General features: G+C 47.9%; 2 protein-coding genes and 1 long non-coding RNA gene across 4 annotated transcripts; 1 reads left to right on the forward strand and 2 right to left on the reverse strand.

The window, feature by feature from the left end:
• Positions 1-3,413: 3,413 nt before the first annotated feature.
• Positions 3,414-6,805, reverse strand: LOC142560388 (uncharacterized). The gene is made up of 2 exons (XR_012823359.1): positions 6,631-6,805; positions 3,414-3,583 (listed from the first exon to the last, which is right to left on the reverse strand). It is a non-coding gene; the product is annotated as an uncharacterized LOC142560388 (long non-coding RNA).
• Positions 6,806-7,077: 272 nt separating this feature from the next.
• Positions 7,078-40,496, forward strand: LOC142560391 (uncharacterized). 2 transcript variants are annotated; one of them, XM_075672461.1, is made up of 4 exons: positions 7,078-7,518; positions 8,253-8,550; positions 10,524-11,461; positions 35,912-40,496. In XM_075672461.1, exons 1-4 carry the CDS (start codon positions 7,436-7,438, stop codon positions 36,144-36,146), a joined length of 1,554 nt encoding a protein of 517 aa, XP_075528576.1. In that variant the 5' UTR covers positions 7,078-7,435; the 3' UTR covers positions 36,147-40,496. The 2 variants fall into 2 exon arrangements, with proteins under 2 accessions (XP_075528576.1, XP_075528585.1); XM_075672470.1 differs by having other exon boundaries at positions 7,079-7,620.
• A 14,572-nt stretch (positions 40,497-55,068) lies between these two features.
• Positions 55,069-60,872, reverse strand: LOC142563458 (neprilysin-1-like). The gene is made up of 3 exons (XM_075674027.1): positions 58,628-60,872; positions 55,611-55,853; positions 55,069-55,259 (listed from the first exon to the last, which is right to left on the reverse strand). Exons 1-3 carry the CDS (start codon positions 60,870-60,872, stop codon positions 55,069-55,071), a joined length of 2,679 nt encoding a protein of 892 aa, XP_075530142.1.
• Positions 60,873-71,463: the final 10,591 nt, after the last annotated feature.

Consider the following 71,463-nt stretch of genomic DNA (forward strand, 5'->3'; position numbering starts at 1 on the left):
TAAGTGCTGCCACACTTACTACTAGAAGTTTGAGAACTTATATTTCTTATTCACTTGGTTCATTCATACCTACAAGCAGCAGTCTTTTCACTTTACATCAGCTATTGAATGTAATGCCCAAATATGTTCTCAGTCTACTTCAGTGGGAGTCACTAACACAGTGAATGATCATGAAGCATGTGTGTTCTTAGAAAGTGCCTTCATGTGATGCAGCTGTAAGTTAAGGTAGGGGATGCTTTGGAAAGCATGTTATGTGGCTTACATGAGAATTATTTTATGCCAGAAAGCACACAAATATTTGTGTTTAATTCTGGTGTTCTTCTTCCTTAATTACTTTCTTGATTCAGCGCATATATATGAAGCAAGAGATCTTGGCTTGTTCTTTCTTTACATTAGCAAATTACATTAATCATATAATAGCACACTTTACATAATTGAGCACATTAAAAGTCACTTGGCGAGCAAAGCATGTACTTGTCTTTTTGAATATCCCAGCTTAATGTTTTAGTGTGTGCAGTTTGGACGTGATTCTTGAGAAGCACTACATCTGCTTCAAGTATATGAGGTATAATTGCTTTTGCTTAAAAATAATCCTAATCTTCCTTGATAGCTGTCCTTTTTTTACTAGACAATATAAACATGGTGCTTAATTCCAAGATAAATATGCCTGCTGTAACTGTATGCATCAGTGTTTGACTATTCGTTACCTACTATTCCTATTAGAAAAATGTATTTGCTAACCTCCAATTATTTGCATTGAAGTAGTGAAGAGTTTGACGGCAGCCTGTCTGGTTTGGTCAAAAGAGGCACGGTAAGTAGTTTAAAATTAGATGCTAACCATAAAAATGAAAAATAAGAACTGGTTCAACTGGAGCTTTGTTCACAATCTTTGCGAACAAGGCTTTCAAGTGGGAGCCGAAGCATCTATCTTGTATGCCCGATCTTCATTTGCTTATTATTATTATTATTTGAATTCATCTAGCCCTAAAGGGGTGGCAATTTATTTCGAATACTACTCTTTGCATTTTGTTTCCATTGCTGAGTTTTTTTAAAAGTAACTTCATGCACCACAGAAGTACAACTCAAACATTTTCATTCTTTCAAGGACGTCACAACTAGTGGAAGGTATTCTGCACTAACATAATTATTTTGAGATTTCCAGTAAATACGTAGTCCTCATAAAAAGTATCTAAATAATTTTTGCCTAAGCGGTTATACATTAACCATGTAGGCTTCATCAACTTCTGACATCACTTGGTCTTGGCAAACTTGTGAGCTGACAAGTTTGAGCCTGCAGTCACTTCCCTCCATATTTGTTTCGATGAAGGCTTGCCCTTTGGTGCTACTCTGGATCCACCCCCGTTTCCTGTGATTACCACTAGGGGCTTCAAGGCCCACACCCTCAGGAAGACTTTTCATGCACAAACCTGGTTCTTTCACACTTTTACTAAGACAGACATTGAAAGCAAGGATGACATAGCAGGCATGTTGGTTACAGAAGTACTTTATTAAATAGCTTTGTAAGTATTCATCTTGTGGACATTTCCTTATCCTCTTCTTCTGAATTAGCTGGGGGAGCATGTCTCCTTCTCATGCATACCCCAGCCCAGCCAATCAGAACTTCAGCAGCGGATGAAATGGATATTTCCACTAGGTGGACACAGAATACATCCCCTGTGCTCTGTCCTATCTTATCTGTCCTATCTCCATGTATCTTACTCAGTAAACTACTGGTTCAGCATGTTGGTCACCTTAATCAATCTTCCAATAGCTCAGCACTTAAAAGGTATACAATACAAATAAGGCACTGTAAACCCAAGCAGTTAGGCTGGCGATTGCTGCTGTTATGCACCATACAGGCTGAAGCAATGGCTTCACCGTAGCTTTTTAAGTTAACTTTACTGAACTTTGAATTTAGAGAAGGCAGAATATAAAAACAGACTAGCATCTTTCTTATGTGCTTCACGCCTCTGCTTTTTTGTGTTACTAAAATAAGTATGTTGAACCTAAATGAAATAAAAGGAAAAGAATATTGTCACACTAATTTCATTTCACTGTCTTTTGAAAGTTATAGCAAGATTTTTTAATTGCATTACGAGTTGTTACTTGTTTCAATCTTAATGTTCATTTCTCATACTCCAATTGGACTACAACTGTTCCCTCATCCACAGCTATCAAGGCCTTATGGCAACTTTGGAAGCTCTCTGAACTGAGTAAATGCTATGCATTGCATCATTTATTAATACATTTTCATGGCTGCCTTTAACCTCTATAGTTCCTTATTAAAGCCAGCCTCTCTCTTGTGACCACATTTAAAGAGCTTGTGGTAATGTATGCCTAACAAGAAAGATGGGCACTTTGTAATGCTAGTATGCTCTAAGTAAATTGTTTTATGCAAGAATTGCTGACATAATTGTCTGACAAATACTGCATCATGTTTGCTATTTTGCTTTCTGTTTCAATTTCACTGCATCTATACATTTTACCAGTGCATGAGTAGGGTTCAAGGCTGTTCTCTAAAATGCTCATGAGCACTTATCATGATCAGTTCCCCATATAAGTGGTTTTGCTGATGAGAATACAGGAATACAAGCAAAATTGACATGGAACCAACATATATATAACGTCTGCATGACTGCCTATCAAAAGTTATATTTTCTGAGAAAATAAACTGGAACATGCATCGCGTAATGTAAAACTTATTGCATGCACCGCCTTCATTAAGATGATACTAGAATATTCAACCGTTGTTTGGAGTCCTCATCAAGTGACGCTCAAGAGGAAGTTAGAAAGGATACAGAGTCTGGCGGCACGTTTTATTTGTTCGAAATACCAAAGGAAGGAATCGGTCACGCTTATGTTACAGCGCTGCAACTTCTATCTTCTTGAGTTACGTAGGAAAAAATATAGGCTGAAGGTGCTTTATCAAATAATGCAGGATCAACTTTAGATTGATAAGCTCAAATATCTACATGCTCCAGGCAAAAGATACCCGCAAACTAACCACGACTACGTCATAAAGCCGGACTGTACCAACAGTGATACATATCGATACTCATTTTTCCTGGATGCGATAGAAATGTGGAACCAATTGCCAAACGCTATTGTTAGCCTAAAAGATGTCACCGACTTTGAAGATGCTGCTGAAGCATATTTATGGGAGTTTTCGAATTAGTTTTGAAGTGCCAAGTGATATGTGCAACTTGATATTCATTGTATGTATTTTGACAAATGTCAGAAGTGTGCTGAACAGCATTCAAGTGAACATCTTATTCAGTGTGAATTGATAAGTGTTAAGCAACTTTACGTACATTGACATTGTCCATATTTGATTTATGTAATTGTATTGTCCTCTCTGTTATTACCCTCTATGAGGGTTGACAGTATTAATAAATAAATAAATAGACAACGAGGAATGTGGGTAAGAACACTTTATTTTCAGCACACATGTTTTTTTAATGAACGGCTGTTATACTGCTAAAATATGCACATTTAATAAAAGTACACTGCTCTGCTTCATCACTCCATGCTAAGTGCAAGTATCCTGTACCAGGAAGTCAAACCAAGACGTGGGATGTTCAGTCTGTGAAAATAAAAACGAGTTTGAAACATTAACGTGCAAAAACTAAAGCACACTCAAGAAAATAAACACAGCACAGGAACATATCCAATGAATCAGAATTACCTTTGAGAGCAAACATATAGTTTCTATGCCACAGTGAAAAAACCTTATTCATCCGGCTTTTTTTGTGCGTGAGAAAATATGAAAGTGCATGCGTTCTCCCCATATTGTGTATCTGTCATCTTTTCACACACAACAAAGATGTTGTCTCAATGTGCCCAACTGTCTTTGCATATCCATTTCTCTGCTCTCATACCATGATACCTACAGTTAAAGGCTGTAGCAATGCTTAGCTTGAATGAACCAACACAAGCTACATGCACTGTGCTGTTGAACATGGCATTGTAAGTTAAGATTCATGCACAGCACATTCATGTGCTATAAACATTTGATTGTTATTGTAGGCGAGATAAATAAAAAGAAGGTATGTAAATAAGAATGTTCCCTAATAAGCTGTGCAGAAGTACTCTCCCGTTTGGACAGACGCCGAGCACAGCTGCAGTGAACAAGAAGCCAACTTATACAGCATTTAAAATCTAGGTTCTAAATGTGCTGCAGATTTTTCTGAATTCATGGTCGAAAATCTAGGTGTTAAAGGTGACAAACATTTAAACAGGTCTCTATTTGGACTGGTAATGCTATGTGTCACCTAGTTTGATAAAATATGCCATATCACTGGTCTCCCAAGCTAAGGCTGCTGTCCAGTTGAAAGTGCAAATTACTCAATTATGTCTAGGGCACGTTTGAGCAAAGGGCAGCCAAGATTACTGTGCCATTGAGGTCTATTTCCTGAAATCTGATTTCTTCTCAGAAAGCTACCTCTCTAAAAAAAAAAACCTTCCCAACAACATAAACCTTTCTTGAGAAAAGCCATCACACTGGTCCTTGAACAGTAATTACACAGTGGCTCCTTGTGATGTAATGTTATGTACGTCAGCACCTTACAAAGTACAGGAAAATTTAATAATGGCAGCGTGACAGGTATACAAAAAAGTAAAGGGATAAAACATAACACAGGCTGCCATCAGTGTTCATATCTCTACTTTAATGTGGATGTTTTTAGCAGTGAATACATGTTCTCATTAAACTGAGTCATAATATTACAAAAGCGAAGGGCAAGGGTCTTTACATTCTAAACTGACAAATGTGCTTTATTACGATCCACCGCAATACAGGAGGCGTTTTGCAGTGAACGGTCACGTAAGGTTTTGGCTAACTACGGCGGGCGTGTCCTGCAGCGAGGCCTCTTGTGTATTGCGGTAAAGCGTATTATTGTGACAAGAGCTAACCTGGCATGTATGGCTTTAGCCAACAAAAGTTCTCAAGACATCATGCATCCTGCTGCGAAAATCTGCTTTGTTGAGAGTAGAACATTAGGTTCGTCGCTGACAGAAACCATACATTCGAGATTCACGTAAATCTTTCCCAATATCGGCATGCTTCACCGCAACACACAAAGATGTTGCGGTGATAACGGTGGTCGAACAGGCTGGTGCAAATGTTTCGACAGGGGAGCGTGCCTTCATCAGGGCAACTGCTTTCCTTGGCAGTTTTCATATACGTGAGCCCCCCCCCCCCCCTCCACTTCCAACAGGGGAGATTTAGCTGGACCTTTGCCAAGAAACGTACCGGCAAGCGTTTGGTAGTGGCTGGTAGAGATGCAGGAGTCTAAAAAGCGTTGCGAAATTCGGTTCCGTAAGGTTAGCTTCACCGCAATACAAATATGTTAAGCAGTTAGACATACATGTTTTGCGGTGAATCATAGCAAGGGTACCTGGCCTTTGATGCAAAGCAGCTTCCCAAGAGGAACGCTAATCCAGTGGCTAGTTATGCAGTTCCCCGCATGCGAGTGAGTTCCCTGCGTTCGGCGGTTTCCCAGTGACATACAAAATGACATTGATTGACTGTGTTGTAAAAGGGCGACGGCACTATATGCTGATGCAAAAGCGTCGTTTCGCTTGCGAAAACTGCGCTCGGCTAAAGAGAACACCTTGACTCGCATATGACCAAAGCAGTTGAACAGGAAACTACGAAATTACGTAGCTATTATGGAAGAAATCAACAGTTAAGAAAAAAATGAGCGTGTAAACATTAACTGGCTTACGAGGTCGACAAACCAATGGTTCAAAGCATCACAGCCACGTCCGAAATAGCGCTGAAGGCCGGCCAGTACACTTAGGCGCCTCGGCGCGCGTAATGTAATAGGAGACGGCAGGTCCACAAGTACATTATTAAGGAACACATATGTCGGCAAAAGCGGTCACTCTTCAGTTCTGACATGCTACACCGCGTAACACTAGTATACTGCGGCGAAGCTGACTTCAGGACGCCGATTTCTTCAACTCATCTAGCGAGGCAGGTCCGTTTATCACGCTTGGCAACGTTTGACATTTTCTGCATTAATTTCGTTTGTTCTTTTTAATTTTATTATCACAGTGACCCTGTATCACGCAGTAGCAGAGCTAGTGCCGCGTCTTAGCTGCGTTAGGAAAGGTAAGCGTGTATGCAGCAGGCACGGCGGCATTGGCTCTTGTTTGGAAACTTCAAGAGACGCTCTTCCGCGGAGCGATGCCATTTGTATTATTAAAAGAATGCAGGTGATCATTAAATGAGCCGCAGCAAAGCTGTAAAAAAGCAGTAATAATAACGCTGTTCTAAGATCCTCTCGCTCGAGCGAGATGGTCTTAGAAAAAAAGCGCGATGTAACGCGATCTGACGGAACAGCTCGTCATGCCAGTGTTTTCTTACGTCCTCGTTCTTACGCGCACCCTCCCCTGAATCAGACTACTGAATGGTTCTGTGCACGCACTGACGATCCTGACGGAGGCAATACCACTCACGTGAGCAGTTCCATATAACATGCCACGGCCCATTCCACATGCCGGCTGCAATTTGACGCGGCCATGAGGCAAAATATGCGCACAAGGTACCTAATGGTAACGCATCAAACAGCTCACAGCCCCAATCCTTTATTACACGCATATAGCGTGGAAAGATGAATTACTCACGCTCTAAGTGGGCACGGAATACGAACCGCTTCGCAGCGCAGCCGGCTCCGTAAGACAGACGCCATGGAAATGAGCGGATGTGACATCATGGGTTATAGCGGACGTGACGTCATGGGTGAACGTAAACATTTCGGGCACCTTTCGTCTGCTGTGCCCCGGGCACAGCAGACACGGCCTTTCTTGAATGATGTGTGGTTAGGTTGCCAGCAGAGTGCACCAGTAAGTGCTATTTTGCTACAAAATTTGAGCGAGAACAAAATAGTGGTAAGCGCGAAATGTTTTTTTTAAATTTTCGATGATGTGCAGAAAAAAAAGCATTATTATTATTATTATTATTATCATCGTCATTAGACTTGCTAGATTACCACTAATGATGCTGGCGTATTCGGGAGTGCCTCTATGGGCGTTCTCTGGTTCTATTTTTCTCTACGGATAGTTGATGCGGAGGAGGGCAAGAAGGAATGGGAATGTGTGGCGGAGCGCAAGGGGCGCAAGCTACAGGGCTACAGGGGTACAGGAGGTTAGTCTAGCTGTGGTCTAGCCTCCGGAGCGGGCTGCTGCCGGCGCGTTGGCGGACAGCCTCGCATTTACCGTTGTCTAGCCTTTCCCGACTGACACGGCATGACGTTTGTAAGCATCCAGTCAAGGATACTATGGTGTCGAAATAGGTGAATAATCATAAACGTTTCGGCCGTGGCTTTGTGAAGTCCGTGAGCATCGTTGACTGGCGTGAAAGAAGTCGACGGATACAGCGTGCGTCTGCCTTCGGCAGTGAAGAGGCTGCCGTTAGCACAGTTTCGGTAAAATGATTAAAGCGAAGTGCACGTGGAAGGTTCAAGGCGACCGTCCTGTGTCTGACGCAATTGTATACTTCGAAGACAATGAAAAGTAAGTTCGACTGCTGTGCACCGTCCACTACATTCCCTCGCTTTCGGCCCTGTGTGCGTGTCATCTGCTGTGAAGCAAAGCAAGTGTTATTAAAGATCGAATGTAAGTTTACACTTTGTAGGGTGTTTTTCGGGGAGGTAGTAGGCAGAGAAAAAGTGTGCCGCCTTCATTTTGTTGCAGTTGCTTGATGTTCTTGCTCCGAATAATCCCATGGAGAATTGGCTATTTTTATCTCATCTCTGCGCGGGCGCGGTGATGCCAAGCCCTAAAGTGTGGGCTGAATGGATGAGCTATATAATTGACCTTGAGGTGTACATTTGTATAGTGGGAACTGGTCAGCTTCAGCATTCAAAAAGTACCGTGTTTATATTTGTGGGGAACGCATTCCCGCTTTAGCGCGCAAGCAAGACCGTAATTTGAAAGGTGTATGTCCGCTCCCTTATCAAGAAGTGCTTCCACGAATTTGGCAACTTTTCGTTTCTAAAGAGCACACACGCTTGTATATTGTATGTGTCGGCTTGTAGTTGGCTTATTCAACCATCTTCCTACTTATGAGTATTTGCGAGCAAAGAGGAAATGCAAACTTTTAGCGGAAGGTTTTCTCCTAGCTACTATCGTACGTGCGCGCGTAATAATAGGAACGTGTATCTGTAGTATCGTACATTATGTGTTGTGTTCCAAACCAGTGGCAGTCAGAGCTCATTTGTGTTTTCACTGTTCTGTCTACCCTTTAGCATTGACCTCGAAGATGCAATTTCTGCTGAAAATTGTGTCCAGCTGGAAGCACCAGTAGATGATGATGTCACTGGTAACTACATTGTACCAGCCTGCCAAGTATTCTTGTTCTGTGGTGAGACACATCAGATGAGCAGCGTGTCTATTCTGTCCGAGGCCAGGGTCATCGAAGTCTATGGTTACCATGGAGAATACTTAAGCACCCTGAAAAATGAACTTATGGAGGAAGTGGATGGCATGTCTGTATTTCGAGGCGACCTTAAACTTACAAGACCTTTGAAAGAATGCTGCTTGAAAGTGAGTAAAACTTTCTCGGTTGCACATTTTCAGTTGGTTGCATGTAAATTGATATCAAGGTTTTATGTAGTGCTTATTTATCATCATGCCTAAGCACAATGTCTGTAAGAGCAATTCTTTGCCATTTACAGCTGTATCATATGAAGCGATTGTTGTTTATACCTCTCTGTTTCTCATGACAGCCACTTTTTGATGGGCCAAAGTGCAAGTTAATCATTTATCATTGTTCCACTGATGCCAAAGTCTTTACTGTTGTTTATTTTTTAGTGCTTCTGCCAAGAACTTGTTACTGTAATTTGCTGTTAACCCTTGAATGTGACAATAATTCTAAGAGGAGCTTTAGGTCAAAAGATGCGAGATTCTCATTATATGTTATTTCCGACTTTGTTTCCAAAAATGATGCTCGGACCATTCATTTTTGTATAAAAATGCACAACATGAGTTGGACTGAAAAATGTACCTAATGCAGTCACAGTGGCTCTGATACTGTAGTGTCAAGTGGCTGCTGTTTTTTATCAGTTTCATGTTTGAACAGAGAAAGCAAAACAAGACTTAATTTTCAGTGTCATATGGAAACGTTGAAGGGTTTCAATATTTCATTGTCATAGACAAGCTTTTCTTTATTGCCTACAGAGGCAGTCTGAAAAACAAAAACAAGTATAGAGAATTGTGAAGTCCTTTAAAAGAAGTATGTATTTTAGAGACAAATTATAACTATTTAATTGCACTCTACAGTAGTTTAGGAACAAAGTGCTCTGCTTCATAACAGTTATTACAGATAACACCTTAAAATATGCATGCAAAATAACCAGAACTTTGTTATATAATGCATGAAATAAGAAGTATGGAAGCTATGTAAAAAATTAGTAGCTTCTCAGAGCAAAAATAATTGCTTATGATCCTGCTTTCATAGACAAAGGCTGTTACAACATAAAATTATTCCAATCCATTTTAGTCCAAATCTGCCGTTAGCCCTCTGTGATAGGTCAGAATGGTGCGGGTGCAGCCCACATGGGTGGGCACCATGCCCGTATGGGCAGAACCCGAGTCATTTTGGCCTATCATGGAGTGATAATGGCGAATTTGAATGAAAACAGATTGGGATAGTTTTACATTATACCAGCTAAGGATATCGGCTTTCTGAGCCATATTTAAATGATAATGCTGTTTTTTTTGTTATATGAAGTGTTAAGTGAGCAGTTAATTCAGGTCTTTTTGCACCTTATGTGATGCACTTTTTCGCACCTTATGTCATGCCTTCGGGCCCTTAAGGTTGAATAAATGAAATGATATGTCATGTGTTTGCATAAAAGCATGGAAAACAATTTTAGATAAACAGCAAACACTATCTCGAAACTAAAACTGGATGAAATATTCCAGAGAAAGCTGCCTTTTTGTGATAGTGGTGATGGTAGAATAAAAACAGAAGTACTAGTGGCAATATATTGAGGGCACCTGTTTAACTGCAATGAGTTCTTAATTTTATTTTGTAGCACCTCTCTTCTTGCAGAAAAAAATTAAAACAATATTGCTTTATGAAGGTTATATTGTTGCTGAAGCATTTAAGTTGGACGAAGTTTCTCATAACAGTAAGCACCACCACTGCTTCCGCCCTGCTAATCACTACTCGCAAGCTGTGGTGAAATGGGAATCATCATTTCAAGGGCACAGATAAAAAGTGCATGCACTAATCTTCAAAATTAATTTGTGGAAAGACTATACAGCTTTCAGTCATGCTACCTGGTATGACATGTCCAGCATAATCATACAATACAAAACTTGTTTAAATCTGTAGACCTAAAAAAATTTATAGAGCTACCTTTATCCTAACATTGTAGACTGGCATCATTAGTTGAGAAGTAGATAAAAATAAAGCACTTATTTTGGCATTGGTATTTCGGTGTATTGTACCAAGATCATTCAGGGCTATTTGTGTCATTTCTTTTTTGCATTTTTGCTTTGCATGCTTGCAGTTCATCCCTCTGAAGTCTAAAGATTCGATGTGGCTGTATGGAATCAAAGTGGTGGTTCAGGAAAAACCAAGGCCAGACACACTACAGTTGTTTCCAACTTCGATGCCTCTAAAAGATGTTGAAGAGAGGCTAGAAGCTTCAGGGGCACAGCTGAGTGAGAAAGCCGAGAGCCTTAAGCGAATGATGGAACTATTTCAGGGAACCACTGGTATGCTGTCTGCAGCTGCGATGTCACCTGTTTTTGCTGGCTTTTCAACATTATCACGTGGTGCCCCGCAGCAAGTTCCAGATGGCATGGCACAGTTTTACAACATGTTTCAAAATGCTGGTCTGAAATCACAAATGCAACCAACACCTACGAAGCAAGCACCCAAGCCTCCACTAGCTGCTGAGTCGGCTAGAGAGGCTGTGCTGCCAACACCAAGTGGCACAGGAGCTGTTGAGACTGGCCAGGATGGGCTTCTTGCAGGCATATTAAAGCTTCTGGAGAATCACACAGCCAAGCAACAACCTCAGTATGAACCTCTACCACAGGCTGTAGCAAAGGCTAAAGTAAATGGATCAGAGTCAGCATCCTTGGACAAGGAATTTATCCTGGAGCTTCTTGAGAAATCTGGGGTTCTGAACAAGCAAACGGCCACTGTACTTCTTGCAGAAATCATTCAGAAAACTGGAGCCACAGTACAGCTAAACCAGCCACATGGAGATGCTGAAAAAAACCCTACCAATGTTCCTGCTGAAGATATCGCAGCAGGACAGCCTGAAGTTGCCGCTGAAGAGACAGTACTCAAGGTGACATCAAGGGCAATTGGGACTGATAACGAGCCATCCAAGGAGGCTGGTTCACAGACTGATCAGCCTGAACCTGTGCCAACAGCCAGCCAAGAACCGCAGCAGGTACCAGCAGCACTTACAATGGAAACTCTTCAAATGCAAAGGTGAAGTACATTTCCTTGTCACACAATTTTTTGTGTCTGTATGAACTTTTATTTTCTGAGCAGGAGGCCGTCAGCTCAGTAGTCCTGCTGTGTAACCTCAATAATTCCAATTTTGCATTGAATATTTATTACAACCAGCTTTGGTTCAGTTGCCATCATGATGTTCTAGTTATCACAGCTTATGATCGCATGGGCTCTGAAATGAGTGACAGGGTTGATGAAGTTAGTGAAGTTAATGCCATAGAACTTTCCGTATGACAAAGTATTTCACAGCCTGTCTTATGTTACTATTTTGTATTATGTGGAACCAGGCAGTTATCTGCATAGTTCTTCCATGCCTCTAAAAGATGTTGAAGAGAAGCTAGAAGCTTCAGAAGTCAAACAGATGTTCCGAGCTATGTTCACTGTTGATACCTGTTTACAGGTACCAACTGTGAAAGTATCCCAGAACGGCAGTGAATGTAGCTCAGCTCATGTCATCCATGTGCACACACAAATTGGACACAACACTTAATCCTTGTGTCTGTAATCCTAGCAAAATATATTCTTAGAGAAAAACAGGAGGCAGATATATTTTTTTCTTTTCAAACAAATCGCCAGTAAATTCTGGCATTTAAAACTATGTAAGCAGCCAAATACATTTTGTTGAAATTCCTCAGATCTTATTGTAAACTGTGTTTACCTGTTTCGTTATTGCAGGAAAGGCACTGATTTTCGGTCAGTCTGTATTTATTATTTTATATCGAGAAATATTAAAGAACTGTAACGTATGTAATGACCAAAAAGTATCATAATTGTCTATGTGAGAACAATGCAGAAGTAATTGGTCAGAAAATTCTTGAATATGTATTTGTGGAATTAGGGGTTGGGCACTGAAAATAGCATAAATAGAAGAAATGAATAGTATTTGTCTTTTTTCACGAAATGTATAGCAAATTAAAATCTCAAATGTACAGATGTATGGGGCCTTGCTTATAGTTTCAACGCCTCTTAGGCCATGCAAATATAATAGATTATTGTGTTTTTCTGGGGGATTGAAGCTAGCTGGTTTGACGGTTCTGCTATGCATAGAAGGATTTTCTCTTTAAAAGCAGAAGCTTGTTATGTCTCGTCAATAAATAGCTCGATAACTTCCAAAACAATGTGGGATCAGGTTCGTAAGTTTAGAGGCAACTACGCTCCTTACACGATTCCCCTACTCTCACCCCCAGGCACACAAACAAATTTAGTAGAACAAGCAGACATATTAGGGCAGCATTTTCATAATATATCAAGCTGAGTAAACTATTCTGCTATATTTCTAAAATATAAGCAATCAGCAGGAAAACTAAAGATTCCGACCACAGGAAGTTCGGAGAGAGTGTATAATGCCCCCTTAACACTACCGGAAATCAATAGAGTACTCACCAATGACAAAAAAACTGCATCTGGTCTGGACAGAGTACATTACACAATGCTTGCTCATCTATCTCCTAATGCAGTTGAAACCTTCCTTCGCTTTTTTAATATAATCTGGGAAATGGGAAAAATGCCGAATGAGTGGAAGAAAGCCATCGTAATCGCTTTCTTGAAAACTGGAAAACCTCCCACAACAGCAACCAGCTACAGACCTATAGCACTTACAAGTTGTCTTGCAAAGTCTTATGAAGCCATTATAAACATAAGATTGACATACGTCCTTGAAACGGAGAACCTGCTAGATAACCATCAGTGTGGGTACAAGAAAGATTGCTCTACAACAGATCACCTAGTCCGGCTAGAACACGAGATACGTGAGACCTTTCTACACAAGCAGTATTGTTTCACTGTTTTCTTTGATCTAGAAAAGGCGCACGACACAACATGTAGGTTTGGTATTTTAAGGGACTTAGCAGATTTAGGAATCCGTGGTAGAGTGCTCAAATGTCTAGCTGATTTCATGTCGGACCGAATATTCCAAGCGTGTTTAGGAACGGTGCTGTCACGTGTATTCATTCAGGAAAATGGTGTGCCATAGGGATGCATATTAAGCACAACATTGTTTGTGGTGAAAATGAACTCGGTCAGTAATGTAATTCCATCCTCTGTAATGCATTCATTATATGTGGATGATCTACAAATTGTGTGTCGTGCATCGAACCTAGCATCCTGCAAACGGCAAATTCAAATTACATTAAACAAGCTAACACAGTGGGCATCTGAAAACGGTTTTCGCTTCTCAAGTGAAAAAACTATTAGTGTTGTTTTTACACAAAAAAGAGGCCTACAACCAGATCCCATCCTTAAGCTACAGGAAACCTCACTACAGGTAAAACAAGAACACGAAGTTTCTGGGTGTTCTGTGTGATAAAAAGTTGAACTTTGTCGCGCACATAAATAACTTTAAAATTAAAGCGAACAATGCACTTAACATCCTCAAAGTCCTGTCCCGGAAGTGCTGGCGCTCTGACCGTAAATGCCTGCTACGCATCTACCCTACTTTGGTGCGTAGCATATTAGACTATGGTAGCATCATATATGGTTCAGCCAGACAGTGTTACATCTGACGACCTAATCCAGTTCATAACCTTGGGCTACGACTGGCAAGTGGTGCTTACAGAACATCGCCTGTCCAGAGTTTATATGTTCACTATAATGAACCTCCTTTACAGCAGCGCAGAGTGCTACTAACTTTTTCTTACGTACTCAGAATTCAGTCCTCACGACAACACATAGGCTTCAACATTGTCACGCAGTGCAACTCACGCTTACACTATAGAAACCAAACTTGCTTAAGCCGCTTGTGCTGCAATATGAGGAATATATTCGGGATTATGACATTTCTCCCAAAGTCCTCCAGGTTGCCACAAAGCCACAGCGTTTGCCCTCGTGGTATGATTTCGCATCGTTATGTGACTGGACTTTGACACATTTAACGAAGACACTCCACATGAACATATTACACAAGAATTCCGCACTCTTCCGAAAAAATATCAAAATTACATGGAATTTTACAGTGATGGCTTTTAAACAAAAGAACACGTGGGTGTGGGGGCCGTAACAGAACATTGGGAAATAAGTATCCGATTACCACAACATGCCTCTGTCTATACAGTCGAAGTCTACGCAATATGGACTGTAGTTAAAAAGATCATCTCTGACAAACATGAAAACACAGTAATATACTGGTTAACAGTAATACACAGTAATACTGATTCATTAAGCACACTGAAGGCTCTACACGTGAAATCTGGATGTGAACCCCTGTTAGGGGATGTTTCAAACATGGTGACATCAAACAAATATGGCGTATGAATTAGGTTTTGCTGGGTACCAAGCCATGTTGGTATACCAGGTAATGAAGCAGCAGATGTGCATCAGTGGCAGCGCATGAATACACAACAAACACGCTTCCATATAAGGATAGTATTGCTGCGATTAGGAAGGCCTTGATGACAAAATGGCAACAAGAGTGGGACAATTGTATAAGCAACAAGCTTCATCTTACTAAACCCGTAATTGGCAAGTGGAAGTCATGCACCCACCAGCAACTGTTCTATGAGGGGATCCTGTGTCGACTTCGGATTGGATACACACATCTAACATAATTTTCTCCTCCGAAAAGAAAACCCGCTGACATGCAAAAAATCCAATGAACCTCTTACAGTAATACATATCCTTATGACATGTCCACACTTTACAACACAGACGGAAGCTTTTACGAAACCTATATAATTTACATATACCTTACAACCTGCCCTATTACTGGCAGATGGCTCGCTAGGGCCATATACTAACATTGACTTTTTAGAGACTACTGGCTATTTACATCAGCTATAATGCACGGCAGGTTTACCTGATTTAACGTTGCGTTGCAGACTTGATTGGCGCAGCATGGCCTGAGTAGCCTTTGCGCCATTAAACCCCAAATAACTAACTAATTAGAACAAGCACTCGCTACCACCACTAGCAAAAAAACAAAAAAGAAACATGAAGTTTTCAGAATTGACCACAACGCATGACACAGCTGAGGTAAAGTGAATATGCATTAGTTGCAGACATCAGGGCTTCGAAGTTCAGGCGTTTCCCATTACAGCGAACTAATATTAAGAGGCATTCAAAACGAGATTGAATGCCCTGTCAAAAGCCTTTAGTGCCCACAGACGCCAGGTTGTACAGTCGACATGCAGATAGCGGAGGCTAGCGTACACCGAATGTTATGCGCCGCAAGTGGCATTTCAGTGCCATCGATCGGTAGAGCAACAGACGATTCCGTACAACGCATAAGCGATTGCGGGACGTTTTTTTTTATTTGTTTTTTTTTTTTTGAAGGCGCAGTCACCTGCTTTTTTAACACGGAGCCCTTTGTTCAAAGCGTCTAAACACAATGAGCACTTCACAGCTTCGCTCCGCATTCTCTGGCTTAGCTTTTCGCATTATTTTTTTCTAAAGGGGGCATCGCGTTTCATCAGTAGGAGCAACCTAACGTTTATCGTTTCTGGACTGTAGACGAGACGACCAAGTTTAAACGACCCGCCGTGGTTGCTTAGTGCCTAAGATGTTGGGCTGCTAAGCACGAGGTCGCGGGATCGAATCCCGGCCCCGGCGGGCGCATTTCGATGGAGGCGAAATGCGAAAGCACCTGTGTGCTGTAAGGATTGGGAGGTCAATCCCACAGTTCGTAACCAGTTGCCAAGATTGGAGTCGGGCATGAATTAGAAGGTAGCTGGCCCATGCCGTCGTCCAACTTATCCACACTGAGGACGTTGTTGAAGGGAAGGACTGCTTATCATCGAGAACGAGGAATATGGGTTTATTTACAGTATCTACATAAGGACGTTGCAGTTCATCAGTTTAGCATGACTGCGAGAGAAAGTGCACTGAGCAGCCGCACAACAGCGGTCTATAAACACTCGGCCCTCCCTCGATTCCAAGGTGAGGGAAACGTTCTACCAGTCATCGTAAACGAGTCGCCTCTCTGCTCGAGGGATTACACACACACACACACTTCCGCGCAGGTTCACGTTCCTCAACCGACGTCAGACGGACTTCGTAGAACTAGGGGTTTACGTCAGGAAATGTGCCTTTTGTTCCCCGAGCTGACCCCCGCAATGCGGCCGCCTGTTGCCCATTGTCTTGCGTCTTGAAGGGCGCGTGTGAAGGGGCCTCGAACTACGTTCCCTCGGGCACTCCCTTGTTCACAGCAAACCAGGTCGGTGGTGGCGGGTGCAGGCACAAAGCCTGTTTCGTCGAACTCATCTTGGCTCCAGCGACGGAGAGTCGAGGGCGCGCGTATTGTTCTCCGCACACAGTCGACTTAGTGACGCCGTGGCTAAAGGTTTGCGGTGGCGTTCCAGGAAAAGCTGACGCCGCTGTCGCAACTGGCTGGCAAAACTTGCATCTCAGCGGGCCGTTCTTAACAGTACTTAAATTTAGGTGCACGTTAAAAAAACCCCAGGTGGTCCAAATTTCCAGAGTCCCCCACTTCAGGGTGCCTTATAATCATCAGATCGTGGTTTTTACACATAAAACACCATAATCTAATGATATAATTTAACTTTAAACGTGGAAGCGTTCACTAAAGGGGCAACGACATGAAGCAAAAAATAAAAACACTGATCGCTCTAAAACTGCAGTAAACAAAGCGCGATTGCTTATGTTCTAAGCCACGGCAGCCGCATTTCGATGGGGGCGAAATGCGAAAGCACCCGTGGTACTTTGCATTAGGTGCACGTTAAAGAACCCCAGGTGATCGAAATTTCTGGAGCCCTCCACTACGGCGCGCTCATAATCAGAAAGTGGTTTTGGCACGTAAAACCCGATAATTTAATTTTTTTGTGTTTATGTTCTTCGTCGAACATCCACGATCCACCGCCGCCGTCGCTCTTGCTCGCGAAGCAGCACGTGTGTGCCTGACGAGTTTTCGTACGTGTTAAAGCGCCCATCTACGCAGCAGTTGCTTCAAGACATCGCTGAACACTGACAGAAGCGTTAAATTACGATGAAGAACGCAAACATGACAGCACGCGCATAGGCGCTAACAGGGACAGTGCTCGCCCGCCTACGCTTCGCAGCCTTGGCGACAGGCAGCGTGGTCGGCGTTCTGCGCATGGCGTATATAGGCTGTCTTTTTGTTTTGTTTAGTTGGACCAAATTTTTAAAAATTGCCTGAGGCAGTTAGCACAATTCTAACCCTTGATCCAAATTACTCGATGAGACGGCCATTTCTTATATGAGAAATCTAAACCAGATGTCAAAAATATGCAGATTGGGCACTTGTATTTCTGGAAGGGTGCTCTGCTTTCGCTGCACTGTTGGCATTAAACGACGTACGAGGCTGTTTAGAGATGTAATGCCTGTTTGTAATGTTCAAGAATTAAAAATTATGCTGTAGCAGGGTTTACGTTTTCATGATAGCGTCTAGCAGCGCGATCCGCGTGAACCGACCAGCTGAAAGGTATGTACGTTCTTTTCAATGAGCTGTGCGAACCGAACGCGCAGCTTATCGGTCGCATACAAAAAGTCCAGCCACTTGGTCGCAAACAACAAGGAAACTGTGCGTAATTACTGAACATTGTGCAGTATCCCTTTGTGAGGTGCTACTTTTTCCTTGAAATTTCGTTCATAAAATCTGAAGAATAACATTCAGCAGGGCAAAAGAAAATGTTTGACACGTTTTTCAAGAAACGTGGTGGAGCAGTTCTCGAAAGAAAAGTGGTACATATATGTACCACTGGCTTTACTAGAAGAAATGAAATGTGGTACACATTTGTACCGCTGTCCGCAGGCGGTTTAAAATGAAAAGACAATGTGTCACAGGAACGATATTTACAAAGGCAATGCTGCTGTTCACTTCTGGAATGGCCAAAAACATTCGACACATAGCGGAACTTGGCATTTGCTGCACAGAAAGCTTGTTCGAACTTGCTGCTGTGTCGTGGAGCCCCACCTACACCTCTGTCGACAGGCCGACTGCTACGGGTGACGATCTCGGCTGAGAAGTCTGATGTCAGGAACTCCTACCATATGCTTGCCGTCGCCTTCTTGCTTTTACGGGCGACAATCCTTTGCTATTACCTCCGCTTTCAGAAAGAATGCAAATGCACGGCCTGTGCGATTTGACCGGTGCGATAGCCGTCCACTTAGGCCTAACAACCCCAGCCAAAAGCGAGCCCAGAACAGACAATTCAGAACGGTGAACAATTAGAGCACCCTCAATGTATGTATATGGTTGCAGATGAATCACTAGGTTCCATTTAGTAAACGGGTAAAAGGAGGCACTTAGTAGGTATGTTGAAGCAGCGTTTTGAGTGAGTTTTTCCCACGCCACAGCAGCACGTACTGAACCGCAATGAAGACATTTGCAAAAACTAAGTTACTCTTCGCGCCACATGGCGGCATAAAATAAAAACACCCATAAAGCTTTCTAAATGCCTTGGTAGATGGCAGCACTAGTAAAATTGGCTCCGATTTGAACAGTTGTTTCATTACTGGCATTTGAAACGTGCCCAAAAAGTGGTACATATTTGTACCACTGTACCACAAAGGGGTATAGTAAAACGTTGTGCAGAAATCATGAACGATAATTTCAGTGTAAGCGAATAGCCCGAACTAACGAGCTAGCAAGCGTAGCGTACGAATGAACGGGCGATGGAACGAACGAGGGACCGGTTGAGTGAAAAACGAATGAGCGAGCGGGCGCAAATACCATTTTCTCTCTCCCCCCCAACTCGGTTGTGCCACGGCCGGACTCGACTCTCTCCTCGCGGAGGAGCGAGTGAGTCGAGTCCGGCCGTGGTTGTGCTACAGTGTACTAGAAGGGGACGGTGGACTGAGCAGCCGCTCCACTGACGTTGTTAGCGTTGCATCCAAGAGGTGACGCCACAGACAACTTCAATGGAAGCTTTGCTTGCGGAGTGACCCTAGCAGAAGCTTTCATTTTCCTTGCGCTGCTGTTGATTTCAGGTCGAAGCAGTTCACACTACCTTGATTTGGGCGAGTTGGTTCATCTTCACAGTTTTCATTAAAAGAAAGCGCTAAAGACGAAGACGAAGAAACATGACTGGCGCCAGTCCAGTTGTATGTGTTTCTTCGTCTTCGTCTTTAGCGCTTTTTTATGAAAACTGTCAGCTTTAATTTCGTCACACTTGAGATTCTTTCCATATCTTTAGCAAGCACTATATATGTTTAGGCTACAAAATATTTGCCACAACAGTACCTTGTGGAAAAGAACGACGCCAATCCTTCGGCGATTTACTGCCTATCCTAACCGCTAGATTTCTTAAGCTTATAAGTCGTCGCCGACGGATTTTGCTTATCCGAAAGGGGCCCTAAAATTTTTCGAATCATCAGGCAATTTTAAAAAATTAATTCGAAAAACAATGTTGTTTAATTAGCGGTTCGGTCGACCTAACCTAAAATGATTTTGTATCAAGATTATGTCAGGTAGTCCACCAGTGAAATAATCAGAAAACAATGCGCACATGCTTCCTAGCCGAGCTTTAAAAATTCAGGTACGCTAGCCAGACGGGGGGGGGCTTAGGGCCAAACGTTCCTTTCCTTCGAGCGTTTCCTAACCTTACGTGAGGCCTCCTTACAGCGAAGGACCGATGGAGGAAGCAAGCGTACTCCTAACGCTCCCTTCACCCGTATTCACGTAAGGAGCGGTTGCTGCATGCCTGGGTTCGAGATGATCTCTTAAAAGCTTTACGCGAACACCATTATTCAATAAAAAAATCTTGTATCGTCGCACAGCTTTTAAATTGACGAGCCAATAGAGAAATGCGTGGACGCTTTCTTCTAGTTTTGTTTACTAAATGTAAAAAAAGTACCACATTACAGTGCAAAACTTTATCTTCTCCATTAACGTTGGCACGCCGGCGTCGTGGAACACCTAGTAACGCTTTCATGCCGCACGCGTGACTGAAACGAACATGCCTGGCGAGACGTACCGTGCTCGCGCTTCTCCGCGGGTGGGCGACAGCACGCATGCGCAAGCAAACGTCACGTGGCCAATCAGTAAGGTGAAGCGCTCGTTCAGGGCCAGGAGCGGCGTAAGGACGCACGAAGGTAGCTTCGGAGCTACCCTACGCTGAGGAAGCACCAAGGAAGCCTTCACCGAGGGCCCCTACGTAAGGAAGCTTTCAGAGTGACATAAGGTGGCTTCGCCGCAATGAAGGCTTCCTTACTGAGGGAATATTTCATTGTTTGGCCTTTAGTCTTCATTTTCACCACTAATGGTCAACTAATTTACACCAAATTAATGACGATAGTTTTTTGGAAGAATACCAGTGTAAAGTGATCAAGTGTTCATCGGCGTAACCAGGCTATCGGAGAAGCACATATTGTCGACGTTCGCGGAGCCAGCACACCGCATTGCCTCCGCTGGCGAGTAAGCCCACTGCCCCATTCTAGTACACTGTAGTTGTGCTAAACCTACATCCACGTGCCACCGCCGCTTTTGCTGGGTGGAAACGTGTATGTGCGAGAGCTCACGCGCGACAATCCAACACCTTCTAGATAGTTGCACAGCCCCTTCCACCCCCGCAACTCGGTTGCGCGAGAGCACACGCCCTTTGACTCGGCGCCTCGGTGTCGCGAGTCCTACCCATGGAGAAAGGAAAATACTAGGATAGATCGTCACGTGACAATTTTGAAGCCTAGTAAAAAATTTAGAGGAATGGGATGATGGGAAATAGCCCCTCACGTGATAGGCAAGCGGTAGCTTTAGTCAGCTCGCTTCGGTTGCGTCTGCTGCGGGGGTTTTGGAATATGCGCACATAGTCGGCGTGGCAAACGCACGCTGAGAGGTTGATTGAAGGAATTCAAGTGTGTGAAGCAGTCCAGTCTGTGTTATGCCAGTCAGGTAAAGCACCGAACCACCACGCGGATCGCCGCTTAAGCAAGCAGCAGAAATAATAATAATAATATTTGGGGTTTTACGTGCCAAAACCACTCTCTGATTATGAGGCACGCCGTAGTGGAGGACTCCGGAAATTTTGACCACCTGGGGTTCTTTAACGTGCACCTAAATCTAAGCACACGGGTGTTTTCGCATTTCGCCCCCATCGAAATGCGGCCGCCGTGGCCGGGATTCGATCCCGCGACCTCGTGCTCAGCAGCCCAACACCATAGCCACTGAGCAACCACGGCGGGTAAGCAGCAGAAAGGCCCAGTGCAGTAGCGAACGAAGGCGTCGCCATTATGATCAACGACCCGCGACGACCACATCAAGGACGAATGGTCGCGTTTCGGTGCGGTTTCAGTGAAACGAGGAAACCTTTCGCCCTGCAAACGTGTGAACGCAGCCAAATCTCCCTTCAGACGGCAATTCGTCGCGTTTGGGGGCATCTTCTGGGAAACAATATGACGTTTTCGTCCTTGCAAACATGTGCAGGCGCTCAACCGAGCATCCAGGGTCCACAGCGACTAATTTTCCATGTGAAATAAATTGTCTCATCTTGTGCCCAACGATGGAATGGCGAGTCGGGGACCTCGACCATATTTGAGGCCCACAGTTATGGCAGACGGTCCCAGTCGACGCTGTCGTTCTGCTCAATGTCTTCTGTCTCTCAACAGACCGGCGAGAACTCAATAGACGCGTCTCAACGGCGTAAGCACGTCGTACCACACAATGTTACAAAATAGTGCACGTAAATCTCGAGGAAAGGCGACGACTTCGGCGTTTAGAGTGCGGGGTAATGCTGTTTATTTATTTCGCAACGAAAGACGCACAACAGAACCTTTTACTGCCGCACCAGACAGTGGCGGACTGCGTTAGACGTATTGCGATGCTAAACGTCAACGGCCGGCCTCACTCCGTCGACGCCTACGTAGCTACAAGTGACGGGATAACCAAGGGTGTCATTCACGGCTTGGACCCGCACACGACGCCTGAAACGCTAAAAGCGAATCTACGCATACGCACGTAAGGGGTGGTAATTCTCCAAGCGCGAATGTTCCGTAACACTAAAACGGCCGTTATCACCTTTTTGGAGGGATTACGCCGCGGTACGTCTACTAGAACGGCGGAGAACTTGCTTGCTACCCCTACAAAATCACCACTGAGGCGCTCAAAGTGTGTCACCAAATGGGTCACCGATCGGACGTCTGTCCCCAGCCGGACAATCCAGTATGTCGTACATGTGGACAACGGAACCCTGCAGCCGGACACGAGTGCGTTCCCAAGTGTGCAGCCTGTGGGGAGGGTCACATGACAAGAGATCGAAGTTGTAAGAAACGTCTCAAACCCCTAAGCAAAAGAACGCCGAGGACTGGCGTTCAACGGACTACCCGGAAGCACAGCTCAATGAAGCCACCCCAAAAACCCACCTCATTCCTAATCACCAAAGTCGCCTAAATCTGGGGCTCCTGGCACTGACCAAGCAAGCGCCGCAAAATAGCACGGTAAGCTGGGCACGAGTCGCTTCTCCTACTGCTCCTGTAACAGAAAATCCCGAATATCAGAAGATCGTTAACGAAAACAAGCTTCTGCGCGAGAGCTTGCCAGAAATTAAGCGAGTTGGCTTGCCTCAAAGCTAGTCGTTTCACCGAACCGAACAAAAACAGCACATACTAAAGCAGCAGGCACGCCTCTCAAGGTTATAACGACGCCGAATTCCATGGAGGTCACACTCCAACAAGTTGTGCATCAATTACAAACTATGCAAAATTTTCAGCAGCAGATGTAAGCAGAATTTCAAAACCTAAAAACTTACGTCGATGAATCCGTAGCCAGTCTAAAGAGCGCGGTTCGTAAGCGAGCCAGCACTAGCCCAGTGCTCAATCTAACTGCCGTCCGCGACTCTTACCGACCTCGGACAGCGAAAACACTATTCATGGTGAGTAGAACGCGAGCACATCACGAATATCTCGAAATTTGGCGATGGAACTGCCGCACCTTCCACAAACGGGTGGCTGCTCTACAGCAATACATTAACACAGCGCCAGTCAAACCTCATGTCGTTTGTTTGCAAGAGATCGGTAACAAGCCGGTCAAACTGACTACTAGAGCGACATCACTGGTGCACTTTTTCATATTTCTTTCGGTACTGCCATATTGGGCCACCTGCAGCGCCAAAGTACTGCAAAGTCCGTTCGCGTCTGTCGACGACCGCACTTTGCACCGTCGCTCTCTAGGCACGCTTCGCCGTAAATGCGAGCGCCATCGTTCAGCGCCCGCAGGGGGATCTTCGATCTCTTGCTGCTGTTTCTGTTCGTCTTCCGGAAGAGGCACTTAAAGGGCAATTCCGCCGATTTTTCGACCATGTCAAGGTAATGGAATGTTTAGGTTTCCGAGGCCGCCCCCTTCACGGGTCTGATAGCAGAATCGGTACGCAAATTCGCAAATAATTTTAAATAGGCGAAAACCAAAACCTGACCAAGCAGCCGAGCGAACTTGGTGTGACGTCACGAGTGTCTCCACCGGGAAGAATTTTAACGCGACATCGTTAAGGAGCTCGTGTCGCAGAAAACTCGGTGGCGTTGGCCGTGAGCGAAAAATCCCGAAGGCAATTCATAAATAAAAACTTGCAAGATGGGCTGAGTGGGAATTGAACCAGGGTCTCCGGAGTGTGAGACGGAGACCCTACCACTCAGCCATGCGTTCGATGGTTCAAAGCGCGACAAAAGCGCCTCTAGTGAATGCGGTGTTGCCTTAGAAACTGGCCGTAGAAAGTTATACTGCGGTGTATATCGGTAATTATGAGCATGTAAATTACAGAAGTCGCAGTTAAACGAGCAGCGAAGTAAGTTTCCGCTACATTTCCTCTGCGCTTGGCGCACACGCCGAGCCATCTTGCGGCAAACACAGAAGACCCCCCTCCTCGCTATGTACGGCGCTGCCCCGACACGTGGCGCGCCACTCGCCCGCTTCTTCCCTTCGTCTCGTCAAGAGCATGCCGAGCGAGTGAGTGGGCGGTGCGAACGGGGTATGATAACGCTATCGCGTTCCACTCTAAGGCGAAGCTTAAGCGTCCTCCAATTTTTTACAATTGCTAGTAGGTACAGCGGGACGCGGCGCTCGACATTTCTGCGCAGGCGCAAGTAAGAGCGGTTGCCACAGAGAAAATCTGGCGGCCTTTGCTCCTTGAATATGTGATTCTGCCTAGGCACTACGGAGGATGTTTCTTAGCGCGCGTTGTATTCGTTTGTCCCCAAACATGCCGGCATTGCGGAGTGCGGTCGAGTGTGTTTACGCTCAACCGCTGGCTGCCCGCGCGGTGAAGCAGTGCGCGCGGACGCCCCTTGGTGGTCGCTGTGTCTAAGGGGCAATGTTCTGACTGGTGTTGTACAAGTCGCAGGTCGCTTTTTCGTGGCGATGATAGATTGGATTTTTTACAAGCACTGCTCCAGGAGGGCGCATGTAACCGGCACACGGAGGCTTCAGGAGAGCACCTGAGGTTATAATAAAGCAGGCGGCGCGGGATCTCCAGGGCACCCGAGGGGTAGCGGGGGGATCAAAGCTGGAAGCAGAGCGGCCCGTGGAGGCCGAAGCGTGCCAGGGGGTGTTCACATAAAAAAACTGTCTGTCCGCGATAGCGGACAGCCGATCTTATACACTCCTGGCACGCGCAGGTCTCAGCGAGCTCCCACCCACGGACCAGTTCGTGTTCTAGCTTCGCTGTCCTGGAGGCGCCGCCAATAATGCGAAATAATGACACCTTGTTACAATTAGTAAAAAACACGATTGAGTAAATATAATTACGTCCAGCCGCCAACTTGTGACGCTAAGTTCAGCACTACCGCGCCCCACGACATTTTTCAATATATGCGGCCCGGGCTCTATCTACTACGGTCGCTACTGCTCCCACAGAAACATATATGTTACTTACAAATCGGGCGTCAATGCCCACTGCTTCACCTATTTTGCAGCGCCGGCAGCCAGCGTCCGACCGTAAACAAACTCGACCCCGCTACGCAACGCCGGCGCGCCTAGGGCACGGTGGCCTAGGGCAAACGCCTACAACAAGCGCTAGGAAACCTCCTCGGTGGTGCCTAGGCAGAGTCGTACATTCAAGGAGCAAGAGCCCCCAGATTTTCTCTCTCGCGCCCGCTCTTACTCGCGCCTGCGCACAAACGGCTGGCGATCCCTCATATGAACGTCTCGTCGGTCGGCTACATGGCGTAGATGCCGCGGCCGCCGCGGACTGCCGCCACGAGTCCATTGGCTAAGCGCACTGCGGCTCGCTGAGAGCAACCGCGTTTGGCTTGTGTTAAGCAAAAGGATAGATAGGTAGGCTAGTTGGTAATGCATTATTAGAAAAACTTAGAGCGCCATAAACACACAGGACATAGAAAAAGAAACGCAGCACAGGCGCTGTGGTCTGTTTTTCTACGAGCTGTGTATTTTTTTTTGTAATAACGTTTAGCGCGTCGAGAGAGAGAGAGAGTAAAATATCTTTATTAATAATATTTGAATGGCGAGAGCAGTGTGGGAGGAACCCTCAGTCCAGGGTCCCTAAGGTGATTCCGGCGATGTTTCGAGCCCGTTGTATCACAGCTCGGGGGACCTCGGGAGGTCCGTCGCGGAGGGCATCGTTCCACAGCTCTTTGTTGCGTAGGGGGTAAAGGAGAGTTGGCAAGGGAGGAAAGAGGTTTGCAGTGCACTCAATCGTGACGTGGAAGATTGTGGGCGAGCTGCCACAGCCAGGGCAACGATCTGCACAACAGTGTGGGTAGAATTTATTCAGAGAGACAAGATTTGGAAAAGTTGCGGTTTGTAACTGGCGTAATGCTACTGCTTCCTCCCGCGAGAAGGACGGCGGTGGTGCGGCGTGGGTGCGACGAATGCGTGTATAATGACGGAGTATGTCTTTGTAACGGAGCAAGGGATCCCCCCACTCTGAACTAGTCGCCTCACCACGCCGAGTCGCCCGGAGGGAAATTTCTCGGGCAACCGCATGTGCGCGTTCGTTACCCGGCAGCGTGGTGTGACCAGGGGTCCAGAGTAAGTGGATGTGGGGAGGTGTGGTTGGTGTATTTTGCAGGATCTGTTTGAGAATTTGGTGCGCCGCTCTCGGGATGCCACATCCTGGTAGGAACGCCCGGCATGCCTGTTGCGAGTCCGTCAATATATACACTTCCTCAGGAACACGGATGGCGTATCGAATTGCAAGAGCGACACCGAGAATTTCTCCGTAAGCGGCATTTGTTCCGCGCATTGCAGCAGAGTCTCTCAGAGATTCGGTGCCATCCAAAACTACCGAGGTATAGCCCTCTTGAGTGCGTGATGTGTCCGTGTATAAAGTATGTGTTTCCGGGATGTTTGCAAGCATGCGGCCAATGTATCGTACACGGGCTTTGCGCCGCCCTTTGTCATGCTCGGGGTGCATATTACGTGGCAATGGATGAATACTTAGTGCTTGGCGTATCGCTGACGACAAGATCGTTGGACGGGTTTCAGACTCAAGGGGTGGGACAGAGTATCCTAGCCGTGTGAGAAGATGGCGGCCAGTAGGAGTGAGTAGGAGGCGCTGGCGATGGCTGACCCAATGTGCCTCTAGCAGCTCGCCTAGTGTGTTATGTGTCCCTAAGTCACGGAGACGGTGTGTGGAAGTATAGTTCGGGAGGCCATGGGCCAGCTTCGTCGCTTTGCGAATCATTGCGTCTATGCGAAGTTGTTGCGCTTGGGTCAACCGCTGAAATGGGAGATGGTATATGTAAGGCGGCTGATCACGCATGCCTCCACCAAGAGCAGCAGGTTCTCTTTTCGAAGGCCCGAGCGCCTGTTGGAGACCCTCCGGATCATGGCCAGAATTTGCTCAATCTGTCTGGATAGAAGGGAAACAGTGTAGTTTGACCTGTCATCCGCTTGGACGTGTAGGCCGAGGATACGAGCACGATTAACCTGTGGTATCGGTGTGCCATCCACGTGCACAGTGATAGGAGGAGTAGAGGAACGACTCCGGGGGCGAATGATTGAGCTCCGACTTTTCCGGAGCACATCTTAAGCCGCATTTTCTCGCGTACTCGGAAACTGTATCGACTGCTTGCTGCAGTCGGTCCTGGATGGCTCCATCGGAACCCTGTGTCGACCAGATAGTAATGTCGTCCGCATAAATAGCGTGTGCGACATCAGGGATCTGGTCGAGCAGCCGGGGGAGCCCTGCGAGCGCGATATTGAATAAAGTAGGGGAAAGAACTGAGCCCTGGGGTGTCCCACGTCCTACAAGGCGAATCGTACCGGATCGATGCCGTCCCATTCCTACGGTGGCTGTGCGATCTCGAAGAAATGCGCGGATATAGTTGTACATATACGAATTCCACAGTGTTAATGTGCAACATTGCGAAGGATGAGGTCATGTTCAACATTATCGAATGCCCCTTTTAGGTCTAAGGCGATGAGTGCTCTCGTTTGAGCGGACGACGGAGGTCCCATGACTTCCTCCCGCAATTGTAAAAGCACATCTTCGGCAGACAGATGAGCCCGATGTCCGAATTGAGAGTTAGAAAAGAATGATTTTTCTTCGAGGAAGGGCTGCAGGCGCCGCAAGAGTACATGCTCCATGAGCTTACCAATGCAGGATGTTAGGGAGATGGGTCGTAAGTTTTCAACCTTAACAGGCTTGCCCGGTTTGGGGATCAGTGTGATGTCGGCGTGTCGCCATGCTTGGGGAAGCATGCCCTTGCGCCAGCAATCATTGAAGATATGGGTGAGGTGGTTTATCCGCGTCACTTAGGTTACAAAGGGTGGCGAATCGGATGTGGTCGGCTTCCGGTGCCGTGTTGCGGCGTAGGTCTTGTAGGACCACCCGCACCTCGTCAGATGCGATGTCTGCATGGAGCAATTCGTTCGCCTCGCCTACATAAGGATAGTCAGGGTACTGCGGCGGCGGGCCTGTGGGTATGAAATGCTTCTCTAGCTCTCTTAGGAGTGTTGAGACATCGTCCCCGTACTCTTGCATTAGGATGTGCAGCTGTTGAAATGTTTTTTCCCTTTGTTGTGGTGGGATCTGTGAGTGAGCGAAGAATCGACCACCTTTTTGCTGTGCTCAATGTGCCTGAGAGGCGATCGCAAAATCCTCGCCAGTTATTCCTCGTAAGGATCTCTGCATACTCCTGAGATTCCCGTGTAATTTGATCTATACGTTTCCTAAGTTTGCGGTTGAGGCGTTGTCGTTTCCATCGTCGTGTCAACCCTCTGCGGGCGTTCCAATGATGAAGTAAATGCGGGTCTATGTCTGGTGTGTCGGTTGTGGTGCGCAGTGTGCTCGTGGTGGCCTCTAGATCTTGTGCGAGAGAGTCAAGCCAGCGTTCGTACCCTTGGCGCTCAGGTGGGTCCTGGCGACGTTCCCTGAATTTCGCCCAATCCGTTATACGCACATTTCGCTCGGGCCTGCGCGCACCCCGTAATGACAAGGTGGTCGCTACAATGTAGTGGTCACTACCAAGGTGCTCCTCTAAAAGGCCCGTGCGCAACGACTGGGCCAGTATTGCGCACGAAGGTAAGGTCAGGGCAGGTGTCACGAGATACGCTGTTGCCCATCCGAGTGGGGTGCTCTGGGTCGGTAAGCAGTGTGTATCTCATGTTACAGATGGCATTCCATAAGCAGGTCCCTTTAGCCTGCGATTTAACGTAACCCCATGCAGTATGCGGAGCGTTAAAGTCGCCGGCCACCACACAAACCCGTCCAAACATACCAAATTCTGTTAGTAGGTGCTGAAAACAGTGCGTTCGCGAACGGGGGGAACTGTATGCATTGAGTATAAACAGACTCTCGCTGCGTTTACCTTGCGTAATTATTTCCAATATTTGGTGAGGAATGTCAATGTTAGTGGTATGCATGCGACATGTAACATGTCTCGAAACTAAGGCTCCCACAAGAGGAGAGACACCCGAGAGTGTGCTGTAGCCGGATAAAGAAGGGGTGCAATTGACTTCCCGTAAGAGGATGACATCGGGAGGGTTCGTGGATGTGGCGATATACTGCTGTAGGGAACCTCGTTTTCGGCGGAATCCCCTACAATTCCACTGCCACACCACTAGTTGCTCCGCGTTACGCGGCGCCATCATCATCGCGAGAGGAAGCAGGCGGTCGTGCATAGGGATGCGGGCGCCGGGTGCCCACATTTGAAGGTTGCGGCCGAGAGCCTTGGTCGGAAAGCGCGCTTTCGTTGTTACCGCTAAGCTCAGGAACTTGCATGCGTGCGAACGTGCACTCTATACATGATTTCACTTGCTCCGTAATTCCTATTTGAAGGGCCTCCATTTGGCGTTCTATCCTGTCCAGAGCCGCCTGCATACTAGTGCTCATGTCTGCCACCAGCGCGTCCATTTGTTTTTGCAGGCGCTCACAGCGCGCCTCCATTTCACGACGTAGGCGGGCTATTTCTATTAGAGGATCGGGATTTGGTAACGAATTGGTAATTGGGGAAGGGGTAGGGAGAGATTTACGGGGCGGAGCGAGCTGTGGGGGACCCTCCGCCCGACCTACCTCCCGAGGCGCCTCCATTGCTGTTTTCTTCTCCGGGGTCCGCTGCACCCCTGAAGGGACCAGGGTCACCTTGGCTGGGGCGTTGGTCTGCAGGGCCTTCTTGTAGGGTTGTTGGGAAGATGGGGAAGGAGGGCGCTTCTCTGGGAGGCGCACCGATGCCTCGCGGGATCGGGACCGAGACTTCAACTTGCGACGGGATCTCGAACGGGTCTCCGATCGGACTTTTCTGGTCTCCTTCGTTGGGGCGCTTTTCTGGTCTCCTTCGTTGGGGCGTGCGACGTTCGGGTCTCCGCCGTATCTGTGCTAGTGGTCGGGTCGCTGGAGGGTTGGAGTTCACGCTGCTCTTTCTCGAGAGCTTTCCGCACCCAAGCTTTGTTCAGTGTCTGCCTAGCACGCCGCGTGCAGTTTGGATCCGCTGTAGGGTGGGTCCCGTCACAGGATCTGCAGTGTGGGGTGCACGGATGTGACGGGGTGGGGTTGTCAGTCCCGCACGTCGCGCAAATGACCACGTGCGGCGTAGGACAGTAATCAGCCCAATGGCCGAGCTTGTGACATATCTTGCAAACCACTTGGCGGGGTCGATGAGGGTAGCAGCGGAGTTCTGCCCCATAGAAACGCACGTAGCGAGGCACTTTAAGTCCTTCAAATGTTACCAACGCAACGTTGGTTTGACCCATCATTCGTGCTTGAAGTATTTGAGTTCCAGGAGCCACAAGCTCATCCACTAGCTTGGAAGACGGTGTACCGGGCAAAAGGCCAGGAACAATTCCCTTGCATGAGTTTTCTGGGGCCGCAAAATATGTCGTAATGGGATAGACCCGCTGACCAAGGTTCAGCTCCCTCACCTTGTACAATGCGTCGGCTACGTGTGACTGGGGTGTGCTGATGATTGCCAAGTTCTGCTGAGGTCGCAGTCAGAATATGATGTCCTGACGATCCTTGGTGGTCAAGCCGGCTGCACTCCGTAGAGCACTGGCGAGTTCTGGGCGCGTCCACTTATCGAGACAAAGTCCTCTGTGAGGCCGCAGAATTATCTTTTCATCGTGCAAAGAAAGTTGAGGCAGGTTCTGATTCCGAATGCGCTTGCGTACGGTAGGCTGGGAGGCGTCCGGAATGCCCAAGATGTTCTCGGAGGGTTGCGTCTTAGCGCGCGTTTGACGGATGCGTCGCTTATGTATGACTGTCTTCCAACAGCCACCTGTGTCGTCGTCAGTTTTGTCGTCGTAAATGTTCGAGGCAGCATCTTCCTCCATCCTTTCTCCGGTCGGAGTGTCCACCTCTCGCTGTAGGGAGGGAAAATTGGGGACGATGGGGATCGGCGGCCAATGCCGCGGTATCCACCTCGGGCGTCTTCGTTGTTGTTGAGGAACGCGCGGCGGCGTTCTCCGTCGCCGATTGCGTCTTCTGCTCGTTGGAAAATGATGTTGCGGTAGATAAATGCGCCATCGAAACAGAGCTGTGAATTGGCCGAAGGCCCTTTGCACGCCCGTTTAGAACATGGGCCTCGGAAGAGCTGGTCGCTTGGCGCTCTTGGTTCATGGTGTAGAAAACACGCCAAGGCAGCTATGGCCCCGGCAGGGGCAGCCGCGTTGGAACTGCTTCAGAGCTGTAGAGGCGCGGGGAGCGGCAACAAAGTCCCGCGAAGAAAAGGCGGTCGAACGGCGAGAAAGCCGCTTCCCATGTGACTCCCGGCGAAAGCGGCCCGGGCAAGGGCGGTCAAGGGCGGTCGGTGAAGGTCGCGTAGTCTCGGTGGTTGCGGAGCGCGCCGACGACACGTCCGTTCACTTCGGCCGACCGATTGGAACTCCATCCCGTAGCACGAGACACCACACCAGACCTTACATTCATCAAAAATGACCACACGGGCAAAGTAACATGGCACAACACGGGCGTCGACCTGGGCAGTGACCACTGCATCCTCGAAATTACGATACCCAACCAATTACGGAGCAATACCATTATACACAAGTGGACGGACTGGGACGAATTCCGTAAGGAGCGCCTAGCTCATCGCAGCACAAGACATGACAGAGATCGAAACCTGGACGGCGGAGCTCCGCGATGCAGTGCGCTCAGCCACAAAGACCATAGAAACAGACGAGAATGCCATCATCATGGACAGCCGCCTGGCCCATCTAATAGAGGTCAAACGTTGGATATAGGCGCGTTGGAAGCAGCACCGGCTGTATCGCAAATTGAGGAAGAAGGTGGCTGACTTAAACAGCTCCATTGAACAACATTGCATGCTCCTGTGCCGTCAACAGTGGAACGAAATCTGCAACCGAGCTGACAGGGAACTGCATCGCAGTTGTACATGGAACCTATTTCGGCACCTCCTAGACGAAACAAAGACTAAGTCATACCAGCGCGACCGCCTGGCCCGCCTCATGCACACCATCACACAACAACAAGGAAAAGACGCTGTTATCAGGAGCCTGGAAGCCAAGTATCTGCCAGACACGCCAACGGAAACCCACCCGCCGTACGGGAGGCTGCCCAACGCGTGGCTCGACCGAGACATTACCATATCAGAGGTACGGGTAGCGCTGCACGAGCTCAACACCCGCTCAGCAGCCGGCCCAGATCTCGTTACAAACAAGATGCTACGCAACCTGGACGACGCTTCGATAGAGGCCCTAACCCATTACTTCAATGAATGCAGGCATTCGGGCAAGCTCCCCCGACAGTGGAAAACGGCAAGAACGATCCTGATTCCGAAACCGGGCAAACCACTGGACATCGGCAACCTGCGTCCCATCTCGCTGACGTCCTGCGTGGGCAAGGTGCTGGAGCACGTGTTCGCCAACCGGTGGCAGGAATACCTAGAGAAGGAAGGCCTCTATCCTGACACGATGATCGGCTTCCAGCGTTGACTCAGCACACAAGATGCCATGTTATGCCGAAGTAACCAGTTATGCCGAAGTAACCAAGTGTTACCGCTTAGCTCGACGGACAATGCCGCCTCCCCACCCGGCACTCATTCGGGAGGAGGCCGTAATCCTAAGGCAAATACAGACCGCGTCACTCCTCGCCCCCGCAGTGCTGCACGTGCTTCACCCAGAGCTCTATCCGAGTGGGCTGTGCGGTGTTCGTGCAGCGGGTCCGGCGGACCAATGGCACATCATGTGGGACTGTGCCAGGTTCCCGACGGCAGCTACCTCCAGGATTTACCCGCCCGAACTTCAAGGTGCACTGCAGTCTCTAGACAAGGACTCACAACTATGGGACGTCCAGCAGGCCCGGGGTGCGCTCGAAAAGCACAAGCCTCATGACCCACTACAAACGGGCCCAACTGGGCTAGTGCAGAGTAGGGTATAACCCCGGGTCGACGCTTGGCCAGCGTCACGACGCGTTAAACTGTCGTTTGCCGGCACTTTATTAAAGTTATCCCTATCCTATCCTATGCACAAAAATACACACGATAGATAAACGCTGCTTGAAGATCAAGAAAAATATTTGCTCTCCAAAGGGAACTGTAGAATAACGTAGTAGAATGAAAGCCGACACTGCGACTACAATGCGCGCGCAATCACCTAGCGTCATTTAAAAAAATAAATAAAACGAAATAAAGAAGAGAAAGAAAGCATTTTTTTTTTTTATTGCGATAAAGACTTGCCCTTAAGGCATAATTCTTGGAGCGTATGTGTGTATTATATGTGTGCTGTGAGGCCTGTGTTGTGTATGAATTGAAGCAGTGGTTTGTGGAATCTGTTGTCATGTATCCAGCGGTCATAGCTGGTTGTCACACTGTAGCGGAGGCCGGCTTGCAGTAGGAGACGCGAGCGTTCCGATTGTAAACCCGTACATGTCCATATTAGGTGGTATGCATCTGCTTCCACCACAGGAACGGAGCAGTATGGACACGTAGCACCCAGTGGTAAATGCGACCAGTTCCACCTTGAGACAACAGCCGGTGTAAGGGCCACCCCGGCTTGAAGCCTCCTAAGCACAACTTCCTCCGCCCTAGTAAGGTGAAGGGGGAGGGAGCAGACACACGGTGGGATAAGAGCGCGTGTGTCCTGCCGGAGAACGTTTTTACGGGCTCGGAGCGAGTTACGGGGTTGGGGTGGGAGGGGAATAGGTGGAGGATCAGGATTAGGAGGGCAGTGTGCCTGCTGGTCAGCAGCAATGTTGTGAGGGTTCGCTGAATGGCCTTGAATCCAGTGTACCTTGACGCAAGTAGCTGTATTACTATTCATAGTGTGTATTGTCTCGCAGATTTCCATCGCCTTATCAACCTTCTTGAGTTCCTCAATAGCGGCTAAAGAATCAGTGAAGATATCTAGTTGCTTGATGGTAGGCAGCTTAGATGTCGCATCTTGCACAGCGTCGTGGATGGCTTGAAGTTCCATTACTAGAGCGCTAGCTTCCGTAGATAAATAGCGCTGGTGGCCGCGGATGAAATTATGCGTAGTACTCAGGAATGATGTCCTTCCGCCGTCTGGGAGAATGGCAGCATCCGTATAGACTTTGCAGATGTTAGCGCATGATGCATCGACGATATTGTGTTCGTCAATAATACCTGTTGTATCGCTGCGTCGTAACTTCGTTGGCTTATTAGTTGTGATGCTGGTGAATTCCCAGGGAGGCATTGGATAGGGCTGATTGTCAATTCGAGAGCCGCGTTGAAAATTAGCATGCAACGCAGCGACAGCCGGAACAAGTTGCTTTTTTATTTCACGTGCTTTTTCACGTTGCAAAATTAGCTCTGCAATTGTGTGGAGCTGGGCATGTTCCTGTAAGGTTGGTATCGGAGTGAAGCGGGGCAGTGTTGTGACTGTGCGCATAGCATCGCGATTAATCGTCTCCAACTGTGCCAGCTGTGACAAAGTCAGCCGTTGAAATTGTGCCTGATATAAAATTTGTGGCTGCAAGACTGCACGCACCAACCGTCGAGCTACGTCAGTACGAGCTCCAGTTGCTTTTGCTGCAATGCGACGAATAAGGTGAAGGGTTTTTGTCGAACTCTGTCCGGTTTTACGGAGCCAGTGTGCACCACTGCCGGAGTGGCAGTGGTGCACACTGGCTCCGTAAAACATCTATTCCTAAGGCGTAAATACATGTCCTATCCAATTGTAAACACCGATTGAGCGATCTGAATGCATATACCAGCGCGCCAATTAGTACGAATGACCCTTCCGAGAAGTATCGCCAACAGTTTCCAACGGCGCGACCTTGATGCGGCCCAATCCACTTAAGGTCCACTTCGATTGCAGCGCCGCCGCAGTGTTTTTCGTCGTCTCGCGCCTGACAACAAAGCGCGCACCGCCCCGGCCGCTCGTCTCACTCAACAGTATTCTAGAACCGTCTAGCGATACTTTTTTTTTTTTCAGTGACCTTAGGCTTGGGTAGTGTCCCTGTATTGCTCCCATAGGGAGCAGAGTTGTGCCTACCTTTTCTTTTCACTGCTCACGCTGCTACTCGCCGAGCGGCATCACGTAGTCTAAAGCGACGTCAAATGTTCTGCCGCGCTGCAGAGAAGCCAACTTCACGGACGTGACGCCATTTTTTTTTTCGTGACGTTCAATGCCTCAACACCGCAATCTGCAGCTTCCGTAACACTAGTTTCATGACACGTAATGTCATGAATGACATAACGTGAGATGCATGACATGACATGCGTGGCATGACAAACACGCATATGACAGAAATGCAGACATGACATACCTGTACATAACGTGAATGACGTAACATATGTGGAATGTTATTCATGTCATGATATGAATGGCGTGTACGCATGTCATGACAAGAGTGACATGACATGACATGACACGAATGGCATGCATGCACACATGCATGACATGAATGACGTGTGAATGACATGACGTGTAAATTATTAATTTATGAATTTATGAATTGTAAATTAGTGGTGTAAATTATTGTACAGTGTCGAAGAACGAGCGTTGAAAAAAATCTAGAACTGTGTGTGTGTGTGTGTGTGTGTGTGTGTGTGTGTGTGTGTGTGTGTGTGTGTGTGTGTGTGTGTGTGTGTGTGTGTGTGTGTGTGTGTGTGTGTGTGTGAGATATTCATCTATTTGTATGTTTTGTGCTCTTGCAGGGAGGAAACGCGTGATCATGTCGGAGCCTTGTTTCAAGGTCTGCAAGATCAGCTACTGAATCTTGTCGACCGACGCTTTGAAGAACTGAAAGTTGAAATGGTCCAAAAACTGGACGGGAAAATTCAAGAAATGGAAGACCGTATAAATGCACGCTTTGATGCCATCATAGATGCTCTTCAGGGTCAAGAGGAGGACGAAGAAATATTTGAACAGCCTGAGGAAGGCTCTGTTTGAGAACGCTGCTTCAGTGCGCGCTTATGTGTGGCTGTGTGTTTCTGTGTGTGGCTGTGTGCGAGAATCGGAACTGCTTTATTTATTATGGTGTGTTGGCGTTGTGGATTGCCTAGTGTTGTACAAAATGCTTCGTTTAAGCAGCTGGCCGAAGTTGCATGACGAAGTTTATTAGAAACACGCTCGCTAGTTTACCCGTATTCTTGTATGCACCGCCAACTTGGCACGTTTCCGCATTTTGGTTGTCTCCTTGGTGTTGTGTAATACGTTTGCTGATGATGGCGTGCCACCCTCTAGTAGTGCAACGTTTTCTGGTCATTACTTTTACCGAAGTAGCGCTAAAATTTCACTTTATTCTGTTATATTCACCTGGCGCTGTAGGCACATGTTGGTCGGCTCGTGCTCCGTCTCTGAACGCCACTGACCTGTACACTTATGGCGCTTTCGAGTGGACGAGGAGCATCGAGCGCATTTTAACTGAAAAAAATCTGGCAGACTCTATCGACTCGGATTCCATTAACTCAATTACTGCTAACGGTAGTATGGGTCCTCGGCTCTTGAATGCGCCTAGAAACTACCACGTGAGTTAGAGAACATATTTTAGGAGGCGGTCCCACGCTGTTCTGGAACCACAAGGGTCGACACACATCGTTCACGATCATGATTCTTTTCTAGCTTCTTTGCGATCTTCTGCCTGGTGTTTTCACGCGGCCTTTACTCGGTCCTCTTCGAGTTGCTGCAACATATTAAAGGGCCCCTCACCAAGCCTCATTGCAAATTTTGGTTGTATACACTTGAAGTTAGTGGTACGCCGTCGAGGGAGCGCTTTTTTTTTTTTTCAAATCGGTCCATCATTGGAGGAGGTAGAAGAAATGGAACTGTGCTGTCCCACTTGTGCTCTCGACTAGCGATCTCTAGCGGCGTTCCGTCTTTCCCTTCCACACCGGTGCCGAGGGAGCCGCGTCACGTTTACTTCATGAGCCCCGTCGCTTTTTAAAGGCATAAGCATTAGAATTGTCAGTGGAAAAAAGATGTATGAAGTGTGGGAAGCCAGTCACGGTGTGTGTGTGTGTGTGTGTGTGTGTGTGTGTGTGTGTGTGTGTGTGTGTGTGTGTGTGTGTGTGTGTGTGTGTGTGTGTGTGTGTGTGTGTGTGTGTGTGTGAACGAAAAGACAGGAAACCGAGCGGCCCGATTTTTATTAGTCATAAGAAGCCAACAATGACACCAAGGACAGATAGGGGAAATTATCATTATGTATATACAGGGTGTCCCAGCTAACTTGGACCGAGATTTTAAAAATACCCGAGAGCACTAGATAAATCGTACCGACTGCATAGTAGCCGTAGTCGTATGTACTTACAGCCAGCATTTTTTTTTCATTACGAAGTATTAATTTTAATTAGTGAACATCTTAATTATTGTTTGAATCGCAAACATATCAACTACCAAGTTGTAGGGCGCCTCCGAATCAAGCATTTATTTCGTGCTGAAGTGGTCCTGTCTTTTACAAGAAAAACCAAAATCCCGCGAAATACGAAAGAGATGCGCACTCGGACGCCGCTACTCGAGCACCTACAAGCAACCATGGAAAGATATACGGCTGCGTTCTCTTATCGCCGCATCGTACAAGGCTGCGCAACGCTTATCGATGCGTCAGCGGCGTGTTCTCTTTATCCCGCGACCATCACATAGCGTGAAGCCCTGCATCGAGCCGCCGCCGCTAGTAAAGCCGTGTATCCGTGGCTATTCGCTTGGGAGCGCTTGAGTAGAGGCGCGCGAGCGCCTATTTCGTATTTTGGATGTTTCGCGCGCTTTTGTTTTTTCTCGGAAAAACCAACGAGGCAAAGCTGAGCACTAAACAAATGCTTGATTCTGAGGTTATTTGAGGCGCCCAACAACTTTGTAATTGATATGTTTGCGATTCAAGCAATAATTAAGAAATTCACCAATTAAAGCTAATTAATACTTCGTGATAAAAAAATTGTGGCCGTAAGTACATACGACTACGGCTACTATGCAGTCGGTACGATTTCTCTAGAGCTCCTGGGTATTTTTTAAATATTGGACCAAGTTAGCTGGGACACCCTGTATATAGTGCAACTGATGGTGCTCTGCGGCGGACCACCGTAAGTTGTACCTCTGGCTCGCAGAGCGGCTCCCTTGCAAGGAAGTGCGCGCGGCCTTCTATGTGAGATTTCCACCGCCTTTGCGCCACGCAGCCATTTCATAGTTGGCAGGCACCGTCGTCACCGGGTGACCTATGCGCAGCGCTTGTTTGTTTGCAAAGCCCAAAGCTGGTGAGGGACCCTTTTCAAATCAGCCCCCCAGATCCACATGTCCTATATTGCAAAACCGTCGTTGCTGAAGATTGTATTTTGTTCTTTTTCGAAAATATTTAAGAACATAAAGCTTATATTCTCTAAGATTCTACACTGTGTATAGCACACTGGCATAGATGGGATGTTCCTCGCTCCAGTAAGGCTTCACGCTGGATGGTAAATCACGGGAAAGTAAATATGTTGAATGTGGTGGGGCCCTAAGTCCGCAATATGCGAGTCGAGCGCGTAGGGTGAAATCAGGTTCAATACCCGCCGTGGTTGCTTAGTGGCTATGGTGTTGGGCTGCTAAGCACGAGGTCGCGGGATCGAATCCCGGCCACGGCGGCCGCATTTCGATGGGGGCGAAAGCATCCGTGTACTTAGATTTAGGTGCACGTTAAAGAACCCCAGGTGGTCCAAATTTCCGGAGTCCCCCACTACGGCGTGCCTCATAATCAGAAAGTGGTTTTGACACGCAAAACCCCATAATTTAATTTTAAATCAGGTTCAGCGAGAGAAAAACGGTAAAAATTATGACTAGGAAAAAGAACGTCGGGCACGTCTGGCTATGTCGTCGTCTGCTTTGATTGAAAATGGAAAATCGCGGTTCACAGCGCTTTTCATGATTGTGTTCTGCGAGTTACCCTGCCCGCGTATCGTGCATATCTTTCGGCAGGCAGTAGGCGGACGACGCACAGGAGTCCCAACTTCGTGGCTCCTTCAGCGAGACGTTTTTTTTTTCTTTATGCACGAAGTCTGATTCAGTTGGCACGTTTGAAATCGCCGTTAAAAAAAACAAAGGTGGGGGGGGGGGGGCGCTGAGGCAGTATCGAGATTTACGATCACTTGTGGAATTTACCGTAGAGATAGGCAAAACGGCTCACTTCCACTTCGGTGAGCGGCTCGGAAACGACTCGGCTCTTTGAATTGAACCGGCTAATTTGTACGGCTCACCGGTTCACTTAAATCTGGAACCTGTGTTATGCATAGTCTGGCTATTTGGCTTTGAAAAATAAATTGTAAATGCGTTGCTAGAATGAGCGTGTTATAGGCATTTTGGCTATGCTTGGTGACTTTAGTCATTTATTATTTTAAAGGCGCGAAATTTTCACATCGATGAAATTTTATTACATTGGCGATAGAATGCTTGTGATACTGCAACCGATATGCCAATGACTAGGCGGCATTCACTAGCGCCTCGCCGTGCTGTCGACCGCGGACGAAAGTGCGGCGCTGGCAAAACACGAGCGTACATGTACAGTGCAAGCGAATGTTCGGAAACCGTGATGCTTGCGCGATCTTGCTTCTCTGAGGGGTCGTGAGCCAGTGAGGTGAGCGGAGCTACACTGGCTGCACTCTAGCGCAACGGGGGGACAGCAACGGCAGAGGACAAAAAACAGACCGGCAGCCTAGTTAGAGCCGAGCTTACGGGAACGAACGTGGTGAACGGTCGGAACGCAGGAAAAGACCGAGAAGTGCTGAAATCGCACCCAGGAAAGCCGGGCCCGGCACGGCTTCCTCTAAAAAACCGCCGCTCACTTTCAGTGAACCATGGCTGACTCGTTCTTTAAAAAGAAGCTCCTCGCTCCTGAGCGACCCATCTCTACTTTAGTCTCGTATAGCACTATCAGCGTTTCCTTTGTGTGTGTACCGATGCCGCGGTTCTTTGCTGGAGTTGCCCGTCTATTGTGAACCATGTGCCTTCGGAACAAACAAAACGATAAGCTTGACAACAATGTGAAGATGAGATCGTTTGTGCAAGTTGTTGCTTTAAAAACATCAAACTGTACATATACGTGAAGACGCAACCCATGCACTGGCATTTTACCATGTCATCTAGGACAGTCTTTGAACTCCTGAAGACAGCGGTTTGTAGATGCGTCTGTGCACGGACGGAAGTACTGCAAAAGTAAATGTGCCTTATTCTACGCTTTTTTAGCCGTCGTGGCCTTCTTGCACTGGTAAAGTTTAAGTGCCAAACAAGATTTCATGGCATTTTACAGTCACGCGCAATAAAGTGTTTTTTAGCATGGAATGCCTTGTCTCATTCACATCCTTCCACAGCACCTTCAAAACGCACTGAAGCCTGGAATCGACTCCTGGGCCCACATATCGTGATTTTTTTAAATGCGAATAACGTTCTCGACATTGTCAGACCATTTTTATTTCCGACCATGTACAAAAAAAAAAAAAGCAAGTAGTTGATCGCATTTTCAGAGGAATGGGTTATAGCACAAAAGTGAAACGTGTATTCTAGAAGCAGTGGGGTAGCATCGTTGCACATTCACGAATACAAATCCACAGGTGTGCGCAGTCTTTCATTAATTATAGCTTCGCTCAAAGGGCGAAGCAGTCGCAGCGAGCACGCGAGGTTTGTGCTGCTGCTGCGCAATGTAAACAGCACCTCGGAGGTCACCGGGCGTTGTAGGTTTATCCGACGCGATGGTGAGTCTGTCAGCACTCGCCGCATGGTGCGTTTTACGTGAGCGAAAATGCGACGCCAGCCAAACTGCCACGCCGTCGCGAGAGCACCAGCACGCGGCACGAAGAAAATGCAAACGCGGTGCGGACCCTCCGTGCATCTTGCACGATGGAAAATTTGGTGAGTTAGTATAGCTTCATGGTTGCAACCAGTGGCGGAGCTAGGTCATCTGGCACCCGGGGCCCATAGGTCTTCTGTCACCCCCCCCCCCCCTCCCGGGTGTAGTAGAGGAAGGCGAGGATATCGACAATTTCCGGGTTTCAGCACCAGTACAGCCGCCTTGGATACCGCGCACGTCCCCCGGGTCCCCCTCTCCTTCGCTTTCTTTCCCAGAGATCGCGAATGCAACAGGTATTGGGGGCGAGGAGTTACGGAGTCGCCATCTATCGGAAGCTCCTCGCTGGCGTAGTATGAAGGATCACGCGGCGCGCTCCTCACAGGGTTTGCTGTCAGCGCTCACTGAAAACACAGCGCGGGAGCTCTCCCGGACATTTCTGTAAGTACTTTCGAAACACGAGAAGTTTTTTACTGTCTAAATAATAATCTTGGGCAAACTGAAAGCACAGGGCCGGTATTTTGTAGCGATGCCTTTTCCGATTCTATGCTTTTTCAGGCTTTTCGCGCTTGGCCACTGGTCAGAGCGACGGTCTGCCCACATTATCAACGCGATCAGGCGGCCGTGCGTGGTGGATGATAAGAATAGCATAGAATAAGGCATAAGACATCGCTACAAAATAGCGGCCCAGAATCGTTTAGAGACGCTATCTCTTTACCGAATACGTGCAGTGAACGCCACTGTGCATGGTCGACGCGATGGAGTCTCCCGAACCGGCTTCTTGCGTGAAAGATAGGCAAACGCTGAGAGCAAACTGTGAAATATGTTCTTATAGTGTTTGTGTAACTAAATGGAGCGTAATAGAATGAAGCCTCAATGCAGCGATCGCACAGCTTCGCAGCGACCGACTGCGTGTCTGCATGCTTGTCCGCGTACTGTTTCGCTTTCGCCGTGTGCGCGTTTTCGCACCTTGCCATGAGCTTTAGGCCGCAGAATATGGTCATTTGACAGTATACAAGCAACCATTGTCGCGTGGGCGCTCTCAGAGCAGTTCAAAAATAATTTAATTGTAGAGTGTTCGACGCCTACGGCGACTGTGATGTGCCGTCGCGACGATTCAATCTTTTTTGTTTTCTTAATTATTGGACGTTTCAATATTATTTCTCGAGTTGCGTCGCACTATATGTTTATCAGTGTTCTCAGCAGGGGGGGGACACTCCGTATACATCCCATTGGCCGTTTTCGAGCAGACGCTCTTTCGACGCTAGCGCCAAGGTCCCCTTCAGTTACGGCCCTAACCAATGGGCGACGCATTAAGCAAAATGGCGGCGCACATGATTGTTTACGTTGTCATGGCAACAGCAACAGCAGCCGCGCGGCACCTCCTCTCCCAAACGTTTTTCTTTCCTTTTTGTTTTTATTATGCCGACCCGCTCCACGCCCTTTCCCCCTTTCCCCCATGCCGCGCGCGCCGCTCACTGTTTTTTTGTTTTTACCCGTAAGCGGCGCGTTTTTTCTTCTTTTTTATAGCGCGCTTGTTACCGCGCGCCACGCGCCAGCTCGCAAGCAATGCGCGAACTACGCCGCGCATTGGCATTGCTTGCGAGCTGGCGCGTGGTGCGCCGTGGGCTATGCGTTGGCACCCACGCAGTCTTGCCCATACTTATATTATACCAGCATGTGCCGGGACATAAAAAAATTCCACTTCCAACACAACAGATGTTTAGTCTCGCTTTATTGACTTCGTTTCCGAAAAGAGATTTTTCTTACAACGTGGTGTGATACACGCTCAAAAAATGAGCAAAAGTGAGAGGTGCGTGACATATACAAGAGTACTAAAGACAAAAGTTCACAGATGGTGAAATAACAAAAGAAAGTGCTAGAAAACGCGAAGGCCATTTCATGTACACATAAAACAAGATTTTTATATAACGTCCTCAAGACCTAAATGTAGACGAGCTCCTGATATGTGCACTAAGATATTGCACAAAATTGGACGACGTGTATGACATAGCCATGACAACTATAAAAAGGGAAAACTCACTAGTAATGGCAAAAACAATGACACGCAAAATACCTGAAAGATAGAATAAAATGCTAACATTGTTTGATTGAGAGCCATACCAAAAGAAAGCTTACTTATAAATCTGCACGAAAGTATATGAAATGCTTGACATGTTCATTACTGCTGAACAAATTGGAAAAAACATGGCAGAAAAAATAACATTGTACTAAAAACTGAAACACACATTATCACATTATTTTGCACTTGGCCACAACTTGAGTAACGGTGGCAAGGGGAACAGAAGATAGTCGGCTTTTGCCGCAGCACATAGAAAACATTCGCAGAAAGGCTTATTCCTCAATCAAAGACCAGGTAAAACAGGCCAACACGACTTTTCTTTCTACCCGAATGCAATGCTTAGCAATAAAATTACGTCACTTAAGGTACTAAGTCGTACCTACTGGGCTCTCCCTTGTATAATAAACACGAACTGCAAAAATCTGCATGTAGGACACTTGCAATGCTCATGCTTTCCAGAGGAAAAAAAAGCGTATCATTCCTACACATGAAGGTTCGCGCGGTTTTCCCATCGGGGGTTACTGAGATAGTACACAAACACTAACAGTAATTTTTCAGCTGTTAGTTGGTTTGTAGAACGTGATACACAGAAAAAGCACTGAGGGCGGTATGGAAAGCTGGGCAAGTTACTGAAGTTGCAGAATGAGACTTGGCACAGAAAAAGACAAGTCACAGACCAGGTGACAATGAGGAGGAACATCTACTTGTCAGCTTTCTCTACCGGGAAGAGGCAAGTGTAGCACAATCAAGGCGCAACGACGTCCGGAGCCTCATGGAGTACACAAATGGACAGGGCTGTGTTCGTGTACATGCGCCTTCTGATGTCCTTGGGTCTGAGCGCTCACCTGTTGTCTTTAGGCACCCGGAACAACCTTGCAGGACTTGTTTTTGAGGTATTTGTGCACCACTGCACGATGCACGAGCGGTACGAGTCGTGAAACGGGTGAAACATCGCGGAGCACAAGCACACAGCTACCGAGGACCACAGAACTGACGAAACTAGCCACGTCGGTCAACGCACAGCAGCGCACGCATCTCGATGACAGTAGATAATAAAGCGTTACGTAGCGGACTAAGCAGCAGCCGGGCCGGCGGGGATGGCACGGCGGCGCGGGCGCGTAGACAGTCGAAGGTGAGGGAGTTGAGAGGGTATTACGAGAGAGGGCGTAGGGAGAGGAGTTGAGCGGGGGGAAGGGCTTGGCCACCTGGATCGGCGCGCGTGCGCGCGACGATCTACGAGGCCGTGCAAGGGAAACGGATTTTTGCGTCGCCCATTACAGAGATGGCGCCAATTTCCTGTGCCACCGGAACCGGGGAGTGTCCCCCCCCTGTTCTCAGCGTGCGATTTCCCGCTGCTTCTTTTTTTGTAATCCAGTGCCTTAATTCATAACACAAACATGATCATATGCCATGCTTCTTTTTTAATGTGCTTCTTACCGCTCCCTTTCTCCTCCAATGAACTTGCAAGTATCTATAGCATCGACAAGTTCATAGACCAAACCGTCATGACATTAGTCGCGCAGCGGACTCGGGCGAGCGTCTCAGTGCGCGTTTTTCGAACATCGCAGACCCGGCGCCGTAGCAGAAATCTTCCTCGTGTCTGTGCTTGCTGCATACCCGAGTTGTAGCCGATGACTGTTCGCGGTTTTATGTTTCGCGAGCCAAGCTTCACGCAGCTTCTTGTCCTGCGGCTACTTGTGAATAAGGCTGACACCGGGCTTCATTGCGTACGTCTGGCACTGCGGCACTGAGCAGTAGTTTGCACGCCTGTTGCACGCCTTAAAAGGCAGCCACTACCTATTGTAGTGCTTTCAATTGTTGTAAAAGAGACACTCGAAGCGGGAAAATCTCGCCACTAAATGAGGACCGCAGCGTACGAGGGAACTTAAACTTTCGTTTTCCGCTCGCTTCGGAGCTTCCGAAGCAGCCGACGCGGCCGCTAAGTCCACGTGATCCCTAATATCACGTCACGCCGACGGTGGCGCCAGCTTTTCCAGTGGTGCAACTCGAGGCCAGTACACGCAGTTTTTTTCTGCGCCAAATAATACAGGGTGCTGCACTGATAACTTGTAATAAGCGCATGTGCACATCTTCTGTCAAACTGTAAGGCTTGGCAACCAATACAAATGTGGCATCGTAGAAAATACGGGTCACGTCACAAGTAAAAAAAATTTACGAAGTTTTAACCATGTTTTAACTAGCAATTTTAGCGGCAACATTTCATTTACAAAATTGAAGGCCGACATTCATATCTTGCCCAACAACAACTTCACAAAAATCGTCGTAGGTACTATGGCCTGCAGTATTTTGGCTGTGGGCAGCCCGAACGAAAACAAAAATTAAATTGTGTCTGAGTGACGCTGATCTCCCCACCATATTAGAAAAACGGAAAACGCCACCTGCCTCCCTGCTGCGCGGGCGCCAATGTTATGACAACTACAATTTCTCTTCATTCTCATCAATAAAGCCTTGTTTTTATTGGCTGCTATACCGACAAACGTGATTATCCGAGCTGCGGTACCAACAAAAGATTGGGAACAGAATAGAGCAGAATTCTTGGCGTCACCATACAAAAAAGAAAAAAAAAAGACCGCGATGAAGTCCGTGCTAGCGAAACCTGTTGGTCTGCACTCGCAATGGAGAGGGTTGAGGGATCAACCTCACTGGTCCACTATTTCATATTTCTTTCGCTACTGCCATACTGGGCGCCGGCCGCAGTGCCAAAGTACTGCAGGTTGTAGCAACCAAAACGATTTTGTTTAAGAAGCTTTTGTTGAGTTAATAATATGATTTTGAGTCCTAAGTTCTGGAATTGAAGTGCTTCCTCTATAAGTACTAATTGAGGGATTATTAAGGATATGGTTATTACTTATCTGCCATATTTTTCACGCTACCGAATTCCTAGTAATCACAGACACATAACTTCATAGAATGTCGGGAAATATCCTTAGAAAATTCACGTTTTCTTTTCTTTTGTAAAATTCTGTGCAGCTGGCACAGACACTGTACTTGTGACATGAAGTCACACAACCACAATAGTTTTCTTAAACGTTCGAGGGTAAGAAGGAAAGCGTGAAACATAACGGCAGGTTTCGCAGCGGCTTCTCGGAGCGAGCGGGAGAGGGGAAGTAAAAGCGAGCTGAACATCGCAGCGCCCGCGACTGTATACAGCCTGTCGAATCATACGCCGCCAAACTCTTCGGCCGCACCGAGTCTGAAGACGATCCAGAAATCCTATTCGCGGCTTTTGACGGCCGCACTTATGCAACGTCGCTCTCAACGAACGCTTAGCCGTAAACGCGAGCGCCGGGCGCGCTCGTTGAACGTCCTCTTGCTGCTGTCTTTGTTCGTCTTCGCTGCGCGTTCTGAACGGAAGAGGGACCCAAGAGCCTTAACGCCTTACAACGCCTCACTGTATGTTTAGCGACTCCTGCTCCCAGCATGAACGCACGGCATGAGCGCACCCCACACGAAACGTTCCGCTAAGGCGAATAGTTTAGCGACCATGTTGAGAATTAAATTTTTTAGCCCGCACATTCGTGCAATTATTTCGTGGGGTGTTGATAGAGCTGCAGCCGACAATTCGGCGCAACGCATCGGGTACATGAGCTCGGGCTTTTTGATACCGGAGCATTCTTTGCCATTTGCGCCCAGTCAAGCCGGCGGAAAGAGGGGCGGCTTCAGGCGTATGACACCCCCCCCCCCACTGGCCCCTTGCACCCGGGGCCCACGGCCCCCCGGCCCCCCCTGTTGCTACGCCACTGGTTGCAACTGCGCGACTAGACACGGACAGAACAAAAGAAGGAGACGCCACAGCGCCCTGTGATATCCCTTCCTTTGATCCTTTGACTCGATCTGTCTGTGTGCCGCGCTGTTGCAACCATGGAGCCGTGCATCTTCATGCCAGACCACGTTTCGTATTTTTTATGATTGCAATCGCGTTCGTCCAAGAGGACACGGCGCTGCACAAGTTCACTGATGAGAACCTTGTGAAAGGTAACTTTATCCATAACAAATGTCGCGACAGTGGAAAACGAGAAGATTGCACGATGCGCGTGTGTCGAAACCAGAAAACGCCCGCCGTCCCGCCCGCCCGCCGGCCGAAGTGTTCCGTCGAGATGATGTACGGAGGGCAAATGATCTGGTGGCATTATCTGACCGTCTCTCTCTATGCTACACAAAATGGCAAAGTAATGCCATTTCGCGCGATGCCAGGAAATTAATGTGACGATGATTGCCTGGCGTACGTACATGGGACACATCTTCAGCTGCCCAGCTTCAAACAGTCGTTTAAAATATGGACCGATCCGGGAGGTAGTGAAGCCTAGGTGAGCCTAACCTGAAAGAAATGCGAATAGCATTCTTGGCATAGTCAAATCAGTTTTACTTTCGACTATCTATCTAGCCAAAAAAATATGGGCCGATTCCGAAGATAGTGCAGTCTAAAAAATGTCGGCCTAACCTCGTTCACGGCTCTTTCAATTAAAAATGCCAACTCTCCCGTAATCGAGAAGACGTAAGCATACCGGCAAAACAGATTGGTTGGAGATGATGCTAGCCACAATCTTAAAATGGGTGTAGTACATGTTCGCAACGGCACACCACACCGCACTACGCCATACTGTGCACTGGTCCATATGGACGCTGCCCAGCTAGAAGAAAACCGGGTGAAGGCGGCATGACAGGCAGCGAAAGACGCCAGGAAGACAGATCGCACTGCCCAGCTAGAAGAAGGAAACCACCTGAAGGAGGCGCCGTGCAGTGTGGCGCGATCTCTCGAAGTGACGCAAACCCGCGCCGCCGAACTCACGGACCGCTGGCGTTCAAAAGAGCACAGCCAACCCTGTATCAGCGCCAAAAGATGGCAATGAAGTGTATGGTTCCCTGTATCTGCCTTTTGAAGATCGCCTATTGGAAATGACAAATAAAACATCAGCGTACTAGAAGTGACAGCTTGAGTGATACTGTGAACAAACAGGAAGGACTCCGAATCGATATTTCTTGTAACTTGTTTGGGCAGTAACTAGCGTATGTAATGCAATCCTGTACGAAGGGTTCGGTGCCCGGATAATCTTGTTTTGTTCTCGCAACTTGCCCGGATAACGGCTCTGGCTTTTGGCTCAAGGTCACGTGAAGGTCGCCGACAACGGGAGCTAAAAGCATTTCATGCTTTTAAAAAATCACCGACGATTAATATACTCCCTAATGCGAAATTTGATCGCAGCTGCATAGACGTCCGCACGCCAAGTTTCATCCTAGACGCCAGCGCTCGGTTCTCCCCTGGCGGAACGAGGGGCGACGCGCGGTCTGAAGACCGCGCGCGTCGCCCTTCTAGCCCGGCCGTGGTGTACGTTTCCGCCGCTTCCCTTCAAGCCCGCGCTTAATTCGCGCTACGCGCGGAACGTCTCTTGTTTACGACGGCACCTCTTCGGATGACGGGGAATTATTGTGTTAACTGCCACAACAGCTATGTAAACACGAAAGGGCTAATGCCACCAGTGAAATTCTGCCGATTCACAAGAAAATGGAACGAAAAAAAAAAGCAGACGATAGACATGGATTATTGCGGTGCGCCGAACAACGTAAACAACTGGCAAAAGAAGCGATCTCATTCATTGATCACTCGCGAGTGTATGACCGTTTTTACATGTAATCCACATGAATTTCATGATTACTGGGCATATAATCCTTTTATTCAAATAAAAACTCAGTTGTTAGACCAGCGCTTGTCTTGTCTTCTTTCTCGTGTTTCGTTTGTGCGTGCGTTGCCCGAGAATGGAAACCACTTCTGTTGCATGCGCTAGCAGTGGCCGGATTTCACGCGCGCCGAGAATTTGAATATGTGAATGATGCATTGAACATGACCGGAGTTCATTCTTTCATCACCACTGCACTGATCGATCGAGTTACTGGACGATACCCATTGGACCACGAATATTCTCTGGACATCCCGATTAGATCCGAACGTCCAAGTCCCGGTCAGGACGTCCAGTGGATAACATGTGGACAATAATTTCGGGATGTCCTATTTAAGACATCCTTCAAACATCCACACGATTGAACTTCTGGGATCTGAACAAAATCCCAAACCTTTATTCCTATGGATGTCCGAAGGATCTTTCGACGGTATGTCCCATACCGGCCATATGTGGGACCAACACACACAGTCCAACACGTACTACGTGATCATATCGCGGCATATTCTCTACCACGGCTGCCTTCAGTACACGCTCTTCCGAAAAGACATGTCAGCCAGCAATGTGAAGTTGCTGCACTCCTAATCAAACTTCCAATGCAGACGATAAATGGAGAAGTTGAAATGAACGACCGAAACTGGACAAGCATATTGCGAGGAAACGTCACAAAGAGACAGGCAGAACGCCGGAACAGCTGCGCATTACCACCTACTAACCGAATCAATCGTAACCGAATCAATCGTGTCCTATGCTCCTGCTCTCCTAACATGTCGAGAAAGAAGAGTACGCCAACCACGCCAACCTCTGCAACGCCTGCAACCCCTGCCGTTGTACAGAGCAGTGACTGCCTTTACCCAGTCGAATCACCACTGTCTGTTGCATGCACACGCACGCTTTGCGCTTGACTTAACATGACTTAACGACGCCGTCTTATTGGATCTCTTCGCCCTTCTGTGTAAGCTCGGAATGCCTGAAGGTTGCTGGGTTGGTGTGCTCCGCGCTCTCATACACTCAGTTCATGCGCTTTCTCTGAACGTGGTGCTTGTGTAATTTTGCCATGTGCGCATGAGTTCCAGTCTGAGCGTTGGTCAGCCCCAGGTGAACGTTTTTGTCCTGCGCTTTGGAGCTCCATTTCTGCGGCGCGTGTACGTCTTACGCCTATCAAGAGGTAAGTGACAGTTCATGAAATCAATGTTTTTCTATTCGCAGCCCTGCAAGTGTCGTGTCTTCGCATAATCGAATGACGGGCATTGTAGTACATCCCCATCTTTTGCAGCGACGGTAACATCAATCGGCGATTGACCATGCGTTGTGTTGCGTTTGGTCGCATTGTACTACTTTTCTGCAAACTTCCGAGCTTACTCTGTCCTATATTTCTGCGCAGCGCTGAGATCCGCCAAAAAAAAAAAAAGAAGAAATTCTGAATTCGAAACTTTAGAACCGCTAACTCCCATGTATAGCCCACAAGATGAGTCCGCGAGAGTTATCGTTGTCTTTACTGAGCAGAGGCGAACGATGAGAAAATGAATAATAATTATAATAGCTTCCCGACACACACTGTCCAAATAGCCTTGCTTCAGCTTCGTTTGCGTTTTCTTTGCGTAACCGTGATTGCGAGAGCAATCAATCGTACAACTGCGTAAGGTTGAAATAGCTGAAATTTTGTACGCATTTGTAACGCGGTCGGGCCACTTGCTGCACGTTATGGCCGGCAACGCTGCTGAATTTTAATACGCCTGTCTTTATGGCTGCTATATTCTTACTAACAGTGCATGCGCTTTTCTTGGAATAACTAAACTTTAGGGCAACTTAGATTTCAAGACAAGTTTACTCCTCGGCTGCCTGTGACGAACGAAACGTTTGCGCCTACTCAATTGCTCGTTCGCATGTGGTCGTATATTTTAGTACGTGACAGTGAAACTTTTTCTCACTAGACTGATTATTTCGCGTGCTCGTAGTGATAACCGTGTCGCTTAAACTGAGGTACGTGTGCTGTTGGCGTTTTGTTTGCGTAACAGCGATTGCCAAAATAATCGTAAAACTGCGTACGTTCGGAATAATAGAATTTTGTTGGCGTTTGTATCGCGATTTGAGAATTTGCTGCCCATGATGGCCGGTCGCGTTGCTGAATTTAATTAACGGCTAGTGGATTTACGGCTGGTATTGTTTTTGGCAAACAGTGTCGTGCACGTTGTCGTAATAACGAGACGTCTAGGCTACTTGTTAGGTTTCTGCTTATTTGCACGTGAACGGATGCATGCTAGTACGGTGTTCAGGTCAAATTCACGGCCCAGCTCTGTAACGACGAAACGTGCGCGCTGATAAGCTCGTTACCCGCCGCGGTTGCTCAGTGGCTATTGTGTTGGGCTGCTGAGCCCGAGGTCGCGGGATCGAATCCCGGCCACGGCGGCCTCATTTCGATGGGGGCGAAATGCGCAAACACCCGTGTACTTCGGTTTAGGTGCACGTTAAAGAACCCCAGGTGGTCGAAATTTCCGGAGTCCCCCACTACGGCGTGCCTCATAATCAGAAAGTGGTTTTGGCATGTTAAGCCCCATAATTTTTTTTTTTAATGAGCTCGTTCACACGTGGTAGCAATTTTTTTATTATAAGAGTTTGTGAGGGTTGACTCCATCACACGCTCGTAGTGAGTAACCGCTTAAGCTTCGTCTGCCATTGCTGTTTTGTTTGCTTAACGATCGCGATAGCAATCGTAAAAACTGCGTAAGGATGGATTAACTGAATTTACTTATTTCAATACTCTTAATGTCACGCAGGGCGTTACAAAGAGGGGTGAAATTCTATACAATAAGTGGAAATCGTGGTTTTGAAGTATGATGGGACAGCTTGTCTCTGACCTTAGAAGAAGGAATAACCGTGCACGTTTGTACGTGAACTTGGCACGTGGAATACAGATGTAGGCATCTGTATCACGATCGGAGGACTTGGTGCGCGTGATGGCTAATTTGGCGGCCGTACAGCTGAACTTTACCACGCTTGTCTTTACGGCTGGTATATCAGCCGTATAGACAATCGTGGTAAAGTTCAGCAGTGCGGCCGGCCACTTAACCATTACGTACAGCATACATATATGTGCCAAACAGTGACATGCACATTTTTCGAAATAAAGAAACTTTTGGACGACTTGTTAGGCTGCTGCCTATTTGCATGTGGTCGGATGCATGCTATTATGAGGGTAATAAGATCAAGCTTAGGCCTCAGCTTCCTGTAACGATCGACGCATTTACGCTACTTATACTATAGCTAGTTCGCACGTGGTCGTATTGTTTCGTATTAATAATGGGGAACGTTTGTCGATCTTCGTTGACTGCTAAATTTGCGTCACGCGCCCGCCCTCACTGATTAACCGTGTCGTCAATTGAGCTTCGTCTGCCGTTTGAGTTTTCTGTGCCTAACCGCGACTGCGAGAGCGATCGTAAAATGACATGCGGTTGAAATAACTAAACATTTGTGGGCATTTGTACCGCGATCGCAGCACTTCTTGCACGTGATGGTTGGCCTGCCGCGCTGCTGAATTTTCCCACGTGTTTCTGTCATACAATGTCCTACACGTTCGTTTCTGGGAATAACGAAATTTTGGGCGACATCTTCTGAACTGCTGCTTATTTACGCGTTCTCAGGCGCATGCTAGTATCTTGGTGAGGTCAAGCTTACGTCTCAGATGTCTGTAACGATCGAATCGTTTGCGCCTATTAGACTATCGCTCGGAATTCGCACGTTGTCGTATTTTTGGTAATGGAATCCCTCCCGGCCACGGCGCCCGCATTTTGATGAGGGCGATACGCGAAAACACCCGTGTACTTAGATTTAGGTGCATATTTACTGGAGTTATATAGTCGACAATCGCCTAATTTTTGTATTATTATTGCGATAGAAATTGTACAGACACTCCTGATGAAATTCCGCTGACGCGGAAGTGCGCCGCGGTGGGTAGTGGCTTCGTGGGCGCTGTTCCTGCGCAGCTTAGTGTCGAAGTTCGCGTAAATTTGGTACTGGAAAGGCATTGTGGCTGGAAGCAGCAAGAAGCGATTGCTTGTCACTGCTGCCCCGCTTCACGCCAGCGTTCATACAGCGTGTTTACCGTCAGGGAGATGTGTTCATGTTTGGCTTTGCGCACGACACTGTTTGTTAATTTAACAAGGAAGCGAAGGTTTATTGTAATTTAAAGTGGCGATAATACGTACAGCTGCTTAAGTATAGCCGTTTGGTAATTTGCTGTCCCAATCGCTGCTTCACTTTTCGGACAAAACTATGCTATGCTGACGTAGTGACTAGGAGAATTCCTTTTATCTTTGTACAGAGTTGAAATCATTACTTCTTTTCTGATAACTGTTCGCTCAACGAGTTTGTATTAAGCCACAAAGAAGCAACGTTGCTATCAGAACCTGCAGATTGCTGTTAAATTTGCAGGTTGTTAAGATAGCAGTTTTCGTAAACATTTCTAACACGTTTTTATTGCATACTTTACAGACATGCTGTGTTCCTGCCATCAGCCTGGTGCCACTTTGGGTCGACATTCTTTGTTGAGGATCAGCACAGAAGCAAGCCCACGGAAATCAGCTTTCTTAGTACCTCTGATCTCAACAGTGTATTTTCGTGTCTGCGACCACTGGAACGGATCCTTCAGGATAACTAGTAAATTCTGTAGCGTACCCGTGATCTCTTCAGCTCTGCATCTGAAACTATGGACGAAAGGCTTCACCCAGCGTGTGGCGACTTCCTTATGGGCCGATGTATCTGTGAACTCTGGGTTAATTTTTGTCTCTGTGACTGTTCAAGCAAGTCCACAGAAATGCCCCACTAAATTCCTTAGTACACGTGAACTGCATTGTAGTCGTCCTCGACCGCTGGGCCAGCCTGCATTGAGCCTTAGTGAAATGTTTAGTCGCCAAGATACTTGTGATCTTTTCAGAAGTATTTGTAACTGCTGCCATTGAAGAACAGTCATGCTCTGCTGTCTGATGCCCGTGAATTTTTAGGATGAAATTGTGCTTATGTGTGGCGGCTGAAGCAAGCCCACACAAATCCTCTATTAGCTTTTCATATGGGTGAAGTCATATAATGCATTTTTCTGTCTATGACCGCTGAAGGGAGCATGCTGCAAGCTTTTAGTTAATTGTGTAGTCGCCAAGGTACCCGTGACGGTTCAGCAATATTTGGCTGTGACCACGGGAAGGTCGCATTCAGCTTCTGTTTACTTGCTTAGAGGGCTTCAAGCCTATGAACACTTACGGTGAATTTGTGTTTGTGACCACTCAAGTGCAGCGAGTGTCTTGTAACTCTAGTACCTGTGAAATCACTGTAGAAGCAAGTGTCGTGTAACTGCTTTCGTATCTGTGAACTCTCCAGTAATGTTCGTGTTTGCAACTGCTTAAGTGATCCTTTAGTAATTTTTTTAATGCCCAGTGTGTCTATAAAATATTTAGTACTTTTACTGTGCGCAACCGCTGAAGGAGGCCTGCAGATAGTGGAGTAGCTTCCGTCATGGCTAAGACACCTCTGAACTTTCCAGCAAATATTGCATTTATGTGCCCGCGACCGTTGAAGTGAGCCTGCCCACAGTAGCCCTCCTACTAACTTCCTTTGTACCCCCCCCCCCCCCCTTGCATAGGGCTTTTCAAGTTCTTTTACTGGCCGAGGTGCATCTGCGAATTATTAGCTCAACTGAAATGGCCTAGTCACTACACACAAAAGTGCCGATGTTTGCTCTGGTGACCTTTGCTGGAACTTGTTATGGATGCACAGCGCATTTGCTCTACACTCTAAGAACAGTTGCATCCTTTGGGGTGTAAATTTTCCACAGAACAATAATCGTCATCTGTCTTGCTTGCGTTTCCTTTCTTGAAAACCCTGTGCTCGTTACTTTCCTGTCGAGAATGCTCTGTCATGCTGATAATGCGCATGCCGTTCGTGACATGGAAGTACCGGGCTTGCAGCATTAAGGAAATGGCGCCGACGCGATGGTGCGCGAACACCGACACTCGAACCGTACAATTAGCACAGTGTCGCCGACAACGGCGCGCCGAAAAACTCTCTCGTTTTGCACCTGATTGATAGTGTGAATATGGTCTATTGTTGAGTAGCCTTTACGGAATCCTGCCTGGTCCTTTGCTTGACAGAAGTCTAAGGTGTTCCTGGTTCTATTTGCGATTACCTTAGTAAATAGTTTGTAGGCAACTGACAGTAAGCCCCATATCAAAACCCTTACAACATGCACCCCGACTACCACGATCAGCGCCGCAGAGCTCGAGCTACAGCGCCCCACCGTTATTACGGCTCGGAACCGGACGCTGTATGGGTAGACCAGCCTGCAAGGGTGATGAAGCGGTCGCTGCCGTGGTGGATCACACTGTCCGATCGGAACGCACACTCCTCCCAGACACCTCTCCCGAAGCTGCAGAGGAAGCTGCCATTGCCCTTGCTATCAACACAAGCACGGTATGTTTTATCAGACTCCAAAACTGCAATCCAAAATTTCGCAAGAGGCCGAGTCCACGTCCCTGCTTTTTGCATACGGGACTCGCCCGTTGCATACCCGCCCCGTCATGTGGAGCTGATTAGAGTGCCTGCGCCCTGCGGGAATCTTGGAAACGAGGCCGCCAACCTCATACCCCAAGGTTCTTTAACCCGAGCTCTTGCGGCCTCCGATCCGGGTTCACGAAGGAGAGCGTGCACACTTTCAACGAGCTGACGAATGCCTCCAAGGCGGCGCGTCAGCTGTACCCCGCACCGCACAAATCCCTTAGCAATCGACAAGCAACCCTTTGGCGCCGATTACAAATGCACACTCTCACTCTCTCGCTATCACCCACTTTTCCTCACATCAGCCTGTAATCTGTCCCGAACCCCGCGCTTCTGCTCTCCACCTCCTTTCTCATTGCCCTCGGATCCCCCGCGGGGCCCGGAGCACCTGAAGACCTGGGAGGACTGGGAGACCCTGCTGCGCTCTGGAAACCCGGTCGTGCAGACCATGGCTAGTGATCGGGCTGCCAACGTAATGGACCGAAGCAACATAAACGCTTGAGTGCAGTGGGGTCGTGCGGGGGCCCGGGAGCCTGCGTGCCCCAAACTCCTCAGTCTTACAATTAAGTTTTTATGATGACGATGATGCATGCCGACGCTCAACTCGGGAACGGGCGCCGAAGAGCTGCGCTCTAAAATCATTTAGGATTTCTCCGGTGATCGAACCCGCGTCAGACGGCTTCCTCAAGTACCCCAAGCTTTAGCGTGCTGCGCCGCGAATGCCCTTGGGGAAGAATATCCGCAGGGAAGGGAGGATTCTCTTTTCGCACGCACCGGAGCGACAGGCATCTCGGAGGCAACGCTCTGACTTCGCGGGGGCGCTGCTATATGGCGCAACGCGTCCAGAGGGAAGCGCGTGAGAGGAGCCCGGTTGCAGTACACGGCTCATACGTGACGCGTTTCGGCTATGCGCATAATAGTTACCGTAGATGAGTTGTGCCCCCCCTTTTTTTTTCAATGCGTTGTCGGCGTTCGCAATTGATTAGCATGCCACCGCGTCGTCTTATCGTGCTGATGCGACAGATAGAAAGTTAAACATCGAATACAGCCCCAGTATAAGTAACCGCGATGTTTCTGCGACGGCTGTCTGAGATTATTCAAAGAAAAAACAGGATGCGCGAGACAAAATTTTTGCTGACCAAGCTCCACAGAGGCGATGGAGATTAATATGCGCGATATAGTCGCCAGTACGATTATTAAAGCGAAACAAAAAATTGGCAGAGGCTTAGTCGGCTAAGCATAGTGGATTGCGAAAGCAATCTTCTGTTCAGGTTGTAGAGTTCCATACTGCTCATCGAACGTGTAGATGCAGTCTCGTCACCATTTAAAGCATCCGTAAGGCTTGCTGTCGAATGATCAGGTGTCGCCAAAGTCGCGTCAGCATTGAGAGCATGCATGATACTTGTAGATGCACCCAGATCAAGAGATGTTGAACGCATTCGCCTGGCTGCGTAATATGCACGCCGTTTAGCTAAACGTTGTTCCCGCTCTTCATCCGTTTTTTCCGCACGCCGCCGCTTCTTAGCTGCAGCACATCGTTGCAGCTTCACCTTATACGCATCATCCGACATACCGTGGAGGATTCGCTGGGAGGACTGCGACGAGCCGAGTTGGGGGGCCGCTTTTCCACAGCTGGCATGGCGTCACGTAGAGCGAGCGCCTCCCCCACGGCAGCTGCAGCATGGAGGATTCGCTGGGACGATCGCGACGAGCCGAGTTGGGGCCCCGCTTTTCCACAGCTGGTATGACGTCACACATGGGTCAGTGTCAATGGCGGCTTCTCCGGGACGACGGCCAAGAGCGGAAACCTCTAGCAGTATTGCTTTCGCAATAAAAATCACCGACCCTTCCAGGCCGTAAAGATGGTGGAACAGCGAAGCTGTACGTGTTGGTTACACCGAGTGTTACACCGTGCAAGTCAAACTACGCAAGCAATCTATATTGTAAATCTTTTGTTTCACCGTTCTTTCACCTCATTTTTCGCTTTTGCGGTAGGCAGCTTCTTCGTTAGGAGTACGTACTACTCGTGGTCTTCCCATATTCGTGTTAATAATAATAATATTTGGGGTTTTACGTGCCAAAACCACTTTCTGATTATGAGGCACGCCGTAGTGGAGGACTCCGGAAATTTCGACCACCTGGGGTTCTTTAACGTGCACCTAAATCTAAGCACACGGGTGTTTTCGCATTTCGCCCCCATCGAAATGCGGCCGCCGTGGCCGGGAATCGATCCCGCGACCTCGTGCTCAGCAGCCTAACACCATCCATATTCGTGTTGGGATGGAACGTGCGGAACCACTAATCCACAGCTCCGTATATTGGGCGCAAGGCCCACCACTGGAGATATGGGCGCTGCAATCGTGTTGGCGATTGGTTGGATTGGTTTGACGATTGACGTCTTTGCGTTTCTTAATCAGGTTACACACACATGCGGCTGCGACAGAGAGAACGACGTCTGTGACGGTATACCCGCAGTCCGCCGTTGTCGCTTGCGTTCGATGTCTCGAGTTTGCTCGGTAGCATGGCTTGCAGCATCCACCCGGCATTGCCGTTTGCGATTCTTCAAAATTAAATCTGTCCTTCACGTAAGGCAATGAATGCCTATCACCCCCTTAAACAATGGCTCATACCGCCCGTGCGGCCTCCCCATTACGAAGACAGAAAAGTGAAATTCTACGATGGAATGGCGAGCGGCAACGGAGCCAGCTGTGGGAGATGACGACGACGACGAACGTGGGAGCAGTGGCACGAGCGCGTTCGCACAGTAGCGCCGAGGGGCGCCGGCTATGAAAGACGGCGACGTCGCTCGAGCCATTGCTGATGATGATAACTTTAGCGAATCCGACAACGACGGCACAGGGACCGCATAAACAGCTTCGCTATAAAAAGATTTTGTTCAGTAGTCCCCGCACCAACGTGCTCAAAAAACGTGTCTTTTAGAAAAGTCGACAGCAATAAAGAAAAAAACCGGCTGTACTGTATTTCCAGAACTTTATTTCAGAAATCCTGCTGTTGGAGGGAGGGGGGGATGCTTTCAATACCTGCTTATGCAATTGTACATGAGGAGAAATGATGCAAACAAGTGAGACGTTTTTCTGTGCTCTGCATCGCATGTGAGCAGGTTTGTCTGCATTGAGGTCTTGTGCACAGAACTACCACACTGTACACTTTCTGGCAGGGTTCATGGGTGAATTCGCAGGACAGTTAAACGCTGTTGCGAACTTTGCGAAGTTCATCAATGGTATGTTGATGCGGAGCCTCCCAGGAATCCTTTCGTATTTCACTTTGCGTATGGACGACTTCTTACTTGGGTTGTCGCATAGGCCGAGTGCATACGAGATGAAAAACAGTTTGTGCATGTCTACGTCACCAATGTCTAAGGCAAGCTTCTGTTTGTCAATCGTGATACCCTGCGACGTTAGAGTCTTCAGGTAAAGGTCGTGCAACGGTGCAAGTATTGCGTTGTCTGCAATATTTTCATCCAGCTTGATCCGCGCGTCGAAACTGTCGCCAACAAGTTCCCGTATTTCGATGTAATATTGGTCCTGGAAACAGAGCTCCATCTGGGAGAACTTGCTCAGTTCATCTGTGTTCCACCAAGTCGCCACGGCCAAGTTGTGGTCTACAGTGGCACCTCGACGATCTACCGCTGAAAACATGCCCCGAAGAACGTTGGGAAGTAGAAGGGGATACAGCACGGGGTCCATGTTTTTGCTAATGTCATTAGCAAAAGCGATATTTCCATGTGGAACGAACAACACGTTTCGCCCAAAGAAGTACTCGTAGCCAGGCGTCAACGCTGAGTGGTCGTATCTCGCGTCCAAGTCGTCCTTCGGAGGCTTAGTCTCCCAGTAGATGTTCATGGTGCCTGCCTGAACTTCTCTGAAACTTTCCAAGAGATGCGTTGGGTCCAGTGGTTGGGCGTTGAAGTTGTAGTAGTTTGCGACGGTGTTTATGTCCTCCGTGCTTCCCAGAAAAGCCAGTCGCATGTTCTCCAGCTTGTCGACACCTATTCCTATTGCTGAACGATCTAGCCAGGATGACGTTGAGAGAAGTCTGTCTGCCATAGTACTCTTGAGTTGAACTTCAACGTTGGACATGCTGTAGTCGTAGTGCTTGAGCAACAGAGTGGAGTTATCTTTGCTGAAGGTCATTCTAGCAAAGAAGCGCATGCCTTGTTTGTAAACTCTTTCCAAAAGGTGCATGCAAGCTTGGAGTCGGTCGGGCACGAATTCTTGGTAGTTGTCATGGCTCATTCGAAGCAGACGATCAGCAGGTTTGGCCAACAGAGGAGAAACGTGCACCACTAGGCGGTAGCCGATGTAATTAAGCAAAGTTACAGTCTCAGTTTCATTGACAGCTGACGCCATTTTGAGGAGGTAGTCCTGGTGCATGATGGACACAGGCTTCTCATTGTCAAATACCTCGATGTCTTGAAAAATTATATTCAAGTACTCTTTCCAATCCCACTTTCCCCTGCGGTCTAGCTGCCCAATACGCTTGATTCTGTCCTGAAATTCTGTAAATTTTGAGATTGGCATTGCAGTAGCAAGTCTCTTCTCTAGTGCTACAATTGCTTCAGCTTGTTCACTTACATCTTGCCTCTTCTCGAAGAGTGTAAGTGCCAGCGCCACTTTGTCTGTGTAGTTTTCCACAGATTCGGACAAGAAGGCCAGCTGATGTCTCTCAAGTGTAGAGCTAGGTTTGTCCAAATGAACAGTATAGCCTCTGTCATCCTCGAACGGTTTCTTAAGGTACACTCGCGCAAACGAGAACACACCCAGGTCCCTGTCGACGAATGCGGAAATGGTCACGATATTGACGCCTCGCGGCGCTTTTCTGTAAGGCCAGTTTCCCAAGTTATACTCTTCAAGAAGGCTTCTTAGTGAAGTGAAGTCTTTGTCTTCCTTTTCTTCGGACTGGCACTTTGGCAGAAGAGAAATAGCTTGGTGCAGAAATACTCCTGGATACTTGTGATAGCGTTCTTCATTCTGCTTCAGATAACTGCGAAAAAATTTTTCCACGTCCAGCATCAACATACCTGTACTACGCTCCGCGTACGATCTGTCCCTGATGTCTAAGCCTTTGGCGAACCACTTGGAGGAGCAGACATATGCATAGAAGTCCACGCAGGGACTCACACTGGTGTTGAGCTTTCCACGCAGGTAGCGCTCGATCCAGATGCAAGCATCTGTTTTGCACCTCGGCTCCGAGTCGCCAAGCTTGACCTCGTGCTTGAGCAAATGCCTAGCCAGCTGAGCACCCGCTTCGCCACTGTCTTGGCCGGCTGTAGAGTTGTACGTGAGTAGCGATATGGAGCGGTTGAAGAGCTCCAAGATGGTGCTGCCATTCTGCAGCTTGTACGTCGACACGGCCACACCAACTAGCACCATGATCACGCCGACCGTGCACACGACCACGTACGGCACCCGGCTGTGCGTCGTCTGGATGATGTGCGAAGGGGATCGCGTGCGCACCACTCTGTACTTGGCCTCGGAAGAACTGCTCCGCTCGCCGGACTCCTGATACAGGGCTCTCGGACGCGGCTCCATGTTCCAGAGGCTTGGAAGTGGCGCGCGCCTGTTTTTGCTCTTCCTCTTCCTAAACCAACACGCATTTCGCGAGCATGCCATCTACCATGATCCAGTTGCCGATTTCGCCCCACTAAGCCAACGTTAGTCTGTCAAAACATATATTAATTGCGCAGAATTCGCTTTTCCTTCGTTAAAAAAATGCTCCACAGTAGTTACGTGCGAGCACTATTTGGCCAGGAACGGCGACGATAGGCTATAAACCGACTATGTCGCTAGGTATGGACAGCTGCAGGACTATTTGTTGGTTGTGATTGGCATTATGAAACATCGTTCCAGCGCACAATTGAGCACGGACGGGAATAGTGTTGTCCTTCTCTTCCTGTCCGTGTTCAATTGTGCACTGGAACGTTGTTTCATAATGCCGAACCAACTATAAACCGACTACGTACTACGAGTATCTTTCGCACATAATATCAGTTTAATGATAATTTGTATTTCTCGTGAATGAGATATAGTTTGAACTCTCGAGTTTCCTTGGTGATATGGTCCAGGGCGATTTGTAGAATTCCAGCTTGAGGCATGTTTTCTTCGTGCTGGTACCAGGAATGTGTTATCGTATGGAAGAGAATATCCAAGGTGGAAAATTCAAAGACATGAGCTGCTGCACCTGTGCAAGAATGGAGACGGAGGTTCCTCGGACGGTCTGTCCAAAGCTTGAGTTAGCGCAGGTTATAGCTATGCGCCCGAAAAAAAAAATGTTTCCCAATTTGAGTAATGTGTCAATGAATGCGTAATATTTCTTGTGCACTTAAGATGTTAATAGGTAGATATTTAGCTTCCGCCACCATTATATATAATGCAGGAAGCTCCTTTTGGCAGGCCACGGGATATATATACAGGGTCTTATATGTTTCGCTGCGCGTGTTCGAAAAAAGGCTTTGCGCTCACCGCTGCACTTTTCTTGCTTGGCACAGTTCACTGCCTGGTTTTTAAGAAAAAAAAGTGCAAATTTGCCTGCGCTTATGGGAATGCGAGCGCTGCCGCGACGGCGAAAGCTTAAACTTGTGTCGCCGCCTGCCGTCAGCGTTTCAGGGAGGGCTGCCGGGTGTTGCCCGCTCCTGGAATAGGCGACTGCCCTCCCTGAGACACTGCTTTCTGCAGCTGACAACAGGCTGCGACACAAGTTTGTGCTTGCGGCGTCGAGCGGCAGCTCGCATCCCCATATAAGCGCAGGCAAATTTGCACTTTTTTTCTTAAAAACCGGGCAATTAACTTTGACAAGTGTTATACTAAACGAAGTCGACGCCAAAGCGCGATCGTTCTGCAAAATTTGAGCAAGAACAGTGCAGCGGTGAGCGCAAAACCTTTTTCGAACACGCGCAGCGAAATAGGACCGTGCATGCTTAGGGCCGATTTACGCTCGAACCGCCCACCGCTGCAAGCCGCACCGCACGCTTGCGGTCGCGCGAAAAATTGCACGTATCCAGCACTTGTGCACAAATTACCATTTACACTGTGTGCACAGTGTATAACTTACACATTGTAAACCGAAATTCGTGCCCAAGTGTTTGATACGTGCAATCTTTCGCGCGACCGCACGCGTGCGGCTTACGGCGATGGGCGGCTCGAGCGTAAATCGGCCCTTCTTTGTGCGGATTCTTTTTGCCTTTCGTTCTTTTCTTATTTCCCTCTTTCTCTCGTACCAACACCAACTATACATAGCAGCTTGAGACGATTGGCGCATTGAAGGCATTGGTTTAGCTGACCAGTTCTAGCCTATTTACATCAATCCGATCACATTTGCCTCATCTGTACACACCATGATAACATATTGTTTTTTCCCTTTCCCGCCCTCCTTCGCCATTGGCCTTTCTGTCCCCATCCCTACACATAATAGCATGTAGGCGCTTACATATACACCAATAGAATCCTTGCATTTTATTGAGCTTCCTGAATGAATGCTGGGGTTTTATGTGCCAAAACCACGATTTGATTATGAGGCACACCGTAATGGGGGACTCCGGATCAATTTTGACCATCAGGGAATCCTTAACGTGCCTCCAATGCACAGGACACGGGTGTTTATGCATTTCGCCCCCATGGAAATGCGGTCGCCGCGGCCGGGTTTTGATCGCGCGACCTCGTGCTTAGCAGCGCTACATCATAGCCGCCAAGACACCGCGGCGGGTTTATTGAACTTTCTCTGTCTATATTTCTCGTTGCACTGTTCTTGTTCTATTCATTAAAATTATTTTTCGTCCAATTTTCTTTTTCTAAAGGTAATTCCAACGCCAAGTGTCCCGGACGCATCACCCGAAAATCTCATATTGCCTTTGTTCAAAATCATCGCTCTTTAGTGCTTTGCCTTGACTTTGGTGCTCGTCTTTAGTGCTTAGCCTTGACCCAGAATAGACTTTTTTTCTCTCCACGTGAAGCCCTTTCAGCGCACGTAAAACACATTGTCGCAAGAAAATTGATAAACGTCCATGTTATGTAGCAGTGCTTACTGATATCTTCAGCAGTGAAACGCTTTCTAATATGTCCCCTATTTATACAGCGAATCTGTACATAGCTAGGATCTGGCGGATCACGTCCGCGAGTAGACTAACAATTTTTCACACGTGGGCCGATCCCGAAGATAGTGCAATACCGGCCCGACCCACGGCGGAGTTGAAACAGGCGGTAAGCACTCCTCATACGGGGACTGGTCCCGAAGATAGTGCAATGCCGGGCGGGCCCGCGGCGGAGGTGAAAGGGACACTAAAGTTTACTATGAAGTTAAGTTAAAGTGATAAAGCAATGCCCTAGAACGTCTAAGGCGTCAATATAATCGCGAACAGAACTTTAGTAACCGAGAAATTGAGGTAAATGCATGACACGATCTGAGACCCCCCAGCGACATTCCGGTACTAGCCCGATGACGAAGGCACTCCTAATCATAATTTATGTCACTGGTACTCAACTACTCGTATTAAAAAGAACATTTCATTAGGTTATAAGACGGAAGAAAATGCTACTTGTCTACTTCTGTTCGATTCTAAGAAAAAATAACATTTTGACGTTACCCTTCAGTAGTATGGGTGGTCGAAAGGTTTCGTTTTCGCTCGACTCTGCGCGCTCGACTCTGCGCCACGCCCTCTTTGGAGCTTCAGTTGTTTCGTTATCGCGGCGTGCTGCGCTGGTTGTGCTGGCTCGCGAAACTTGCATTTGGAACAGGCAGCGAGAATGCCACGTCCATGTGATGTCGTGGGATGCGCGAACGGTCCGCGGAAATTGGCCAAGGGCAGTTGCAGCGGCGAACCCAACGTTACTTATCACCGTGTGCCAACGAGTGAACCTCTCTGTTCGAAGTGGTTAAGTGCCGTACCTCTGCCACAGCGTGTTGGCAAAGAGCCGAAAAATCGCATAGTGTGCTCGCTGCACTTTCGTCCAGAGGATTACTAGTTCAACGCCGACTTACTGAAGTCGTGTGGAGTGCCTTTCAAGGCAATGCTTTCCCGTAGCGCTGTTCCGTCGGTCTTGCCTGCATTCTCCGAAGCGCAAGAACTGCAGGTCGATTACGGGGCGGTGAGTGCGGCATTTGGTTTTCACGAAGGAAAAGCTACAAATGTGCGAATACGTACAGCCATGACATACAGTTGCCGTCGTAGTAGTACGCAACGACGCCGGCAGCGCGAGCCCTCAGCAGCAGGTCACGTTCATCAGTGCTTAAATCGCTGAAGTCGAGCCCAGCATCGCCAGCCAATGTGTCGTGGTCAGGGTCGTCCATTGCAACGAGCGTCAAAGTTGGCGTCATAAAATAAAGAACCAGCTTATCGTCGCGCGCTTTCCCTTCCGCTAGCCACCATATAGTTTCGCTTTCACACTGCTGTCGACTCTGTCTTGGCTCTGTTTCTGGTCGCGCGTTTGCGTTTTGCGCAGAAAAGCCGCAGCGCCGTCATCGGGCGCCATTTTACTCATCGATGGCGCAACGTCACTACGAGACCATGACGCCCCCACTCCTCGATCGGAGGGCGGGCGATTTGAACTGCGCTGGAGGTACGCGGACGCTTCAGAGCGCATTTTTTCTTAAAATAAGTCTCTTCTTCGCATGAAACAAGCGTTTCGAGGTTTCTGGGATAGTATTTCAACAGTCCACGTTGACTTAATATTAACCTTCAGTGGCCCTTGAAGCAGGCGTTAAGCACTCCCCATACGTGGGCCGATCCCGAAGACGTCCTGATTGCTAATTCGGCTTATTTAAAAGTGGCACATTTACTTTCTTGAACGCATCGGTTTTGTTTTTTTCTGTACACGTGAGTCGCCTCCCGGTTTGTTTATTCACTTTTATTTTTTGCCACGAGCTTGCTTTTGCAGCAGGTATACCTGCTCACTCTCTCATGGAAAAGAAAACACATCCACTCTCATGAAAAAGAAAACCACCATTTCAATTTGGCTTTGGTTCGAGGCAAGTTTCTGGCGTGAAATATAGCCATAAGACTGCGCGCGCACTCTTCCGATGCGGTGCGAGCAGAGCCGGGATTTTGAAACATTCTATGCTTATTCCATTGCTGTTCGCGTTTCGTGCGTGGTAGAAGCGAAGGTTCGGCCGCGTTATCAAGGGGCTTTTGTTATCAATGTGATCAGTCGACCTTGAGAGACGGATAATAACTGTGACGTAGAAATGAGAGAATTGAAGGAATAGCTGCGAAGCCGCGAAACCTGCTCTTGGTGCTCCTTCCGTACCACTATCAACGTGACGAGCTGTCTCTTCAGGTTTGCGATAGGCAGATCAGTTGCTTTCAATCAGCTTATTTGAGGGCGCTGCTTTATGATGCGGGTGAGAGCGCAGTGTTACGTTTCGCCTACGACGCGCGGTATAGCCGGCGCGGATGCAACGGACGCCGGGGCTTCGTTCAAAGCGGCGGACATTTTTGGCCCGTTCAGCCTTGCCGCAACGCCTCCCCGCCAAGCGCGTCCAGGCATGTTTCAATGCCACGTGTCTTCGTGTGCGCGCGTGTGTGTGCGTGTGCATGTTGGTGCCCACGCTTGTCAAAGCGCGGCAGCCGGGGAGAGGAGCTCCCCCGACTGTGAAGCGAGGAGGTCTGAACGGCGCCGGCCCGGCGGATGCGTCACCTACTCGTCTCAACGTTCCCGAGCGGCGCCGTCCCGTGCGCCTCTATCGAGGCGTTCCTTCTTGCCCTCAACTGCGAGAGTATAAAAGCAGCTGCCCCCGGACGCCAAAAGAGAGGCTCCGATTTCATCCGTCGAGTAACCTGCTCTCCCGTCTCTCCACTTCGGTCGACCTGACCGGCCGCTCTTTTGCGATGCTAGAATAAACAAGTTGTTCTGTTAGCAGTCGACTCATGCTTTGCCATGACCTTCGGATGCTTCCAGTTGTGCCCCAGGCCGTCAGGCCAACGCTACCCTTGGGGCTTGCGACCCCAGATGCAACAGCAGTCACGTGATATTTTTGATATTTCGTGGGGTTTCTTTACCAGCCGGAAAAAGTTAGTGAAATATACGACAAATACACGAAGATTACATCACCGAGAGACGCCAGATTTTCGGTGGTGCGAGAAGACTCGGGCTGTGAAATTCAACTGTCTCCTTCTACGAGGTCTTGTAAATACTCATGTAAGGCCGTCACTTCAGGGAACGATTCTTCGAGGTCACTCGAAGTTTCCTCAAGTGCAAGGAATATATATACATGGGGTTCGGAAGACTGCATGGTCGCCCCTCCACTCCGCCCCCCCCCCCCGCGCAAAAATGAAAGCTTTCCGCCTATGCACAGGTATACGTCCTCGTAAAAAGTACCTTCTCTTGGTGTCCTGCACGCCTTGCCCAAAGTTCAGACAGCCGGGCATCTCAGGTTTTCCAGTACGCTAGCAAGAATACAAGTACTATTGGCTGCGCCTGAGAGCCGACGTCGCCCGTTAAGTAAATACATGCCGTGACTGCCAGCGGCGCAAGACACCGACAATGCCAATGCCAAAGCCTTGCCGACCGTTTCAGCAAATAGGAATGGATTTGTTGGAACTCCTTCCGACGACAACATACGGAAATACGTGGATCGTCGTGGCGACTATGAGGTCGCGCCAGACGGCATTTCGCAATGACAGCGGCGCCGCGTACGACCTGAAGTCGTCCACGTGGTGAGTCTTAAGGCTTTTTCCGCCTGCTGACGAGCTTAGGAACTTCGTTTCTTCGTTGTTGTTCCTTCGTTATTATGCGTAGTATTGTTTTCACTTTCGTATCTGTTTGTTGCATCAGGACGATGATTTTTAAGAGGGGAACGTGCACTTATACTTTTCTCCGGGACTGCATTTCGCCCATTAACAACTTAATGTTATCGCTCAGCGCAAGACATGCCCGCATAATTGGAACTTAGTGGAATGCTATCGATGGTTCTGTCCGTTGTCACCGAAGCTTGTGTAATCCGATTGTGTGTGGGACATCATCGGTGTGTAGCGCTTACTGGAAGACACACATAGAGAAAGAAATTCAACAAGAGCGGGCACTCCCATAGAGCCCAGCGGCCGAATTGACTGTAGCACACCAAGCGGATGGGATTAACTTCGTCCGGTTTCGGTTTTGAACGCACGCGCTACGCCTACTGCGCTATTCTACGCTTCTTTTTTTCCCGCTTCTGCTGCTCAATCGCGCGTGGTCTTACTGCGGAATCGTTTATTTAATTAAAATAATTGCGAACGGTCTTTACAAGCCTCCATCGAATCTGTGCCACGAGCAGTTTCATAATGTAGACGCAAAATGCCTTCTAAAAGAGGAAATGTTTATTTCGATCTATATAAATGCTCGTTCCAGGCTTTTTGTGCGTTCATCCAACGTTATGGCGCCAGGTAAGCAGCAGTAGTTCCCGTACGAAGCTCCACCGGACCCCATCAGCTGAAAAAAGTAAATTAAAAGCATGTGTCATTTAGGTAATTAGACATTATAGGAATTCTGCGTGTAGAGGGAAACGTGCGAAAGTGGTGAATGGGCGACATTACAAACAAAAACAATTCGCTTTTACATACATGCTGTCGAAAATACCCTACTTATTCCAAACTGTACTATAAATTTTGAAGAAAACATCCGACTTCCAAGCATTCCCCCATTCCCGGGCATTATTTCCTTCACTTAGGGGTACATGTGCACGGGCGACTGCGGGTTAAAAAAAAAACTTGGCCACAGCCGACGCGATAGTAGGCTACATACACAGAGGTGGCCACAACACAGGCTCTCAGCCAGACCGTGCTAGATGCTCGCAAAATGCCTTCTACTCGCACTCAAGGGAAATGCGCGTGTGCAAAGCCTGTTTGCAGCCGCTCAGAAGACAGAACTTCCAAGTTCTTGGTTTTGGAGCTCCTTGGCGTTATCTTTAGCGCATTCTGCCGGCGCAAGCAACACACTCCAGTGTTATCACTCTTGACAATCGCTCATCGCGTCTTCGACAAGCGTGAGTACCAAAAGAAAGTATATGTTTTGGGGCCATAGAAAGGCGCCACAAACTTGTCTCGCTAAGATACAGTACACGCCAAACTAACTGTCACCACGGCCGGCGCAAGCTTATTGCCTTCGCAAAGACCAGGGGCGTGCCGTTGAAGTTGTAACCCTAATCTGCCGTGGTTGCTCAGTGGCTATGGTGTTGGGCTGCTGAGTACGAGGTCGCGGGATCGAATCCCGGCCACGGCGGCCGCATATCGATGGGGGCGAAACCACCCGTGTACTTAGATTTAGGTGCACGTTAAGGAACTCCAGGTGGTCGAAATTTCCGGAGTCCTCCACTACGGCGTGCCTCATAATCAGAAAGTGGTTTTGGCACGTAAAACCCCATAATTATTATTATTAGTATAAATGTCGATGACTAATAGCTTTATGAGCGCTGAGAAACAATTGAAAAAAGATTGATTATAGACAATAACCATAGAGATACATAGGGTCCACAGAAAATGCATGGGGAAGCCTTATAGTACGGTTGGGCCAACTTGAAATTTGGATGTAAGCAAATATAAATTTGGAAGTGGGCCAATTTAAATTTGGGGGTGGGCCAACTTAAGTTTGGAAGTGGGCCAAGTTAAGTTTGAGGTAGGCTTATTCACACTTTGACAACTCCAGTAGAGTTTCTACCTACTTTATTGCAGTACGGAGCCCTGGCTACCCACTCCACCGCATAGCATGAATAAACCTCACCAGATTGGAGCGGTTTAGGAAAGAAGTGCACTAAAGTGAAACTTCAGCTTAGTAAATAAACGCAATTATTTTATTTATCATTCAGGCTTAGTTATTTCTATAATGACGACATTTACCTAATTAAATAACCTTAGCTAAAGCTATGGCGAAGGTGTTCATATCTGTAATTAATAATTACGATTACTTAGGTCTAATCACAAGGTACCCTTGATTCTTGATTAGGCTCCGTTGATACGGCCTTAGTAACTTTTGATTCGTCTAATAATTTAACATAAATTTATAATAATTAGACTCAGTATTTCTAATTGCCCTCAATTAATAATCGCCGTTACACTTAACTATTTTTACCGTAACTAATCTTATTAGGCTTTATTAACTTTACTTACACTTACACCTCTCAGTACTCACTATATATAGTCAAAATCATGTCTCATTAGTCATACGTAGTCATAAGGCATTCTCATATACACCTCCGTAGGACCTCATGCATGCGTACCTATGCTTGCAGTGCATCGTCACGCGTTACAGAGAGAAAAACGGACGGACAAAGTTCCGAGGGAAGAAGTCCTAGAATGCTTACGCATTAACATAGGTACGCCAGGAGTGCCTAATAACTACCGGGCGTATGTTGGCGCTTCCACGTTTCCAGTGCGCTTGCGTATCCAACGCGGTTTGCAAGCAGCAGACGTTGCGTTGCAGGCCCCGCTCTTTGCGCAAAAGTCATGCGAGGAGGGGGGCATAGAATAAAGAACCGAGGGGGGGGGGTCCAGCTATTTTTTGCAGGCGCTTGCCTATCGGACATGCCTGGTTATTCTGGGCGCCAACAGATGATGCCACAAGCAGACGTAATTCCCCTTGCTGCCTGTTGCTGGCGCTCCAAACAGCCTCCGCCTAAAGTCCCTCAATAATTACCTCCGCCGAGCGCGGGCCACGCGCTCGCGTGTTCCCTTTGTTACGTTTCGCCTACAACGCGCGGTATAGCCGGCGCGGATGCAACGGACGCCGGGGCTTCGTTCAAAGCGGCGGACATTTTGGCCCGTTCGGCGCCGCTGCTACGCCTCCCCGCCAAGCGCGTCCAGGCATGTTCCAATGCCCCGTGTCTTCGTGTGTGCGTGTGTGTGTGTGTGCATGTTGGTGCCCACGCTTGTCAAAGCGTGGCAGCCGGGGAGAGGAGCTCCCCCAACTGTGAGGCGAGGAGGTCCAACGGCGCCGGCCCGGCGGATGCGTCACCTACTCGTCTCAACGTGCCCGAGCGGCGCATCACGTGCCCCTCTGACGAGGCGTTCCTTCTTGCCCTCAACTGCGAGAGTATAAAAGTAGCTCCCCCGGACGCCAAGAGAGAGGCTCCGATTTCTTCTGTTGAGGAACGTGCTCTCCCGTCTCTCCACTTCGGTCGACCTGACCGCCCGCTCTTATGCGATGATAGAATAAACAAGTTGTTCTGTTAGCAGTCGACTCATGCTTTGCCAGGACCTTCGGATGCTTCCAGTTGTGCCCTAGGCCGCCAGGCCAACGCTACCCTTGGGGCTTGCGACCCATTTGCAACAACTCGTGCTAGCGGTGCGATTGCAATAACGGGAGTCAGCACTGAGATTCAAACAACTGTCTGCCAGCGGTGAGATCGCGACAACGGAGGCCAGCAGCGAAGATATGCGGTTGACTGTATGCTGAGCAGCACAACGACCATCCGGGAGCAGTGCAACGAGCCCTGTGTGATGACTGGTTGCCTGCAGCGGAACGACTGCGCTGAATTCTTGGCTGCGAGGTTTGGTGAGTGCGGGACTTTCTTCTTCTGAGTTTTGCCAGGCTTTTGTTAGTGTCAGAAACAGAGCTGGTAATTGTGGTTGTCGTTGCTGCCGGGTTAGTTTGCGGCAAGACAATAGTAGGCAGTAGAGAAAGCAGCATTCAGAGCAGCCATGGATTTGAAGTCGTTGCGCAAACCGAAATTGCTGGAGCTTGCAAGAGAGTTGGGTCTGGATGTCTCAGACAAACTCAGAAAACCATAACTGCTAAGGGCTATTCTTGAGTTAGAGGCTGAGGATGACGAGCTGTCGGAATGCCTTGAGACCATTGAGGAGAGGGAGACGGCAAAAAGACAGGAGCGCGAACTTAAAGAACAGAAAGAGAAAGATGAGCGTGAACGAAAAGAACAGAAAGAAAAAGAAGAGCGTGAGCGTAAAGAACAGATAGAACGAGAGCAACAAGAGAAAGAAAGAGAGCGCGACCGTCAACACGCTTTGGAAATGAAGCGTCTCGAGTTAGAGATGGAACGCGCTCGTAATGGAAGTCAGGCACACGGTGCAGGAGAACGAGTATTGTTCAAAATGACTGACCTGATGCGGCCGTTAAAGCTTGGAGAGGACATTGGTTTGTTCCTGGTTAACTTCGAGCGAACGTGCGAGAAGCAGGGGTTCTCTCGGGAAACGTGGCCACAGCG

Source organism: Dermacentor variabilis, chromosome 1, assembly GCF_050947875.1.
Source record: "Dermacentor variabilis isolate Ectoservices chromosome 1, ASM5094787v1, whole genome shotgun sequence".
Lineage (NCBI taxonomy): Eukaryota > Metazoa > Arthropoda > Arachnida > Ixodida > Ixodidae > Dermacentor > Dermacentor variabilis.

What these genes read in the sequence shown, in the direction of transcription:
- LOC142563458 (XM_075674027.1), bottom strand. Translation starts at nt 60,872, where the DNA reads ATGGAGCCGCGTCCGAGAGCCCTGTATCAGGAGTCCGGCGAGCGGAGC. An exon ending in CGGCCTATGCGACAACCCAA is followed by an intron (nt 55,854 to 58,627) that starts GTAAGAAGTCGT and finishes TGGGGCACGCAG; the next exon opens with GCTCCCGGGCCCCCGCACGA. An exon ending in ACAGGCTGATGTGAGGAAAA is followed by an intron (nt 55,260 to 55,610) that starts GTGGGTGATAGC and finishes TTTGGATTGCAG; the next exon opens with TTTTGGAGTCTGATAAAACA.
- LOC142560391 (XM_075672461.1), top strand. Translation starts at nt 7,436, where the DNA reads ATGATTAAAGCGAAGTGCACGTGGAAGGTTCAAGGCGACCGTCCTGTG. An exon ending in TACTTCGAAGACAATGAAAA is followed by an intron (nt 7,519 to 8,252) that starts GTAAGTTCGACT and finishes TCTACCCTTTAG; the next exon opens with CATTGACCTCGAAGATGCAA. An exon ending in TGAAAGAATGCTGCTTGAAA is followed by an intron (nt 8,551 to 10,523) that starts GTGAGTAAAACT and finishes GCATGCTTGCAG; the next exon opens with TTCATCCCTCTGAAGTCTAA.